The following is a 71,254-nucleotide window of genomic DNA, read 5'->3' as shown; positions in this document are numbered from 1 at the left end:
AACTGCAGCTGAAACGCAGCAACAAATTGGTCTACGGTTCCAAGCAACATCTCCCAAGTTTATCTCCTTGTAGGCATGTTACTGTGTGTTAAGACTACATCTGTCTCCAGGCAGAGGAATGCAGGCTCAGCGTCCAGCCAAGTTGCTGTTAACAGCAGGTGAAAGGCTAATGGCTGGATCTGCAGTGTCATCTCAGGGCTTTGTCTGCCCCCTGACTCCTGGAATGTATGTGATGACAAGAGAAGACCGCACCATCCACATCCAGCACAACACACATACGTGTACGCACACACATACACTCACACACAGAGAAAGAGAGAGCACATACTGTACGTACACACTGACACAGTGGCATGCAAAGAAACGAGCATGTACAGGACCCTGGAGGAAAAAAAGACAATAAACCATGTCTTCTCTTCCCCAGCATCCCTCAAAAACAACAAAATTCATTCTATAGTCATCTCCCTCTAATAACTTCAAATATTCCCCGCTCATGAATAGATTTATTATACCTTTATTAAGTATTATGTATTGCACATTGTTCTCCTTTCAGGGGGCTTTCCATACAAGTAAAAGATACATCTGCTATCTGCTGCAGGATACATGTGAATGATGTTGTTTTTTATGATTATTTTGTTTGTCTTCTCATTGAGGGACACTTCCCCAAAGGAGAAACTGAGGGACAAGCACTGAAGGGAATATCTGAGTTTCATATAATTAAAAAGTATATGATGTGCACTGCCGGCCTCACAGGTTGAGAGTGGACCTGGTTTCACTTCAAATGTCAGGAGTGACGTGAGCTCAGGTCAGTGTCTCAGTGTTTGACGACACAGCCCTGCAGTGTGGTGTTGGTGCTGCACCGGCCTGAGCTCTAGCCCCCCGCCTGTGGAATGACATGCCGCAGGAGATCAGGGGAGCTATTGTCTTCTTTTAAGTTTTCTTTTAAAAACTCACCAGTTTAGATTTGCTGTTTGTTCGCTGATTTTAAGGCTCGCAATTCTTTTGCTGTGTTTTATCAAGTATTTCAGCCATTCTTGTTTTGTTGATTTTAATGTTTGTTTGCTTCAAATATTTGTTTTATTATTGTAGTATCATTATTACTTTTTGTTGTATTTGATTTTAATATTTTCTTAACTGTTTCCATACTGTCTTTTTAATTGTCTGTAAGCACTTTGTATATTATTTTGAAAAAGCACTATTTTCTTATTATTACTGTCTTTCAACTGTCCTTCTAAATTCAAATCACAAGACAGACAGAAAGAGGGGAAGAGAGACAGACAAGAGAGAGAAGGGACAAAGAGAGACGCACTCAGTGGCCTGAGAAAAGTGGCGGACATGGTGGTCCGTTCTGTTGGGACAAACATTTTAAAGCACTTCCCCAGATGTAAATCTATCTTACGAGCATAATATGCCCCTATACCAGAGAAATGTTGTCATATATGAAACCAAACATATATACCTGCCTCTGGATGTGTCCAATATGTCAAATATATGTGTAACTTGAATATGCATATATGAAAACAGCAGTACATGTTAAACATATACTTCATGTCCATATATGAACATGTGCAATATTTAAATATGATTCTTATATTGGTATTTAATGTGGGCATATATGGCGTAAATGGAGATCCCCTATTTGTGCATATATTACATGAGTATTACATGGGTCACTTTAACCTAGAAAGAATATTTTATTGCTAAAAGATGATGATGAGTCGACACTGTAAGGAGCTGGGTGAGTCGTCAGTGTTAAAATACAGCAGAGCTTAATATGTGTCAACTTGACTTTTACATTCTAACTTTCAAAGGCTATTTGCCACTATCACAATTACAGAAATGCTTGCTGCTGCCAGAGATGCTGATGATGGCTGTATTGGGTTAATGCAGTCTGGCTCAGTCCCAGTTTAACCTCTCAGGCCCTCGTCAGCACGTCGTTCATTTATGTTTCGGATAGGATATCTCTCTACCTGCCCTCTCCGGCTGCCAGGGTTTCGCTCTGTGATGTTGTCCTTTCAATCAGCGTGTAATTGGATCAGCTGCTGCGATAAGATAAGCGTGATGTCTCTGGCTCTAAACAATGATATATATCAGGTGGAGAAACCCACAGAGCCGTATGATCTCCCCAGCCCACTCCGAGTCCCTCAGCGCGGCCCTGGGTGGACATTCCTCTGCGCGGGCCGAATGCAAACTGTGCCAAGACACACATGTGTGCAAAGAACACACACAACACACACCTTCACATGCCTGCTTGTACCCACACACATACTGTATATACAGAGATAGAGAGGGAGGGAGAGAGAGAGTGAGAGAGAGAGAGAGAGAGAGAGAGAGAGAGAGAGAGAGAGAGAGAAAGCATCAGATAAAGCTCTCTTTTTCTCTTTCTAATCCTCTCACTCGGGTAATTAAAGATACTCATAGCTTACTGTGTGCGGCCTTATCCCCCAATCTAAAGCATCTAAATGCCGAGCAGCTTTTACCTGGGCTTGGGTTTAGACCACTAGGTTCACCAAGTGGTGTTTTGGCAACAGTAGAGACCCAGCTATCACTGCCAACAGATTAACACTACAATAGAGCAAATGTATACAGTATGAATCAATTAGCATGTCATCCCATACCCTGACTTCATGGACGAATGAATGAATGAACAGGCATATAGAGTAGCAGGGAAGGATTGAATAAATACTGTTGTAAGAGTTACAGTCAGAGACAGTTATCTTCTGTATATGACCATTTGACTTTGACAACCAAATGGAAGCAAATCAATCGGGAAGGCAATGGGAGCAAAGGGCATCAGAGGTTCAAAATAAACAAATATATAACTAAATAAATGAAAAAAATAAAGTGGAAGACAAGACGAACGCTACCTGGTCCAAGCTATGGGAATACTGAGAATGAGCTGAGCACAGTGCCACTCAGGTGAAGGTATGCACCCACAGCCCTCTCTATTTTAATTGCTAAGTGGATGATCCAGGATTATCCCTCATAAAATGTTATTGTCCTGGAAGTAGACAAAGATATCTTGTGATCTCAGTGGGATTTAATCTGTTACCATCTCTCCACAGAAAACAGGGTTGCTGCTTTGGCCAAAACACAGCCGCCTGCCCGACCATCATCACCTAATAGAAGTCACAAGAGAGAATCAATTGGGGCTTTTCTTATGGGCTATTGACTAAGCCCTACAGGCTAATAACAATGGAGAAAAGATTTTCTTGCATGATAGTGACAGCATGTCCTGTATCGGTGCTAGTAGTATTAAAAATGCAGTTGAATCTTGCAATATAAATGGTGATGAATACATTCTTACAAACATTTTACAGGATTTTACATGATGAGGTTCTGAGTGAGCCCAGAGTTTAAGACTACTAAAGAGACCTAAAATAAATTAAAGATTATTACCTTCTGGAAAGCTCATTGAGCGCTGTATTAAGGATAGGAGACAGCAATATGTGCTAAACATGACACTGACATATACTGATGTTTTGATGAACTGTTATGAATTGAACCAAACTGAATGGTGGGTGCAGCCGGTAGAAAGTACGCCTAAATGAGCAGTGGTGTCAGACACACATGCATACACTGAGACACACACACACACACACACACACACACACACACATACACACACTGTGAAATTCAGCAGGAGGATGTCACAGTCCCTCTGTAGGTTGTAATCCACGAAACTACAAAGGCAACACATCACGAAGCCATTGTCAATTAGCCTTAATCCAAAAGCAAAACATGTTTAATCCAGCTATTAACACCTCTTGATCAATCATCCGTGGGGCTTTTCGCAGCGGTAGGGATAGATGTGGAATTTCTGCTCTGTGTGGTCAAAGTCACAAGAATATTACATTGCATAGGGACTGCAACAAGAGTTTGATGTTATGTAAAAGCCACATGGGCAAATAGGCTGTTTCTATTCCTATGTAAGGAAAATTACCCAAAATACACAGCCAAAAGCAACGGTATGGTTTTAATTGTTGACTGTACAACTTTATTTATAGAGTGATTTTCCAGAAAACGTAAAGACGCAACAGAAAACAAAAATGTTTGCAATTGGCAATATATAGCCGTGGCTCTTAAGGTGGGGTCTGGAGACACACAGAAGTCCTTGAGGATGGCTGCAGGGGTCCCAAATTGTGGAATGATTTCATTTATCCCTATTAAAAAAAACATACACGAATAGCTAATGCAGTTTTCACTCTCACCACTATCAGTGCAGACAGCTGTAAAAGACAAAACTTTATTTACAACAATCAGATCTTCTCAAACATTGGAGTGGGTGTTCGGTGGGGTGAAATTTTATCAAACAGGGGCCCACTACCCTAATGTGTGTTTATTTTAAGACCTTTGGCTTGAAAAAGTTTGGGAGCCCCCGAGTTGGAGGTATGCAGGAGGTGCTTTATAACGGGCAAATGATTGACAGCCTTGCCTTGGTGACATCACCGTACGACAAAAAGAGTTGCTGGGAGAAGAGAAGGCACCAATCAATTGAACCACTGCGCTGTGGCGCACAGAGGAGAGGCGACGCGCTCCCCAACTCACAGCAACAAGGTCCAAGGAGCGACACTTCCCTGCACTTATCTCTCCAAAACGCAGCTCCGCTCAACTTTTATCTCCGCGAACAGTTTGCTTTTGAAGATGTTCAACCAAGATGCTTTATACTTAGATCGGTCCTGCCTACGCGAACCCGCTTCCTCATAGACTTAACACAACTTTTTTTTCCCCCCTTTCCGTACTGACCAAGACCTAGCCCGATTTGCAGCTGGTGAGAATATGTGCGAGAGGCGATCGGTGCAGTGCATGGGCTGTCTTTGGTCCGCCAAGGAAAAGCAGCGTGGATTAAACACGAATTAATGTGGAATTTATCGGAGCCCAAAGGTGGAACGACGACCGGACACAGCGCTTCCTCATCAGGTAAAATAGCAGTGATGGATTTTGTTGAACTGTTTCAGTTTTCCCAGGAAGGAAGTGAATAGTTGGGGCGAAAAAAAACATTTTCAAGATATTAATAATGCCAGTGTGTGTGGAATGATGTCCTTCATGAAGAAAGCTGTTATTTACTGTTGCAAATCAACAACTCCTCCACTGTATACGCGTATACGATGTGTGCGTAAAAGTTACGCCTTTCTGTTTTAACTTCAGGGAGGAACGCCGTGACAAAGATAAACAATAAAACTTAATTATTTCGTGTTTGCACTATTCGGGAGATGTTTAGTTTCTGATGTATGTGTTTTTGATGTGCTGTCCCAGGCTACATCTGGCCCTGGTACGCACGTCAGATCTAACACCTGCGAGCCTCTTGAAGTAACTCTATCCCTTATGATTATAGTCATACATGACCGTCAAAGCCTCTGCAAATAGACGCTTGTAGCACCGTCTGACTGCCTCACTTGCCCTGTGTATCCCAACCTTTTCTCCCGACTACATTCTTTCATGCTGCGTGTGATCTTTCGGTCTTCTCAGACTTGTATTTCTTTTCTTTTCATATCCCTTCACTGAACATGCTTTCTTATCTCTTCTAATTGGAGACTTTTTGTCTGCAGTCTCCCCCTCTCAAGTTTCTTTGATATCTGTCTTTCCTGTGCCATCCCCTTTTTTGTTCCGTCTCTTTCATAACTTCCTCACCTTGATATTTTTCATGTTTTAGTTTGCCTCTATAATGTTGAGATCAATCTCCTATTTCAGATAGACGCGCCATAGCCGGCGGGGGTGTTATTCCCAGCCCTTTTTGTTCTACTTCAAAGTGGAGAGGTGTCTCCCCTTTTAACCTGTTCTCCTTCAATAATTCCTATTGTATGGAGGGATCACACACAGCTGGGGGAAAGGTGCAGCGAAACCCCTGATGTGTCTCCCTCATGTCAATACCCCAGAGCTTGTGTATTGACAGAAATCAACTTTCTCCGCAGGGACTGACTGATCATGGTCGCCGTGGTCCGCTCTCTCATGGTACTGCTGCTCGCTCAGGTGTTGCTGGAAGGTGCTACGGGACTTATCCCCGAGGTCGGCCGGAGGAAATACAGCGAATCCGGGAAGCAGACCCCGGAGCAGTCGGAGAGCTTCCTCAACGAGTTTGAGCTTCGGCTTCTCAATATGTTCGGACTGAGGCGCAGGCCAACCCCGAGCAAGCAGGCCGTGGTGCCGCAGTACATGGTGGACCTTTACCGTATGCACTCAGCAAACGGAGACCACAGCACTAAACGACCCAAGAGCATGGGGAAACACGCAGAGAGAGCCGCCAGCAAGGCCAACACGATTAGAAGCTTTCACCATGAAGGTATGTATTAGTGACATACCTTTACCTGTCAGCCGGAGAGCTCCTCGTCTCTCAGACAACCCAAACCTATATTTAAACATGACTCAGTGCGCAAGGACTGAACTTCAGAGTCTTCCCTGTTTTATGGCGCGTTAGTCATCCAAAGGTGACACGCGTCCAAGTTATTTCCACCACCTTAATTTGTGAATAATTAGGTTACTTTAAAACTCACCGACATGATTTACCGACAACTGATGCGCAATTAAACTCGCGCTAATCTATGTGATGCAACCTTTAACCAGACATTCCACTGGCGCTGTTGCCACAGGTTTCAAAAACATCAAGGGTGGTGGTATCCCTGGGGTAATTTGTTTCTTAATAATTGATGGTGTTTGCGTGGACTCTGAAAACAGTTTTTCCAGACACGCACCACAGGAGCGGGATAAAGGGCGGGCTGCCTTTGCGCAGGTGATAGTCATCACCCTGTTACTTCAATAACACCCGACATGACATTATACTAACACGCATTATGACAGAGTCAACGTGTCAGACTCGACTCTGAGTCATTTTTAACAGAACTGAAATTAGTGCGCTCCCTCTCGCTCCGTGCATGTGTGCGTGTGTGCGCGCGCGCGTTCGTGCATGAATGTGTATGTGTGTGTGTGTGTATGTGTGTGTGTGAGAGAGAGAGAGAGAGAGAGAGAGAGAGAGAGAGAGAGAGAGAGATTGGGGGTGGGGGTTATGCGCCTTCTTTCCAAATCGCCCCCTCTATCCGCGCTGTGCGCCATTACGCACGTTCCAATAATATAACGCCATAATTGCACACTTAGTTTATACCGTGGATATGCGCTGATTGTTAAATTTGGTGTTTCAATTCAATCCCATTTCCCTCCCAGGAACATATGCTGCTCAGATGATTAAGGCTCATGCAGTAAAGGTTCATAGCCCCTGGCTAAAGTGCATAAGTTCACAAGGCATATGTGCTTATCCCAAGTTATTGATGCAAAGGGTCATTTACTTTGAAAACTGACTGGCTTCTTATGCAATATAAATAGTCAACAGGTGACACTGAAACAGAAAAGATGCTATATTTATTTGTCTGGCTCCATTTGTAAGCAGTTGAGTGATGCACTTGTTTCCGATATTAAAATCCCTTAAAATGTATGAAAAAAAAGATTGCAACTTTTTATATGAACATATATCATAGCAAGAAACAAGGAGCTACCTTTCAAATTCCTATGGCCCATGCTCCAGTTTTCACAATATACAAGCCACTGAGTCCATAGGGGTTTTACACAGAGTCCTTATACAGAGTCCTAAGTGTTTGAGTGGGGAAGTTTCCACCAGGGGTGAGTCAGAGGGGTGGTTGAGTGGTTGCTTGGGTGTTCTCCAGAGGCCTAGTGCGATGACACCCAGTGGCTATACTGACACATTACAAACAATCTTGGGCCAGGCAAACCAGGCTGAGTGACTGCTGCAAGACCACTACTGGAAACCTCTGCACCAGGCCAGCATACACCTTGACACCACCGGCCATTAGGAATGTGCTCAGACTGTGTTTACAAACTCTCCCTCGGGCGTTTCATCCTATGCTAACAGAGCTGCAGGGTTGTTAGTCTTCCCATGTCAAGAGACATAGAATTGATGGCCACTTTGTGTAATAAGCATGTATCTACACATGTAAGCCCAGCACATCAAAGCAAGCAGCTCCAATCATTCATCACATCTGCTTGCTGATATTAATTTCACTAGGATAATTAGTTTCTGCGCTATCAGTTTTCAAAAATAACCACTTTCCATGCCAAATAGAACATTTCCACTATTACACAGGAACCGGCTGCCAGAGACAGGTCTGTGATAAATGACCCAACATTAGCCGTTATCTTTTGTTTTGGCATGCAGCGCAAAAAGAAATTAGGAATGTTGATACACTCATATCTGTGGTTCACAAGTTTTTGACAAGCCGCAACTTGTTCACACAGCAGTTCCTTCAACGAGAGAGAGAGAGGGAGAGGGAAAGAGTGAGAATGCTGACGATGAAAGAAAGAGAGAGAGACAGGGAGACAGAAAGAGAGAGAGAAAAGAGGATTTGAGACTAAGAAAAAGGGAGAAGGGGATTTGGGAGCTGAGGAAGAAAAGAAAGAGAGGGATTGGGGACAGACGAGAGGGAAAGAGAGACAAGGGGTTTTCCCACATCAAATGAGGAGTGATAGGCCTAATTGAGGTCTTTGTGCCTCTGGAGGGAGGTTTAGGATGAGAAGGTGGAATTTCCTAAATGCCTCCTTTGAAAAAGCAGCGAGTTCAAAGTTTGTGTTTATTTTACCACACCAAACAGATTAAAAAGTATGCCTATGTATCATCTATGATCTTCATAAAGTAAAAGTTCAAAGTAGGACTGCAGCAAAGATAATTGCAGTTTTTACAAACATTTCTGTCATTTATTGTACACTATAAAGGAGAGTACCAATGAAGTTCAGTCTACAAATATTCAGTATACAATTTTCGTGTGCCTCAGGACAGAAATAGTAATAGTTGTCTTAACTGCACATTCACTGCAGCAGCATCCAGCCAGAAACAACAAAGAATGGTTTGATGTAGCTCTGTTGTGATTACTAGAGATGGAATGGGGAAACTGTGGTGGTGACAAAGATGATTTTCTTTCAATATATAGGGGCATACAGTATAGGATTATAGTGATGCATATCCAGGGTTACAACTATTAAGCACAGCTTAAAATTAAATTTCAGTTGTCTGGAAAAGGTCAAAAAAACATGGACATGGTCATTCATGCTCAATGGATTTGCTCCAGGCTTCACAAATTAATGGCACCACTGATAGGATTTCTAGTTTCTGGCTTTGACAAAGACTTGTTTGTGTTCACTTTGAAACTTCAATGAAAAATGCATTTTCGGAGCTGGCCACTTCTGCAAAGGTTAATACAATGGTTGGCATTTTAAGACATTAACATTTCAGTGTTCATCTGATAAATCCCATATTGATTTCCCCGTTTCTCTCTTGTCAAATCCAAGCTTTGATGATCCTTAGATATATGATGCAATCTTTTTTTTCCATACATGCACTAATAGTGGGAATTGCATGTAACAGCCAGATATCCTCCATGTGGCATTTAGAGGGTGGCTAGCATGCATAACAGAAGATGCTATCACTGTTCTTCTGCTTGATCTTATCAATACATGGAAGCACACTGCTTTCATCTTCTGACATTTAGCCCGGTAAATTTACGACCATGACACTAATGATGGCATTAGATCACCATGAGCATTTGCCTGCCATTACTCTGAGTCATACACACAAAGTGTTGGTGTCTGTGTGATGCCTGTGTGACAATGACCCACACCCACTCACTACAACCACGTGGCAGCCTGGCTGGCTGCATGCAGCCAGAAAGCAAGCTCTCAGTTGTGTGTGTGTATATGAAAAAGAGAGAGAGAAAGGGAGAGAGAGAGAGAGAGAGAGAGACAGAGCACAGAAGAAACCATGTGAGAAACTTTCCTTGGCCAATGTTTTTCTGCTCACAGTGGATCCACAAAGGCTAGGCTTTAATCATAGTTGCTGTTTCTCATTCTTGTACCATGCCTAAAGTCTTTATTTCACCCTTGGCATGTATTTCAGCCCCCTATCCCCTTACACTATGTTTGTCTATGTGCTATCTCCTGTAGAGTCTATGGAGGCGTTGGCCAGCCTGAAGGGCAGAACCACCCAGCAGTTCTACTTCAACCTCACTTCTGTCCCTGGAGAGGAGCTCATCACCTCTGCAGAGCTGCGTATCTTCAGGGATCAGGTCATGGGAGCTGTGGCCGCCAGCAACAGCTCCAGTAACAGTAGCACTAGTAATAGTGCACTAGGAGGCGGCTTCCATCGCATCAACATTTATGAGATATTCGGAGCCCCTGCTAAACACGGCGGGGAGCCGCTGACACGCCTGCTGGACACTCGGCTAGTGCAGGACTCTCTGAGCCGCTGGGAGAGCTTTGACGTCAGCCCCGCTGTATCTCAGTGGACCTCCGGGGGACGCCACAACCACGGCTTCATGGTGGAAGTGGTTCACCCGGAGGAGAGGGAAGGGGAAGGGGAACATGCCCAGCGACGGAGCAGGCACGTCAGGGTGAGCCGGTCCCTGCACCAGGACCAGGACTCATGGCCCCAGGCTCGGCCCCTGCTTGTGACATACGGCCATGACGGCCGCGGGGACTCGGTCCTCCACACAAGGGAGAAACGTCAGGCAGCGCTCCGCAAACAGCGCAGGAAGCACCAGCACAAGGCCAGCTGCAGGCGGCACCCCCTGTACGTGGACTTCAGCGATGTGGGGTGGAACGAGTGGATAGTGGCGCCCCCTGGCTACCACGCTTTTTACTGCCATGGGGAATGTCCCTTCCCCCTGGCAGACCACCTCAACTCTACCAACCATGCCATTGTGCAGACGCTGGTCAACTCAGTCAACTCGAACATCCCCAGAGCCTGCTGCGTGCCCACTGAGCTCAGCCCTATCTCCCTGCTCTACCTGGACGAATACGAGAAGGTCATCCTGAAAAACTACCAGGACATGGTAGTGGAGGGATGTGGCTGCCGGTGAGAAACTGACAGTGGGATTGATGGTGAGAGGGAGGGGAGAGAAAGACTGAGAAAAAGAGACTTATAAGAGGTTATTATGGACACCCGGTTTCCCAATGAAGACGTTTATTTATATGAAAGAAAAGACACAAAACAGAGCTATTGTGGAAGAAGAAAAAAAAACTATATATGAATATATTTATGTCTACGTAAAGTTGGGAAAAAAATAAATATTTTAATCAGAGGAATATTCCTTTACTGGTTTTGAAAATGTATTTCTGATGTACATTTCGAAATGGGTGCAATACCACATGAAGTATAATGCTCAGATTTTTATTTTGTATTTATTTCTATTATAACCACTTTATTTGTAAATAAATAATGTGTATTTATCGTGAGAAAACGTGGTCGCTCCAGTTTTCCCAGATCAGCTTCAGTGGACACCAACAGTGGTTGATTTATCTCAGTCAGTGGCCAACATGTGTGGCTTATAACAGGGCTTCAAACTCACATAAATTAGCCGGAAAGAAATAACATGACTAGCAGCTCACACTTGTACACTGATTGCAAACCAAGCATGGAAGTCCTATGGTAAATGTAACAGGAAACCAACAACATTAGAAGTTTATAGAGGAAAGTGACAGGGCTAGGTCAGGGTGGCAGTGCTGTAATGGACGGCAGCAGGGTGTAGGGTCACAGGAGGGGAGTGACAAGTTACAAGCCTACAGATGTGATAGACTCCCATGGGAGGATTAGGAAAACACCAGAATATGTTTTCCTGCATTACATGTCATTGCAAAGATCCATGGGAAGGCTCTCCTGAAATCCAGTCCCTATGTTTTGTTTTGCTCTTGACTAATACTACGAATTGGAAAAAAAAAAAAAAAAAAGGTATCTGTAAGCTGTTATAGCGTTACATGGCTTCTGCAGAAGGTCTGCGAGGGCACTAAGTTTATTTATATCACGGTTTGAGACATGAGAGATTGCAAAAAGTGTTGCAGACACGCCAACAGGCCCCTCAGCAAGAAAAGAGCGTCTATAGTAACATTAATTAATTTTGAGAAACAAACACAAGCACCTGTACCTGCCCCTATACTGCACACGCTCAGACAGATTCTTCGAGTTTGGCTGCTTTCCTTTGCCATTTCTGAGTCATACAGCTCTGATGTGTTACTGGCACTAAAGAAAAAAATCCTAGTTGGCCATAGGGGACGTTTCAGGAAAAGTATTAGCGGCAGCAGATGATGAACTGCAACACAAACAATACCACACACTGACACCAAGAGCGGCTTAAGAGTCATGTTTTATTCACTGATACAGTGATGCTGGCTGGTTGGCAAAAACAAAACGTATCATATGTTGCAGCAAGACAGTCCAAGCATGAATATCTGAGTTGATGTCTTAATACGTCAGTGTTCCTTGTGGAAACAATGCAATATCTAAACCAAACCGAACTGACTAAAAATGCTCCAGAAAGAGACACATGAAAATTTATACTGCAGCCACAATAGCAGATCAGATAATGAGAGGGGGGAAGAGAAACGGAGAAGGAGAGTTTTGTGGAGTTTGACTGACTGCGTTTTCTGCTGTGTTTGCATTAGAAAGGGTTTGGAGGGAACACAAGGCAGCTCAAAATGCTCTAAATAGAATGTTTTTTATGTGAGCGCACATTGGGACCGTGGAATGTTGGTTTTCAATCTCAGACACATGCATACGCTTGCATGGAAAACCAACGTGGTTGTTTTTTCAATCATCTATTCAAGGGTTTCCTGGTGGGCTTTTTCTCTTCAAAAACAAATGTGCATTGAAGAAAGATACGCTTGTTACATATATAGGAATTGTAAGTCAAAACACTTAGAAGGAGTGGTGAGACTTTATTCGCGGGCAGTAAAAACACTGAAATGTCAAATTCTTTTATGTTGCTCAGATCTTGTCTACTTCATATAGTATACAGTGTTTGTCTTGCCAACTGGTTTTCATTGTATCTCTTGACACAGACATTGTGAGGCAATAACAGATGTCAAAATACCCATTTTTATCCTCTCGGGGCTGTATAGCACCCATCTACTGTAGATGATGCAACTAACCAGTAATTTTGGTCCCTACCAACCCCCCGAGCACGCACACACACACACATACATACACGCACACGCGCGCACACACACACACACACACACGCATACCTCCTCCTCCCCACCACATTTCAGTTTCAATCTTCTGCATGTGTTATTTTATTTTACCTTGCATCCGCTCCCCTCCTCTTATCCCATCTGGTGTCCATTTCTCCAGTGTGGACCCCACCATACCGCAACCCAGCACATGGGCTCCCCATAGCTCTGCCAGTAGCAGCGCCTGAAACACCGCCGCACCATTTTAATGGACTTCAGGAGGAAGTCACTTCGCTGGTACACTTAATGAACATTTGATAAAAATCAACACTAAAAACCTTAACCTTCAAAAAAGTTACTGCCAAAAGTTTCAGGGGTGAGCTCAAGAGCGGGGGGAGAAGAAAAATGCTTGTGTTAAAAAAGTGTTAGATTTAGTGGTTTGCCTTTATAGCGCGAGTCCATAAACCTTTCATTGGGTTGGGTGGAAATACTGCTCCCAGGGTGGGTGACACATGGGTAGTGCTCCTGAAACGCCCCTCCTGCACCCCATCTCAGCTGAATTTGGTTCCAGTTGTACTGTGAGTTAGCTAGTGTTCCTCTGCCCTCTGGGGAGTTCTCATTTTAGAGGTAGGTTAGTATCTGACAGCTCCTCGGGGACCACTCCTAAACTTCTCACTAAGAACAGGGGTGAAGGGTCAAAGTAATAAGGACCTATTATCTCTGCCATTACTGACTCACTTCCAGGCTCATCACATCAACATGGACTATTGGCTCAAACAGCGGTCAGCTAGAGACTGAGGCTGAGAACAAGGTTATGTTCCACTGTCCAACGTTTTTTTCTGTTCTGCATGTGCACAGTTGCATGGTCTATAAAATCATCTATTTTAGAGCACGCGTGTTTTTATGCTGGACTTAAAATTTAGTCTGTGTGTGTGACTGTGCATTCAATGTGATTTAGTTATAAAAGCACAACAGTGAGATATGCCTTCTTGGCAAGAGTCTCTTCACCTGCTACACAGACCTCTGCAAAGTCACTCTCCGAAAACAGATTTTCCTCCTCTTTCTCCCTGAACATCTGGTAAATCAGTTAAAGGTGTCCTTTGCTCTCTTTGTTTACGCACAAACACACAACTGAGCAGCCACACAACTGATGAGCACAACACTGGGAGCTGGTCCTTCCTAGCGTGGCAAGGCTCATTCATTTTGCTCGGTGCGCAGCAAACCACACCAAAAGTATCTGCAGCTCCAAACAACCCAAATCATAAGGGTTATAAAATCAGATTTCCAGATTTCTGGCTGGCCCAGATTTGGAAAGTATGTGGCGTGCCGTGCACCTTTGATGAAGCAGAGTTCTCTGTCGCTATGGGAGATCTAGACTGGCTTCGTGCCAGGGTGGGACACGGAAATGTAGAGAAGCGGTGAGAGACAGCAGCCACTTTTGAGTGTTTTCTTACTTTTGGTTCTTCTTTTCTCCTTCATGTGCCGCACACACTAATTTTAGAGGTGGTGCACATGGTGTTTTTTCTGTTTTCCGAGAACAGCCAGTGAGATGACGTCCAGCATAGCTGAGACTGTGGCATCTGTGCTGCAGCTCTGAACACATCAAACAGACGGGCGTCCACAGATTCAGGAGCAGAGCAAATATGGAAATTACTTTTCCAGAATGACTGCAGGGATGATAGTACTTTTGCATATACAATAGCCTTTCACTCTACCTTGTGTATTTGTGTGTACGAGCGTGCATGCATGCAAGTGTATCTGTGGGTGCAAGTGCGCATGTGCACAAATACAGTGTCTGTTGGTACACTCACATAACAAGAAGCATGTAGGAAATGACAGTTACATTACTAAAACCTACTGCTAACTTGCTCCTGAAATATATTCTGCTACTGCCATTACTGTAAGAGCTAATCATCCATGCAATCACAGTGGAGCTGGCCTGGAGTGACATGCTGGAGTCATTACCTCTGGCTGGGACTCAATGGGAGAGGAGAACGTTATATAGCCTTATACTCATGGCAGTACAGTCCAGTAGTTTAAGCTACAGTACACTGTTAGAAGCTGTCTGTGCGATTATGATTCTCCCGAGAACAAGGTAATGAAACCTTAGAGGATGGACATGACCCTATGCCAGAGTTTATATCAATGGCTTATGGGAGGCAGCAGCAGGAGAAACGACCTCGTAACACCAGAGCTGTTCGTCTCTCATCCAAGGATTGTGAATCACACACACCTTTCCTGTGATGTCTGGACATTGTGTGCTCTCCCTCCCTCCCTCTTTTCCCCTCCCTTTCTTTCGCTTCAAGAAAATGAAAATTTGGGTCTCTCAGAAGCAGAGAAAGAGAGCGAGAGAGAGAGAGAAAGACAGAGAGAGAGAGAGAGAGAGAGAGAGAGAGAGAGATGACCCTGTAAGAGTGCTTTCTGATTTGGTTAAATAATCAGTGAGACAAAGAAGTCACTTATGAATTTATGAGTAATGGAATAATTCCCTTTTTCTAATAAACCGGTGTAATGTGACTAAAGGATTTAAGCCTGTTAACCTCTTCTCCTATCAATGGGGTTGTCATTACAAAATGCATGCTGTGTCGGCAAATTTTCTTCGAACAAACAGAATTTTATTTTAACCTCCAGTAGTGATCCCAAGGTTTCCAAAGATATCAAATATGTCCTGCTGAATTACATGGAAATGTGTATAAAATGATGCCCAAGACATCTAGTTGTTTGATTTAATGGTGCAGCCATAAAACAATGGCATCTTCGGCTTGAATATTTCACTCAACATAAGAGTGATGTAGCTTCAGTGAAGCATTGCAGCCAGTAGATACAGAATATATATGACATTGTGGTATAGCATGAAAAAAGTTTTCGTACCATCGAGACTGCTTAAGAGGAAATGTAAGGGAAAATCAAAGTTCAAGATGTTAAAGAGGGCTGTGCTATTTTTTATGTCAAGATAAAAATCCATGCTTTTATAAAATACCATTATTCTTTCATCATATGAGTGTGGATTTGAGCATGTGTACCTTTACAATTTGAGGACTAGCTCTTTTCCACAGAGAGGATACAGGAAAGAGTTCCATATGGACCACATATGGGCTTCCAAAACAGGCTGGAGGATGGATTCGCCTCTAGACACTGATCTAAGGTCAGTGTTGTGTTTACTCCTCTGATGGTTACAGTTAGGTTTGGGGGGAAGGGTGAACTCAACTGATCCTGGAACCTTGCCTAAGGGCGTCTCCTACACCCCAAGCTTGAAAGGGGGGAGAGTGGTTATGGGATCGTCCTCCATCTTTGTAGCAGGAAGTGAAGAGATCAATCAAAGGGAGCTACATGACATCTCCCAGCATGCCTGTTAAATAAATGTCAATCTCAGACATAGTAAATCTCGCTATTACCACGCATACAACTTCAAATCGGCAGTGTTCTCACTCTGAGCTGGCAATAAAAAGGAAGCTCAGATCTCATCTCTTTGGTCTGATGACAAATAACAGACAAAGGCACATCATATAAATTATACCAACATAATATAACATATCAGCGAGACTGTGGATTGGTTTGTGAAACTGACACACGACTCCGGTTTTGACACAATTTCATTTTCACCGAGGCTTTTATTTTGTTACTTGACAAGAGATGGGTATCCTGAGTTTGAAATCACAAAGGCGCAAAGGGCCTACTGGATGTTACTTCCCATGTGACCTCAAAGGAAAATTCCACCCAAAAACACATAAACAGTTTAAAACAAGGATTGTGACTTACATTGCGTTTCCAATATCATTTTGTTATTTTAAGGCGTAATTATAATTGTTCTGTTGGTAAAATGGCCAACTTAATGGAAAAAAGAAGCGTGCTCTCCCTCTTCTATGCTGGATTTCTCCGTCTATGTTATACATGACTGCATAATGGTGAGTCTTCAAAGAAGCCCTTGCTAATTTATTTTTAAGCACCAACATTGATACCTGACAGTTGTACTGAGAATATCGCCCAATGAAATCAATGGATAATTTTTTGGCTAGTTAGCCACAGAATTACAAAAATAACATATCAAACAAAACGGCACAAGAAATGCAATTTAAATTAAAGCTGCAAGCAGCGATGGTCGGCCCTCGCACTGGTGCCGGTCCGCGACGATGTTCCTGTCATTGAAGTGCAGAAAATTCATCCATTTTTCACATTTGTAAGGGTATTTTTCTGTGCTTTCAGTTGGAAAGAGTTTTGGGCTTTTATTTTGAAAGTCCCAGGATGTCCTAGTGTGTGAGTGACATGAGTACTGCGCTAATACATGAGTACTGGCAGCTGTGTCATGATCAGACCGAAACGCAGGCAAACAGAGAAATCCCCATGCAATCCAATGGAAAAATCGATCAAACACACACCTGTTTGAGGTAACGCCGCTCGGACATCGTTTGAGTTACAGCCGCGATTCGAAGTTTAAACGAGCCACAAGACTCAGCTCTATAAATCTTGTATTTACACGATTTTGCTATCTTTTACCGTTTTTGAATTATGGCAGTTTAAGTTTGACTGTTTTCTCTGCTCCCGCTGACGGTTTATAATGGGTGTGTATTGCGGAACTGTCCGTTGCCTAGAGTGAGTCACATGAGCGGGCAGAGTGCAGAGGAGAGGACACCAGGGTCCAAAATGTTCGAAAAGTCTTGTCCGCGGCCACAAACTTGTTCCAATTTAAAAATTAATTACATATTTTTGTAGGAATTTTCGTTCTCTTTCGTGTGGCATAAGTTTTGAAGCTGTGCGACATTTACTTTAGACGCCAGGGGCCTAATTAGCGCCAAGTGTGCGCCTCTTCACGCCAAACTCCATGGAAAAAACGACGCCGTTTGGGCTTATAAATCCCAAACGGTTCGAATTAATAATAATTCCTTCAGAACTTTTGTTAAGCACGGTATCATCTTTCATCTACTAGGTTTTGGAGCCGCCACGATTTACGGCCTCGGAGGAGATAAATTTTGTTCAACGCGCAATTTCGGGGCCCGACTTTTACTTTGAAAGGCAAATTGCGGACTTCCTGTTGATTTTTACCTGGGGGTGACGAGTGTGTAAAATTTCGGCCTTGATGAGACCAACGTTTCGGCGTGGGTTTTGTCTTTCTATCACTTTCCTGTGGGCCGCAGCGGCCGATTTAGTGTGCCTAGGTGGCGCTAGAGAGCCCATTTTTGCACTTTGGGGGTGCGTTTTTCCATTTTATCGAATTTTTCGCCAGACCTGGGGGGTGTGCCAAATTTGGTGAGTTTTTGAGCATGTTTAGGGGGTCAAATTAAGCGTTAAAGTGGCGTATAAATAATAAGAAGAAACGGTACAATAACAATAGGCCCTTCTCCCTAAGGGAGGGCGAGGGCCTAATTACCAATCCAAAGATTTAGGGTGTGTTTAAGGCTGGATTTTTCCTTTAAAATCAGTTTCAGACCCACTGTTGCACAACAGCGAAAAAAGGTAAATACATAAATATTACATTCTACCTATTTGTGTTCCTCATAACAAAGTTAGCGTTTGAAGGTCATGTATGGCCTTTCATTTGTACTCAGCCAGTAGATGGCAACAGCCCATCTCCTACACTGTCTTACTGTAACATAAAGCCTCCCATCTCATTCATCTGTCAGCAGGCACCAGCACAAGATAATTAAGTTTTTTAAAAAAGACAACTAGGCATCATGTCGTTTGTTTCAGCTTCCAAAAGGTTTACACATTTGAGGAACTTCTCCATGATCGCATTCCAGTTTCCTCAGTTTAGGATTACACAGTTCTAACACTAATCTCATTGTCAAGGAGCTGCAAAGTGTCAGTGTGGCACCTTGAGGAGCTCCAGGCCTGGAACCCAGTCCACCAAGCATCAGTTGATCCCCAGCTATGAAAGGAGACCTGTTATGGAGTTTGGGGCCTCACTTGGTGGTCTATGAGAACAAGCTGGTGCTGAACCTTTTGTACTTAGAGCAGATTACCGGGAGGCTGCTTCCAGATGCAGTGCACCAGGGGAAACGGGTTCTCTTTCCCTGGGTGGTATGGGACAAATCCACTCACCACACTTTTCTCATTAGCAAAATAAGCTTTGTATAAACGGCTGGGCTGCCATCGTCAAGGACATACAAACCATCTCATCCATCCATCCATCCATCCATCTGTCCGTCCATCACTCCAGACAGGTCTGTGAGCAAGGCTCCCATTCCCAGCTCCTCTGCATTTCATTACGATGGAATTCTGTCACACCTCTCAGTGCTGGAGGGATGAATATGAATCAAAGGCTTAATGTGAACTTTGTCCCACCTGCGCATACACCTATGGGTCCTTGTTGCCCTTGAGCATATGCTGGGTAGAAGTTCAAGAATATACTCCAATTTGTGCTTGATTGGAACCTGCTGATCGGATGTTGTCTGTCATCTGAATGTATACATACCGATTGTGTTTATAAATCTGATTGCCAGCTTTTCCTGAACCCCAAAAAATCATATTCTAGCGAATTCTCGCAAATGTGTTAGCAGGATAAGCCCCTTGAGATGCAGCATCTCGTCTTCAAGGGGATCCTGCAAAAAAATTAGTTAATTAGTTAAAAGTTAGAGAGTAATATACAGTTTAAGGTATATAGAAAAACGATATACACTACACGTGAAAAATATAAACAAACAACAAAATAAATTAAAGTTGAGAAAAAAATGAAATGAACATCAATAAACAAGGAACACAACAGTCATGCAGGACCCTGAGCATATGGCACATTACAAACAAGAGCAATTAGTTTTAAAATATAAGACAATACAGCATTTCTAAATCAACCAAATGAGGGTACGAATCATAAGTGGGAAGGTAAATTGTTCCAATCAGATGGAGCCTTAAAGATGACTGCTTTTTGCCAGTTTCAGAACGAACAGAAAAGAACTCTGTTGGTTTGATTTCTGCAGTGGTACTTGGGAAAATATTTCTCAGTACCAGTCACTTCTCCTGAGGGCAGGCCACACCAACTTGATTGTGGAGGAAGATGAGAGGAGCCTGTTTATGCAAAGAACAGGTCCCCAACCTGAGGCCCCTGGCCAGCTCAACTCCAAGGTGTAACTCACACTCCTTCACCCCGCTCTCCCACAGCCTGTCAGTGGCACGGCAAAGTCTGCCTCACCAAGCTTCCTGTGACTCACTTCCTGTCCCGGCCCTGCACCTGCACTCCCCTGGGTGATGTCATGGCAGGTTTTCCTCTTGGAGTCGCACTATTGAGTACACTCCCCGTCTGGTATAATGTGTGTGTGCGTGTTTATGTGTGTGCATCCATCAGTGTGCCTGGCTCAGACATCAGTCAGTGGACCTGGGGTGAATGCGGCCCTTCACAGCTTTAGTGATGACCTCTTCCATGAGGCAAAAGCTGCCGAGAGTAGAAAGGCACATCAAACAGACAGGGGAGGAAGAGGAGAGCAATAGGTGGAACATGGAAGCCATCCCAAAGCTGGATTATTGTGGTTTTTTCTGTCTTTCTTCCTCTCTCTCAAAGATACCTTCAAGTTGTTATTTTGGTCTCTTTCCACTCACAAACCCAGTTACCTGGTGGAAGACTCACTCTTAATTCTTGTTGACCTCCGCCGGCTGAAAACTTGACCTTTGCGAGAAGGAAGTTCTGCTTCCCAGTGAGGAGAACTAACATCTAGCCATCCTCAATATCTGTAGGAATGATTGCAGCAGGCCCTTCTACAATCTGTGACCGCAGTGAAAATGATAGATTGAGGGGAACCCACTACTTGGACGGGCCAGTGAGTGAATGGAAATACTGTATGAGAATGGGAGAGCATACTTTTTTCCCTTATCCTGGACTGTAAGAGGTAATGTTTTTTTCTCAACCTTTTTTTTTTTTTTTTTTTTACATTTTTTCTTTTTTCCTTCAAATTGGGTGAGTATGCACGTGAGCTGGCAGGAAATGCCTTACAGCTCCCGTCAGCAGAGGAGAAACCCGTTAGAGGTCAAGGGTTGCAGGAGGAAGGCAGCGGGCATATATCAATATTCATTTCCTTTTCTGGTACATTCACAGACCTCTTGCTAGTTTCACTATTTCTCCACTCCTCTCAACTGTGTTACGGATCATTAGTCCTTGCTAGCTGCCTGTTGACAATGTTAGCAGCTCGAATCGCGTTCTGTGGGAAAGTTAGTGTTGTTTCCTACCTTTTTTTCCCTCTGTGTATACCTTATGTGTATGTGTGTGTCACATCCATCTGCTGAGAGATGGTATAGTCCAGAAGCCGCCCGGTGAGAGAAAAAAGGAGGATTCAGGGCCACTATGTTTCTCTTTGACTCCCACATCATTTCCTTTTAACTGGGCTCATATAAACTATCCTGTTCCATTCCATCCCACAATGCCCTGGACAAGGCAGGCAGTCTCGCGGAAAATACAATTGTAATACAACCGTGTGAAATGTTGACAATTGTGACTGGCACATTTGATCAAGTATACTTAGAAACTTCTTTTCCCCATTAGAATGAGCAGCATTTAGAGGGCCAGAGTTTACCAACATTCAGGGGCTGACATTGGACTGAATCTCTGTACTGTCACTGTGCAAACAGCGGGCGTTCTGTTGACTGGGACATAAAATAGTGCTGTTGGGTTTTGGGTTTCCAGAGCGGGATCAGGGCTGCAGTATATTGAGTCCATGTGGGGAGTGCGTTTTTAATCTGAGCCTTACCCACAGTCCTTCCTGTTTCTAATTTGGCGCTGCAGCGGTTTTGTCCCGAGGCCAAGAGCCTCTCTTCCACAGAGTGTCTATTTCCTCTGAAGTGAATAGTAGCAGGTGTGCTGGCCCGAGATCCCTTGGAGAAGTCTGCTTATGAATGGCCCACATCTCTCTCTCTTTCTCGCCTGCCTTTGTTTTCTTTTTTCTTCCTTCCATTCTTATTTTTCATTCTCTCTCGCATTCTTTCTCTTTTTCACATACATTCTTTTTTTCTTTGCTGTTATGTCTTCACCACTCTGTGGTCACTCCTTTGTCTCCCTCATCTCTTCTGATTTTCTTTTATTCTTCCTCTCTGCTCACTTTGCTCCTTTCAAGATCAAGGTGTAGCACTTAGATAAGTCATAAAGCGCTTGCTTCTGCTAATGAAAACAATAAAATACAACAGCAAGTACAAGGGCGGCATAACCACACATCTACACTGCCAGATATCAGATATAATAAATCACATCAACAGTGAAACAGTCAAAACATCTGAATTAGGTTCAGAATTAGGTTTGCTGGAACTGCCTTTGTTGTGCCAGACATAATAAAAAAATCTTTGTGCACGGTCCCTCTTCATCACATAGTTAGACCTGAAATGATTCAATGGACTGGCACACAAATGTGAATGAGAGAATGTGTGTGTGTGTGTGTGTGTGTGTGTGTGTGTGTGTGTGTGTGTGTGTGTGTGTGTGTGTGTGTGTGTGTAGCAGTACTGAGTGAGAGGCTGTGTCGCTGTGTGTGAATCAATCTTCCACACTTTGTCATCAGGCCAGCCTGATCACTGAGAACTCATCCAATCTGTGAGCAGAGGAGACATGCTGTCATGCTGCTTCAAGGAGGCACTGCGATTGGAATTAACCTCTGGTGACCTTCACTGCTCCTCCACCCCCTCCCCAAAACACACTCCTTAATGAGTTGGGCTCGAAGGGGTGCAGGGTGCCTTTGCTGTGGGGCGACACAAATAAATCCTATCAAGGCAAAGTCATATTCTCACTTATCTCTGAGAAAAAAAGGGGGAAAAAAGCAATGTTGGTTGCAAGTGATTTGTGACTTAACACTGGAGTGAAATACTGCTGGAAAGCCTTTAAGGAAATGAGGGTCTAACCGAAGGGTTGTTTAACTGGAACACATGAACTTTTAACGATGTTTGTGTTTATACAATTTTGCCTCCACATCATTTGCCAAAGTAGGATTTGGTGTAAAGGTTATGGGGAGAGGTTGCAGATTCTGTTCCCAGAGGTTGTGAGTCTAACAATATTTACATTTACGGGCACTCTATTATTCTGTGCAATGATTATAATCATGTAATTCCAAAATATCTATATTGTGTGGGTGCAGTATATTGGTTAGCGATCAAAATTGCAGAAATTCTTCTCCTCTTTTAACCCTATGTGTCACTCATTGTAACCCACCTCAACTTCAGTGTGCTCATTTGTGGGGCAGGAAGTAGCCTTTGAACCTCTCAGTAACAATAGTGGTTCTCCAGCCTCTGTTCAGGCCACATTCTCCCTTCTGCTCTTCTGATTCATTGCCAAAGTCAACCACGGGCATTTACGTTTCCAGCCGTAGTGTTTCCGGCATCTGCACACGCTTGTGTTTACACAGGATGTTCAAACTTGATGCAGATTAAACAAATCCAATTTGGAGACTGAGTTCAATCACCTCCTTTATTTCAACATTAAGACGATGAAGCTGGGGGCCAGATCACTACGGCTGTTTCCAAAAGGATTGGGTGAGGGGTGCAGGATGTCTGAGGGGAACGATCTGTGCACCAATAATTCCAGAAAGTATTTTGAGAGCATTTATATGCGGATAGATGTCATCCGCTAGTTCCCACAGGCTTGCATGTGGTTGGATTTGCTCAGTGTGGTGGTGGAGTGTTTTTTCAAAAATCTCCAGCTCGCCCTGGCAGAGTATTGTGGGCCTTCTGAGGGCTCATGGGTAGTTTGGCATTGGTTCTGTTCCCACACTTATGGTGCAAACGGAGGCCTGGCTTTGTGCTCACATGCCCCAACTAGGCACACACGTAGCACAATTCAATCTAATGAACATATAATTTTGGGAGGGATTTTTTTTCATCCCGCATCAGATAATCACTGATTACTTAAACTCAGGAAATACAGTATAGGTCAGACGCCAATCGTGCCAAGTTTACTTTCTCATATGGGAGAGCAGATAGCTTCCAAGTTTGGCTGAGGGCGGCCTACAGGCTTGCTGGCCCAGTCCTCTGTACGAGCCAAGCTGCAGCTCCATGGGTTCAGACTTGGGATGGGAAATGCCACAGAAGACTGGATGGTCTCTGACCTTTTCACAAGTACAAAAAGACCTTCTTTGTATCCAGAAGAGCAGTCATTTGTTCAACAGGATTTTTAATTGCTGCTCACTCCAAATAAAGTCTGAGTTTGGCTGGCGACTGTGTCCTCACCTGGGTCATCTTTTTCTTGTATGGGAGGGGTTTTGACCTTCCCTGGCACCTGTTTGGCCAGCGTCCGGCTGCCCATCTGCTCCTGGCTAATGCGGCCATCCCACTTCTCGGATGCAGCTCCGTTCAGGATGGCTAGCTGCCCGCCTAATTGTATCACATTTTACAGGCTTTGTCCTGGCATTCCCTCGCCAGCAAAAGGTTGCCGAAATCTCATCCGCCACATCAGAGGGGCCCTATTAACCCCTGACCCCTGGTTGGTGTGTGTGGACAGGGTCGCTCCTCACACCCAACGCCGGGCCCATTAACACGTCGCCCCGCAGCAGAAAAACTATTTTGACGGGCTGTAATTGGCGCTAAGTGACGGCGGACAAAGGCCCCCTCTGTGCTGCCCACTGGACCGGGCGGTACTGACCACTCTCAGAGCTTCACGCTTGACATTTCCTTTCTGAGTCCAATGTGAGAAGAGAGGAACTGGGGAAGCCCCTTCCTGCACCACCACCTCCTCCATTTCTCCATCTCTTCACCCCCTTCTGCTATTTGCCGTGGCGCTCCTTTGAAAACGTGAGATAATGAGGTTCTAGTGGGGAGAGCTGGCCAGAGCAGAATTGCATGGTCCAGATCTGTGGAGGCTGATTAATCCATTGGCGGGCCATTCCTTTCAGAGCCAGCCTAATTAGTTTACGTTAGCTGGAGAAGGTCAGGGGGCGTGTTTGACGGAGGCCTTTTCTTTAAATGCCACAATGGTGTGATGATCTGCGGATGCAGGTGCAGCAATCGGCTGCTTTAAAGTTACCGAGCTGCATCGGGAATTGGTTGTACGGTTGAGTTGCAAACAGACAATGAGGTCTTTTATTTTTCGGTGTATGACATTTTCAACCCAGTGTCCAGCCATCTAGTTGGCTTTCCGAGTTCATTAGTCATGAACTCAAATGTTATAATACTCTCAAAATAGCCAGGGGAAACCCCTCAGTATTGTATGTGGGATAGTGGTTATAAAATTGAAAAGGTGGTAAGCCAGAGGTTCCAAAAAACCAAAAAGTATGGAGAATTATTTTACTGGCAGTTTTGGCCAGCATTATTGTATTGCTCCTATATATAATACACTGACAAGTCAGTGTATTATATGGATAACAGCCCTACCTTCGTTCTTATCACCATTTACCTTGGCTCAATTCATATTTATGGGAAAAAATAAATCCCTTTAAAGTTTGACTTTAATCCCAAATTCCCCCCTTTTTGTATACAGCTTGTCTCCTTAGCAACCGTCCAAGGGAACCCCGCCAGGCTTCTCTGACACAGAGCTGTATATTTAAGACAGGTCTAACTCCCTTCCCCATAGGCCATGCCATGCTCTCATCCCCGTATTTAACAGCCTGACGTCAGGCAGGAGCAGCGGAGGCAGCAGAGGAGACTTTAATACTAAATCTCTCCCCCTGTCATTACCGGCCTGTGTGACCGCCTATCAGAGGCCCTTGAGTGATGTGGGAAACCCTGGGCCCTGTCCTCCCAACCCCGGCAGGCCAGGCCGCCTGTTCTGTCCAAACCAAACTGAAAACTACAGGACAGGCCCAGCTAGGGTTGACATCACTGAGGCGCCGGGCTCTTTATGCCCACTCTGTGGTCAGGAGGAGAGAAGCCTGGATATTAATCTCTCTCCTTTACTCGCATGCTTTCTTTCTCTCTCCCCCTCTCACCACACCAGCCGTATTTTCTGGGCTATCCTTCCCATTAAGACTAAATCAAACGAACGCAGAGGCTGCTCGTTTTGATTGCTTCTCAGCTGAAGGAAGCATCCTCTACAGGCTGACTCTGTGGACGGGAGGTCGAGGGAAATGAATGATCCGGTCCAAGCCTGGTTCTGCGTGATGGATAGTACCAACATCTCAAGCTGAGGCCTGGCTTGTCTTCTATGTTAATCTTTCCATTAATGATGGCTTGGACTGTTTTGCATCAACCTGAATAAGTCAACTGCACCTTCCCTGACACTTTGTCAAGACCACTGAAACCGACCACATCCTTGTTGACTCCAGACACAGTATTAGGACCGTAAACCATCAACGACATTATACTGACTGACATCCTTGTTTTACATTATAACAATAATGAAATTCAATGACTACACTAACATGATTATTACTACTATTAATTGCAGTAGCATTATACCAATTTTAATTGAACGGGAAACACAATTTTACTTTTCCCCTGGCACTTTGTTATGGTCCTGAGCCTACCAACACCTGTGGTAGGGAAAAAATAACCCTAGCAGTAAATATACACCCACCCCAGTCAGTCAGTCCACCAGTCACTGTGATGTGGGTCTGTGTGAGGGGACACCTGCAGCACCCAGCGTACCCACTGTGCTGTGAAAAGCTTCTGAACTGGGTGGGAGACAGAGGGGAGAGATAGAGGGCCAGACCCAGGTCTGGCCTCGCAGGCCTTACTATCACTCCAGTCGACGGGCTGCCTTTGGCCTTGCTAACTGTTCCATGAAATGGGCCCCAGGAACAGTGCAAACCTCCCAGAAACAGGCCGCTCACTGTTAGCCAACAGTGCTCCCTTTGTGTGAAAATTGTCAAAGCTGGCCCTTTTCTGCACTGGTCCTCCCTTTCTTTTGAGCCTCAGCTGTGAGCAAACAAAGCTGGCTTAAAGTTTTGCATGGCGCGCTAGCTAGGTATCTGGCTAGCCGTGGTAGTGCTTATGTCAATGAGAGCAATGGAGTTTGTGTTTCCTGTGTTCTGCAGGTGGGGCTTCAATGGCTAATGAGAGGGCACCCTGTCAATGCCCCACTGATAACAGCCTCATAAAAACCAACAACCCTCCGATTGCGTGGTTAGAGGGGAAAAGAGCTAATTCAAGGATCCATAAGTCCTGTGTGCTCCAAATCAAACAGACTCCAGGCTGTAGTGGTGCTTATGATTATTATTAGTTTACATGTTCAAAACCAGCAAGTAAACTGTGGGCCTCCCAGAAATATCTTGCTCTAAACATTGACCATAGTTTGGATTTCCAATAATCCACAAGCAAAATGAAAGTGAAATAAAAATGTCTTATTGCCCTGCAGCAACTTAAAGTAGAAGGATAAAATCATTACTTTAACAGACATAGAGCCTATAAATCATTCTCTCGATTTCACAACAGAAGCAGACATGCTCGTTGTTAATTTAGTAGGATATTTATTGGTTTGTCAGAGCATAACATGTTTGTATGACACAAAATAGCCAATTATTAAATTCTCTTGCTTATGAGGTTTTATCTTCATTTGCACGGGACCATCAGCTTCCCACAGCTTGGTGTTCACATGGGCTACAATGCACTAAGTGACACAGACCACTAACACTAAACAATAACATGGAAATGAATTCCACCGAAGATAAAGTTCAACCCTTAATGAGTGTGACAAACTATTAAGCTATATTACACTATATAGCAACAAAAATGAACTCAAGCAACAACTATAGCTGCCAAGGCAAGGATAAATGTTTGAACATATTTATTTAGGCAGATAGGCTTTGCTAATGCAGGTTTTTTTCTTCTTTTTTTCCCTTTTGGATGGAAAGGAAAACCAGTAGCACTTGGTTTAACCGCATTTCACTTTGCATAATTGTTCCCAAGGTTGCTGTTTTTTTATTTCTAGGCTTTCTGTGCCAATATAATTCAATTTCTATGGCCAAGCCAAATATTTGCTGCATGGCTTACACTTCTAAACTGAGCTGGAGTTGGGGCAAAAGAGGTTCCTTTGCCAGCATTCCTGCAGGGACAAGCCAGTAAACAGATTCACTGCTAATCAACAACAACTTCAATTCTACTCACGCTGCCTTTCTCATTACTTGTTCTGTTGTGCAATATCTTCTACCATGAATGTGTGAGTTAAACACAACATGAGCCTGGGCACCAAAGTTTCATTTCACTTGAATCCACACCTAGCATCACACTGAGCTACGTGCTGAATGATTTGATGGTAAACCAACTGTTTACTACTGCTTAGGAACAGATGACACAAACTGGAGGGAGTCAGAGTCATTTACAGTTAGCTGCCTTCCCTGCTGAGAGGCCCTGCTAAATGCTCCTTCCACAGACCTTGCTGGGAAATATTTGCAATGGTTTCCATCCAGATCTGGGTCACTCGGTTCCACGTTCACTGCACAGGTGAGCTGGAGCAGGTTTGTTTGGCATTGGTCACTGGCTGTCCTTTCCTTTCCACAGGGCTGGGAAAGCAGCACCACAAACAGCTCGCGACAACAAGAGATGCTTTTGTCCATAGCTTACCGTGGCGAAATGACACCACTAAGCCGCCTGCTGCCAATGTTGTCCAGGTCTCCCAGGACAGTCCCCGGGGGCTATGAGACCTGCTGCTGGCCAGCTCAATAGAGGGAGAAGGAGAGTGGGAGCCCTCAGGAGGATAGGTAACTCTGTCAGCCAGCCGTGCTGCTGCAGCACGCAGATGAAAACAGCCTCTTTCACATGGAGTGTGTTTTGGCTTCCAAAGCTATAATCATGGAAGATTAGCCTAAGAACTCAATTCCGAGCTGAGACTATTCCTTATTCCTGTCACACTGTCAGAAATTTTATTTGCTTACCACTTTTCCTCACTGTCCCAAGACATGAAGTGAGCCTTGATTGATCAATGCAAATCAGGCAGGTGTGTGGTGTTGATTTTAATATTAAGCACACCTCAGGTCAGAATGTGCAACATCACAGCACATTCAGATGATCTCAGGATGGGTTTGCACCTTGCTTAAGGTGTAGGGAAGAATACTGTTTCCAAAAGCCAAAAAATAATTCCAATATTCCTGGCTGATCTCCATACTACACTGATTTTTAGTCAGCTAGTCTATCACAACAGTCAAATATTGAGCTTTCCTATTTAGGTTTCACTGTGAATATTTGGAAAATGAATTACATAAAATAACATGCAAATGATTAGGACATCTCACAAACTAAACAAAAATAAATAAATAAATATTGTGTACAAAACTGTGACGGCAAAGCATTTATTTTGTATCTTTAAAATGTTCTGTAGAGTAGTTTACCTTTGGGGACAATTTACTTATGCAATATTGAAAGATATAGTGTAAGGTACGTTTTCTAATTCTTGAAACTACATCATGCATCAACTTGAACTATGAAAAAAAAAGGTCTGGAACACCTATAAAAAAGCTTTCACCGGCTTCCAGTTGGTTAATGAATCAAGCAGCATGACACGTTACGAGGATTGATGTCACCCATGGCCAGATCATCACCCCACAACAGGTGCATCCTTCACTCTTCCCTCTTCTTGTCCTCATCTCTGAACAGCTTGTTTTTTCTTCTGCATGTGGAAAACATCTGCATAGGTGGTCCCTCTTTCCCTCTCTCTCTCTCTCTCTTTCTCTCTCTCTCTCTCTCTCTCTCTCTCTCTGCCCCCTCTCTCCTTATTCCATTCCACTCACTTACTCCCACCCCTCCAGCTCTCTCTCTGTCTCCCCGTCTTTCTTTCTTTGCCGGAAAAGGGAAGTGCTGATTGTAAATATGGAGAGGCGTCAGTGCCAGAAGAAACGGGCTGCGTATTTCTGGATCCAAGCTGAGAGGTTTACCGAAACGTATTTTTATCATGAAAAGCCAACATGGAATGGGACAGCCATGCGCAGCTGCTGGTCTAATTTGCTCTAAGCATGTACAAATAGGACGGCCCACACAGACCATAAAAGTGGAGTGGAGGTTTTGCTCAACACGGCACTTTTGTTTGACCAGAGGGACAGGGATGCCTTCCAAAGAACAAACAGATCACAAAAGAAAAGAGGAAGAAAACACACACAGGCATACTCACATGATAGTTTGAAAGACAGTGGAATAACTCCGAGGAGGATGGACTACGTGCTGCCTCATGTTATTCCAGAAGTGAACAGTGTTTTGAGCGCTGTTTAATGCCACCGACTATTTTCCATTTTGCATAGCCACAATTACATGGATGTACACTCATAGTGTGTCATTCTGGATGAGAAGCTCCTGATTTGCAAAAAAATATAAATGCAATTTTGTATCTATCTTACTTCCTACAGCTTCTGATACTATGTTTTATTTACACAGTCATGGTCAGTGGCTGTCAGAACTTATATTTCAAACCCATATGTATATATTTTTTCAACAAATTCTCGAGGTTGTTTCCCACCTTGAGAACGGCACCAATGTCTCCCCTGTTCTTTTCCCCATACATTTTATTGCGCCATGGAAAGTTTTATTTGCTCTTGAGCAATTTGCTCTGGAAACCCCCTGTAGATCCTATGAGTACTGCACATTTGCACAAGTGCACGTATGTGGGAGAAAGCATATACACACACACACACACGCAAACACACACACACACACAAACACACACACACACGCAAACACACACACGCAAACAGACACACACACACACACACACACACACACACACACACACACACACACACACACGAGTCTGAACGGGGTTCCCCTTTAGACACCGGATAAATAACTAACTTCAAACAGTAAACTAGGTGCTAATGAACTGGATCCTGACAGGGTTTGCTTTCCGCGAGCAGAGACCCACCCCACAATGGATCCATTCACAGGATCTCAGCCATGGAAAGTGTTGGTAAAGTAATCCCGCTAGAGTTTATGCGACCTTTTCTAACTCTCAGTACGTCTTTCTCCCCTCAGGCCTTTAAGGCCCGGCCAAAAACAACACTGACCTGCATCAGCTGATACAGGCAGAGGCTACCCACATTTGCATGTTTCAAAATGGCACCCATTCACAACCAGTTGGCAAATTGATGTAGGGAGGAAAGGAACACAACGCCCTGCTTCCTCTTATGCTGTACCTGTGAGATCAGTCACGGCAACTTCAAGGCCTGTGTCAAGGGTTATTTCTTCCATGTTGTTCTGCAGCACAGGACCCGGCAGGACGGCATCTAGAAGCTTTTGTGCATACGCCGGCAGATCACCAAGCAATCTCTCCATGCAGCACCTGCAAGAGAAGGTGTTATTTTATCTCCAGGCAACAAAATATGGGCAGTGCTCCCACCAAGTGTGCTCTGACAAACCTAATAAAAGTCACTGCCCTACATATGGTCATACACTTCAACACAACACTGTTCTCTAATTGATATTCACCAGGCCAAAGGAGATAACAGCTGCTTCAAACTTTCATGCATTCCTGCTGAAACTGACAAAAGAAGTTAGACAGTCAGATATAAGCACCAGCATTCCTGCAGGAACTCTGACACTAAAGGACATGATCCCATCTAGTTTAACCCGGGAAAAAGTGCCATTCATCTGTCTCTCTCTTTGTCTTTTTTTAGCTAGTACCATATCTACACTTGCTTCCTCTGAAAAAGCCTGAGGTGAGTGATCACCATCTATCCATATGGCTATGTTCATCCACATCTTTTATGCTTCTGGACTGCAATAGGATGAAATACTGCCGGTGACAGGTAAAGCGATACTCTGTAATGGAAGTTGTTTTACAGTAGCCACTTTTCAGAAAGACGTGCAATATTTAAACATGAGATATCCCGTTCCAAACCACGGTTCAGACCAGCCTCCAGTCTGGATGTGAGGGTCGGCCGGGCCACACTGCACTGACAGCCTATATTTATGGCTATCTGACCTGACACCATGAAAAGTTTTATTTCTATCAGATGTTTCCATGCAAGGAGAGGTGAGCAGAGGAAGGGATATCAGACTTGGCTGTGTTGTATGGAAAGTTAAAATCTAATTGAAAATGCATGAACCTTGCTGTCTGTTATTATTTCTGTATTTTCACTTTAAAAAAAAAAACTTTTTTGTGTTCTTAGCATTTTTATAGCATGGGCTTTGGCATGGTAACATTTTTATAAGCTTCAATGGAAACATCCACAAGCAGAGACGTGAAACGCCTTTTACCAAAGCACCTATGGCTCCACCCATATAAATAAACAATTAATTTTAGAAATAAAGGAGTCTTTCTGCTGGGGTTATACTGCAGCGCTGGGATTAAACAGTCTATCTGAGGAAAAGTCTGTCACACTGAGGTAAATACAGGGACTTTTATCAACATATAGAGCCTATATTTCATCAATCACCCTGCTCCAGGACACAGACCCTCTCTTGGCCATCACACCTGGGTTTGCTTAACTCTCAGCACTACAAAATTTTCACATAATACTGACATTTGTTAAAACAAACAACCTGCCAGGTGCGTGTTATCTTTTTTTCTTATTTTTCAATGTCAAGTTCAACTGGAACTGGTTTTAGAGCTTTGCAATGGCCATGGAGGTCAGCGATTGAAGAATTAGATCAGCTTACATGAGTAAGAGAAAGCAAGGCAAGGAGCAAAGATATATCTTCAACAACCACTGAAAGAGAGAATGAATTAACGATGGAGCTCTGGGACTTTGTAAGCCAAAAGGCAGCGCAGCCTTGCTCACGCTCCCTAGGGTGCTGATCTGTCAGGAGCCTCTCCTCCACTGCTGTTTCTCAGGCCTCCTGACCCCGGTGGCCCCCTCGGTCTTACTCCCACCGGCAGACCGGAGGATAAGGCCCATGGTTGTGTTGGGTGGTAGAGTCCAAGGGGATGCGGGGGCTGAGGTGAAGGGGATGTGGAAGGCCAAGGTGAGCAGTGGTCGGTAACCTTATGAAAACACCACCTTTGAACAGTGTTTACCTCCGAACCTGTATTAAGTCATGAATCTGAGGCTTCGACTGACACGTCAAAGGCAGTGAGGTAAGTTAGTTTCTTGTTGCATTCATGACTCCCTCTCTCCCTATCCCACCTCCCCACTACATCCCAACAAGAACACCTCCCACCCCACCTCATCCCCAAAGCATGGGGCTCGGCAGCATGAATGGGGCATTGTGATGCGTCTCCGTCACGCCAGTGAATGTTTTCACTTCCATTTGATCCGTCGGCGAGGCTGCTAATTGGGTAAGCGTGTTCCCAGGTCACCGGGAGGTTTCTCTTTCCATAAATACAGAAAGCCGGCGAGGGCTTCTACAGATGTTGTTTCCCACCCGCTTCCAAGTAGGTTCAGACCAGCTTCAGGCAGTAGATGTAATTTATTGTGTCTAAAACCACAGTCCAAGATTTTTCCCTTTCTCTCTCTTTCTCCCGTCCAAAGTCTGAATTTTATCTCTCTCCCAGACGCTCTGTATTAAAGCTAAGTTGATATTTGTCCTTTCTTCATCCTGTACTGTGTGTGCCATGTTGCCTTTAAAACCACAGGTGTCATGATGACATGGACATGGTGTTACTCTGTCTGTACTCTGTCCAGCCCAGTCCAGGCCTGACAGGTCCAGATGATGTTATTTTCCATGTTACTGTCCACCAATGACACAATTTATGAGGCTCAGGGCTTATTTGTTTGTTTTTGTCATGGATTTTACGTTTCCCCTCTTACACAAGGACTCAAGACGACCTCATCTGCCAGCACTCACTTGGAACAGAGAGCTTAGACAGGCTCGCGCACATACTTGCTTCACTTAATCTGTAGGGTGTGGTCAAAATAGTTCTAGTGGTCAGAGAAACTGTCCTTCAACTGGAGGACCCAGGTTCAAGCCTATGTGTCAGCAAGCATCCGCCCTGCTGAAGTGTTCTTGAATCACTACCAAAACTAGGGTTGCTGTGCTATACCTGACCTTGACCACTAACTTCCTAGGAGGGGTACAAGCGAAGAGAGAATTCACAATAATATATAACATTATTACACCAAAAACAGGATACAACACTCACACAGCACACGTACTTCCTCCAATGACAGTGCCCCTTTGATGGTTTGCGGTGCCCTTTCTGGCATGGGTTTGGCAATCACATCCTAGAACAGAAAACACTGTGTTAGACACTACTTAACAGTGACCCAAACATGCTACTTTGATATCACTAGTTATTTAAAGGGCCATCGGCCTATTATGGACAGCAGTATCAGGCGCTTCATCCACTGCACAATAACATGAGTGGCAATGGTGGGCACTATGATCTCTTCCAGTGAGAAAAATAGGGGAAGAAGGGGATGACAATTTTGATTTTTTTAATCCTAATAGAAATTGGAATTTGCCCAGGCCAAGCCTCTTTAGGGTTCGTTCCACTCCGCAAAATGCAGCCCACACTTACACAGAACCACTAGGTTGGAGAAAGCAGCGGTCCATTTCCAAGCCAATGACATGAAGCGCCTTTCCCTCAAGGCAGACACACTGTGTTGAGCTGGTTCACAAACTCAATATCTTTCATGTCTCCAACTGTTAGTGACATGGTCTGATGGCGCCACTATGTGGCAGCAGGAGAACTTTACTAACATGCCATCAGACCACCTCTCCTTCTCTCTCTTTGTTTTTATATCTGAAGTCATCATTTATTCAAAACATCTACCTTGAAATATTCAACTCAAATTGTATTATGGTTTTAGGCACTTAATGTTTGTTCTGTTTGATTAATTCACACTTTATGATCTACTCCTGTATTAAGTTTGCATTTTAGGCATGATGCCAGTGTCCTTATCCAGTCACAGCATGCATTTCACTCAAGCAGACTAACAGTGTAGACAACCACATATGTTCTTACCACTAGAAACCAGAGGGTGGCAGGCTCAACACATGGGCTCATTGGCCTACATGGCCTACATTTTAGAGGCAACAAAGGGGGCTATAACTCAATGTGACTTGCAGTTTGTCAGTGGAACACCATCTGAACAATTGGCATAAACACCAGGTGCATGCCTGGTTTGTTTTGTAGTTTCATAAGCTAGCAATATTATCATGAGGCAAAGACAAACACTGATGATTCATCTTGATTTACTCATTGGGCAAGACGTGGGCACTATAGAAGGTGGGCTGATTCATCTGAGGTAAATCATTATTCATCGTGCAGTGGGCCTGTTCCTTCACCTTTATCTGGAACAACAACCCTATAATGGTCTTTTCACATGGAGTGCCATTTAAGTGAACCAAATTCGGTCATTTGAGGTTGCATCCACGCCTGTATTCTGTGTGAAATTTTCAAAGTTTTCACTTGGTTGCAGAATTTCATTGTCACTTATAATTGCACTGTTGCTTGACATACAGAGTGACAATGTCTAGGTCAGGCACTTGTTGGACTGATTTTTTTGGAGGAACGAGCAAATGTGCAGGGAGACACAATCTTGGGGTTTCCATTTTGCTATTAATTATACTATTAAAACTTAGCAGAATTTTATTGCTATTTAGTTGCCCAGTACGCTGCAAGTGATTAATTATACATGAAAGTTGGTTTGCAGTTTGCTTGGATGATGGTGTTTGGCAATTTCAACCTAACAAAATGTAAAATAAATAAATAAGAAAATAAATAAATAAGAAAATTTTCAAAACACCCACTGAGCTCCATTCAATTCAAAGTGCCCTGGATGATGTTCTTTAATCTTGTTGCATTTCTCACTTCACACACACTGTGTCACACAGGAAATCCTGGGGAGTGACCTACTGAAGCGGAGGCCAATTAAATCTTTGATCACACCCACAGTGGTCATGTGATTCAACATTAAGAGAAACATCCGAGCTTATTTTCACACTCAGTCCAGTTAAGCCCTTCAAGCCAAACTCTGATTTGTTAGTCATAGGGATTCGTCAACATTTTCGCTTTGTACATGACACAAACTCAGACCCCTCTCAAAGGAGGCACAGTCAGAGCTCCTCAGGGCTGGTCTGAGTCGGCTGGGCAGGGCACATCATTTACCGAACTCTCTTAGTTTACCCGAGGAGTCGTGAGGGCCAGCTACTTAAGGAATTAAAGCATATGTTGGCTGAAAGTAGTGCTAAATATCTCAAGGTTGAACATGAATAAATATTAACAGTTAGAATTACTATTATAAACTTTATTTGCATAGGACCTTTTTATGTACTGAGAGCTCCTTGCCATCTTTTTACACAAATGTTAAAAAACAACTTGTGGTATTCAGAGATTGGGGCCCCCAGATTCAATGGGACCCTTCCTTGCCACAAGCTACCGAAAAAAAAAGTTGTGCAAGGGACATAAGAGGCTGGATGAAGGCCCCTGAGCTCCAAACTTCCTAAAACTTCTTAAACCTGTGCTATGCCAGACACTGGAGAGGAACAACAGTCTTGAAACAGTCTGAGAGACAGGAGAAAAAATAAAAGTTGAGTGAAATAAAGTTGGTGTTGTATATTCCTAATCATTGCCCTTACCCTATTCAGGGTTCACAAGGCCATGGAGCCTGTCCCAGGACACAACAGGGCTAACACACATAGGCAATCACTTACACTCGCGTTCATGCCAAATTTGTGGTCTTATTGGTCTTGTTTAGAATATGAGAGTGGACCAGAGCACCCAAAGGAAACCCAGGCAAATCCAGGGAAAACATACACCCCAAAAAGAGAAATAAAAACAGGCCTATGACTCAAATCTTGGTGCTGTATGTATTTTGTATGTACCATTGTCTTGCTAGTTTTTTATTGCTGCATGCTTGATTACAGATGCATTTCCAAATGTTCAAGAAATAAGAAAATAAGAAAGAAATCAATCAGTCAGGGGCCAGCCAGTCAGCACCAGCCTATGATTAACTCATTAAATGATGAGTCATTTAGTGAGGCTTAAGTTGTTAATTAAAGTGTTTACACATAATAAAACCTATGTCCCTAATATAACTATAAAGGGGCTTACTTGCACAAAAGATATAGGTGAGAAACAGGCACGTCTTTTTCCAAAAAAAAAAGAGGGAAAGTGAGTATGCCACAAATTTGTTTTGTGAACTTACTGAGTTTGGCTCCTATACAGAGAACTATTGTGGTAGATATGACTATTTGCTGAATTATTTTATTGTAAATACAATGGTACTCCATGATGAGGTCGGTCCTGCAATAATTTGAGGTAATTTAGGACTTGTTTTATTACCTATAGTCAAAACTATAGCCATTTGTAGTTATAGCTAGAGTAGTTAGTGATTACTGTGACGTTATTATAAGATATGTGTAGCTAATAAATGGGCTAAGCTAGTTTACTACAGTTTTCCTCGCTGTGTGCCTGTGCTGTGGCATGTAGCCCGGCTTGTGCTGCTGCAAAGCGAAGTTATAAAGTAAGTTTTTACCTCTTCACAACATTAAAACACCTCGGTGTTGTGGCTCTTTTGAAGTGTAAACACGATGGACTCACTTACCTGAGCTGAGTAACGTTACTTTGTGAAGCGGGTCGGGTAGGCGAGCCCACTTCCTCTACCTGCTCGAACGGGGCGGGTTTTATCCCCAAAAGGAGACTCATACCTGGTTCACTTCACTTCACAAGAGATTTCTAGGAACTGGTCATCGATAGGAAAACTTTGATTTGAGGTAAGGAGAATTATACTTTCTGAAATATAATGTAATTGGTGCGGGGTGCGATGGAGGGGTGTTAAAATTGTTGTTTTCTTCATCCAGTCGGTTGCTTCTTACGAAAAACCACTATTTCCCATACGCACCCGTAGGGATTTACAAGTGGTAACGTCGGGCCTACTCAGTAGTGACTTGTATTAAGCCTACTTTAATCATTCAATAGGTTTATCTTCACACTAAAGCTGTGTTCATACTGTTGTCAATTGCGAGAATTATATTGTGGCACTGAGGGAAAAGCGCCTTTGTGTTCATTCAGGGATTGTTTTCATTATCACTGCTTTTATTTCTGGTCAAATGTCTAGTCGAGGAGTGGGTTGGTACAATAAAAAGAGACTGCATTTTTTTTTTTTTGTTTAAATTTAAGTGTTTGTTTTGATGGAGAGTAGCATATAACACAGGTGTACTACAGTTGATTAATGTGCAAGTGGTCCCATTGTTGTATTTTTCCTGTCTGGAGAATATTTTTTTCATTACTGTATTGATTAACTGTAGATCCCCCCAGTTCAAATCCACTATACAAATCCACACTATAGGCTATATGACTGTTCACTTTATTTACCACTGTACCACTGTTTTTACCAACACATTTGTCTCTCAGTAGAACTTCCCCCAGCAGATAGTAATACAAGCTCAAACATTTACTACACCCTGCAGCCAAGGCAGCCAAAAACAGGAGTGTGATTATTAAACTTAGTCTCTCAGCTGCCCAGCTCCATGTACATTTCCACTGAGCTGCCCAGGACTAATGGGGAAGGTTTCTCTACTTATAGCCCAAGCTACTGAACACCAAGTGTCACTGTAGGCATGTGCGTGTGTGTGTGTCTCCCACTTGATCACCAGGCTGAGTTTGGCATAGTTTATATCTAAGCTGAGAGATCAGTGCAGTGTGTGGAGATTGTTGTTTTGCATGGTGTCTCAACTGCTGCAGATTCGTGTCCCTGCTCGTCACGCATTCCACTGCCGAGCCCTCCCCACTCCTCCCCCCATCTTCTCTCCTTTCCCAACTCTCTGACAGTGTCTTCCATCATTTCACACTGTACCCATGATTGAAATCTGACATCTCTCCCTCTCTCTGTCTGCGCTGCTGCAGACCCGTGTCTCTGTTTCTTTCTGATGTGCACCGACGAGGGCTGCAGCCTCCGGCACTAGAGCTGTGTTGTGGTGCAGCTCTGTCGAATGTGTTTACTGTGTGTTTTGCTGCCTCATCTCTTTTCTGGCATCAGCCAATACATCTGCCAGTCTGTACGTATTCATTGATATATTATTTATAAATGTGCTGGCTGAGAGGAGGACTTGGAGGGCTGCAGTATCAGTGCAGAGATACTGCAGAAAGTGTATGGATGATGATCTGCTCCCTGGGTGGCCAGTTAGGGCAGAAACATTGACAAGTTGTTTTACTCTGTTTGTTAACTGTGAGCCAAGTTAAGTCAGCTGTTCCTACAGGGAGTTGAAAATTACTCATTGTACTGATTTGTGTTTTCTTCCAGTCCTAATAAGAAAGCAAGGGAAGGACTCAGCATATGTTAGCAGGATTATCATCACCCTGTGCAGTATTTAGATAGCAGTGCAGGCGTTTCTAACAATTTCATTTGGTGTTGTTGCGCCTCCTCAACTCTCTCACCTCTGTCTTGTTGTAACAGAGTCATGATCACAGCTGCGGAGTATGGGCACACGTCATGGGAGCTGTCTGTGCAGGTGGATCAGAGAGATGGAGACGAGTCCATGAGATTCAAACTGAGGGTGAAGGGCGACTTGCACATCGGAGGCCTCATGCTCAAGTTGGTGGAGAAGATCAGTGAGTATGCAAGTTAAATAAGAGATTGTCCTGGTTCAGTCTCTCTTAAAGCTCCCTGCATTTAAAAAGATTAGAAAATTTGGATAGTTTTATGTAGTATTAGTATTACATCCTTCTTGCTTAGTTTTATGCCCAGTGCCTCAGTCTCCCTCTGCAGTGTGGTAGGTGAGCCACACCCTTGTTTGCCCTGCATTCCTCCACACTGCAGTGCCTTTGTTTTACTACAATGCCTCTGCCTTGTAGCCCAAGGGGCCAAAGTACGGCCTTGATCTGATCTAATATCTGTTATTTGTTTATCCAGTCAGATCTGCTCTCAACACAAAGCTCTCAATATGAAACCAGCTTCTTCTGCTGTTGATTCCCACTGAAGGCAGCTAGGTGGGTTAAAGAGCATGAGACACAATAGATGACTAAGTGGCTTGTCATCGGCAGACTGCATTGGGCCTTCTGATTTCATAACATGATGTCAGACAGACTCATAAAACCACACCTTTAACACTCTGTTTGTGATGAACACTCACCCACACTACAGTGGGTACAAGAGTTAGCGTTTCTGATGCCAGTAATAAGCTTGTGACATGGCACACATCATCCCCTGCCCCACCCACCTGAAAGCATCTGAAAGACAATTAAGCAGGCAAAGGAAGGGTGGGGGTCATCACAGCAGTAATATGATGGTGCTAATCATTTTCATCTAATCTTCCAGAGGCTCCTCAGGACTGGTCAGACCATGCCCTGTGGTGGGAGCAGAGGAAATGCTGGCTGCTTAAGACCCACTGGACCCTGGACAAGTATGGAGTTCAGGTAACAGCTTTGGTTTGTGGTATCTCATTTAGACTTGTGAGTCTTTGAAGGCTGATACTGATATTTTTGGATTCCAATTGGGAATGGCCAATATTTGGTGTTGATGTTCAATATGTTAAAAATTGACCGCTTTCATGCTTAAAAAAATAAATCATTCAGTGTTATTCTTGGCAGGGTGGAAAAACCTTTGAAATCGCATTTACGTAGGGGAACACCAGGGGCCCAATTCTGCTGTACAGCAAGAAACAAGAGCTGGTCCAAACAGGAGCAAACAACTGGCCCATGCATTAGTTATCATTTGTGCTGTAGCTGACTCCAGGAGTCAAGAGTAACTACTGGAGCAATGACAGAAAAAGGCAACTGACATTGCAGTTTAAACAAAGCAAGTAACTTAATCATAATCAAATGCCACAAACTTTTTTATAATGGTTACCTGGTTATTATTATTATTTTTTTTTTAAATGTATGGAACTTTATTTTTACTTGACATGGGTTAGGATCAAACCCCAAGCCCAGTTCTGTCAAACACAGCAATATTTCCTTCCACTTCTCTTTTCATTCCCTCCAGTATCCATTGGATCTCATCCTTTGACCAAGTGACCGTGAGAGCTTTGATCTCATCACTGCTGTTGATTGTGCTGTATTTTTCCCTATTTGCCCTCTTCAAAGGCTCAGCAGCTAACAATGAAATGTGTTTACTTCAACAGCAGTTTGTAACCAATTAGCAATAATCAGTGTCATAGTCCTGCTCCCGGGGTTCTGTTGGTTTCTGGTTGTCGTACATGTCGAGCGGGTACCACAGAATCAACAGGAAATTGAACTCGATCTTTGGAGAGTGGAAAAGTTCCTGTTTTTAGTGCCAAAAAGTTTGGTACGGTGGAAAAGGGCCCCAGAACTCTCCACCCAAATCCTTTTTGATGAAATTGTTCTAGGCATCACTTTAAGGCAGGGTGATACAGGTTTTCATAAATTCATCACCACCCCTGAAGCTGTAGCACAAATCATATTCCATCATAGTTGTGAGGAACTACGAGACACTGAAGCCAATAGTCGATTTTAATTAAGAGGCCAATAGTTGCCTCGGTGTCACTTCTGTCATCCTCTTGATGTGGCAACAAGAAGAAGAATGGGACTCAATACAACCACCAATAGCATTTGAATGTGTTAGTGCACTCAAGTTCCCTGAAGTAACCAGCTTCACATACACTTACTGTGATACACAGGCTGATGCGGACCTGCGCTACACACCCCAACACAAACCCCTGTTCATCCAGCTTCCCAACATGAAGACCATCAAATTAACTGTCAGCTACTCCAGTGTGGTCTTCAAGACGGTCACGGAGATCTGTCGAGCACTCAGTGAGTTTCTCTGTCCTTCTGATTGGAGATGGGGAGCAGTCCACCTCTTTCTTTTGATGCTTTTGTGGTGACCAAGTGTGTCATATGGATAGAGTTTTAGTTAGAAAAAGCACTGCAGTTCACCGTTTGAAAATGTCCCTCCTGGTACCTCACACCTTCTCCCACTTCAGACATCAGGAGACCAGAGGAACTGTCTCTGCTGAAGCCTCCAGATGATCCATCCAAGAAGAAGAAGAAGGATAAAGAAAAGAATTCACTTCTGGACGACATCTTGGACATGGATGTCCTCAGCGGGGGACCAGGAGGAACAGGTAGTGTGGGATAGAGTATTTCATTATTGTGTTATAAAAACTTCTAGTGTCAAAAGTAATGTATTGCATCTGAGAAATACTCTATTTGAATACTCATATAGTGACATTTAAAAATGTATTGAATGGAATACAATATGACAATTAAAAATTTATCAGCAATGGAAAAAGTGGTCTGAACATTTCCGCTGACATGAAACGCGTCATTAAACAATCATGTCTTCTACTTTCATTGTACTTTGCTTTGATTTTGAAAACATGGGTTTCGTTGTACTCTGGGTGTAGAAGTTTCACAACTCTGACCACTGGCAATTTCAAGTGGGGATTGCGTTTTTACTCGTATGAGTCACATCCCTAGAAGCAAGAGAAGAAAGGAGGAACGAAAATCTATATATAGTGCTTCTGAGGATTTGATAGGCCAGTTTTCATCACTGAGATCTGAAAGAATTGTTCAGTGTGCTGCCATGTTCTTCAGGCTTTCGTTAACATGCACTCTCTTGCTCTCTCACTTTGACGAGTGAAATGTGCCGGCGCGCACACACTTACACACACGCGCATACACACACACGTGCGCGCGCATATACGCACATGCATACACAACGTCTTTGTGAGTATCCAGTGCAGAATCCATACAAACATAAAAACTGCTCTAATTAAGACCTTTGATATGCGTCCTCTTTCTTTGTGAGAGCTTTTCAATTCAGCCTTTTAATGCTGACCCAGTTACTGCACCTCTCGGTTTCCCCCATGCTTTTGTTTCCATCAGTCTCAACTCTTTTGTCAAACTTCTGTTCACACAACTACTGCTTCCACTGACAAAATTCTGTTTGGTTCGGCAATGAAAATCTCTAATGTTTTTTTTTTTGTTTGTTTGTTTGTTTGTTTGTTTTTTCTGAGAAATAATTTCTGCTAAATTGATTTGACATTGACTCACTCTGCATGTTCACCTTGATTTTGACATCCCTTGATTTTTTCCTTCCTACAGCAGCAAGGGAAATCTTTACCTCAAGAACAATTCCCTAAAGGAAAATTCCACACTAAAACACGTTAACACCACTGAAAAACTGGTGACTTACTTTGCATTATCTTCTGTTTTAGATGGCTACTTTCTTTCTTATTAAAGGTCACTGTAGCTGTCCTGAGCATATATCCTACTGACATCAATGGAGTAATTTTTGGCTTTTTGGCTACCTCTGTGGAAATCTCATTTATATTTGCGATGCTCCATGCCCCCTAAAGGAAGCCCTATGTACAGTAAAACCATGACAGCAACCTACGACCCAGAGAATGGGATGCCGGTATCGGCCACAAGCCTTTGGTTTGGAGACACCCATCTTACTGACAGCCAGCCCAACCTGCCTCCTGCCGAGCTGGCCAAGATGTACCAGCCACTCTCGCTAGTGGACAAAGCCGCCATCAACGCAGGGTAGATGAAATCACCATAAAACATCCACGATCCATTATGTTGTTCATTTTAAATTGGCAGAGGTATTCGGTCTGGATGATGTTTCTATCTGCTGCTCGTCTCATTGGTTGTCGCTCTGATTGGCAGGTGGTTGGACTCATCGCGCTCTCTGATGGAGCAAGATATTCAGGATGATGACAGGCTATTGCTGCGCTTCAAGTATCACTTCTTCTTTGACCTCAATCCCAAGGTTAGAGACCCAGAATTCATCCCTTGCAAAAATGATTGAATTTGTTTGTTGAGCATTGATTGACAGCCATAAAATTACAGCAGGACAGATATGGTTGAGAGTTGCTGAACTAAATTTCAGTGTGTGTGTGTGTGTGTGTGTGTGTGTGTGTGTGTGTGTGTGTGTGTCAGTATGATGCTGTCAGGATAACCCAGCTGTACGAACAGGCTCGCTGGTCCATCCTGCTGGAGGAGATAGATTGCACTGAGGAGGAGATGCTGATGTTCGCTTCACTACAGGTAAACATCATCACGTCACACTCATGGAAGTAGTTTTTAATGTTTTATAATACACATAGTCAATATAAAAAGGAAATATGGCGTTGCACATCAGGGAAAATAGTCATCAGTAATGTGATGATATACTATTCTAATGGAACTAAGAGGTTTTCTATTCTTAAAATAATTTCTAAATTCATCTGGCTATTAGTGGACAAATGCAAACATACTTAATACATGGTACTATAAAATACACAAAATGCAAATACAAATGTTATATATTGTGATGACAGGTTTCCCCTAAACGTTTAAATGCACTGTATAGAAAAGACCAAATCTTATTGATATTCATGTTAAACTAGCAAAATCCTGAATCAAATTGGTTTGCCGCCATGAGCTACACTTCTCCACAGGCACAGTGAGGCATAGTAAACGTGCTGTAAGTATTATGTGTGTCCTGGAGCTCTGAATATTATCCATCCTGGAGAACTGGTTTGGTGTCTTAATCCATGCAGAGGCATGTTAGGACATGAGGAAAATCCCACAGAAGAGGGAGGATGTGGGAGACAGAAAGAGAGAGAGGGAGAGACAGACAGGGAGAGAGATACAAAGAGTAGAAGGTGCACTGAAGCTCTTTATGGGACAAATCTGATGTCAGGATCAAATCATTACCTTTGGCTGTGGCGTTCTGTATCTGAATTTTAACTTACCTCGGATCCATTGAGCTGTTACTTGGCTGCTCGCTCAAAGTGATTCAGAGATCAGAGTGATTCCAAAAGAGATTACTGTTGCATTCACCTACACATGGGTGAAATAGCTCTCTGACTCATGCCAGCCTTGCATAACCACTTAAGTCAATTTTCAGTTCTTCATTATGTCTTGTACTTGTTACTTGCACAACCAAACATTGGCTCTGTTTTACTCTGAGTTGATGCACTAAAAAAAACAATACTTTCATATTATTTCAGTATCACATTTGTAAACTGACCTTGTCAACTGAACCAATGGACCACTCCAACGAACCAGAAATCGATGAAGTAGAGGCTGCTCTGTCCAATTTGGAGGTGACACTTGAAGGGGGAACTACAGACAGGATTCTGGTAAATGCATTTTTATCGTTATTATTATTATTGCTAGATGTTGACTTCACTGGACTGAATATAAACAAGTAATTTTGAGGTTGTTAGATCTGTGTTACAGTATAACACCTGGTTTTAAGCAGGGGGTGATAGCTAGGCCTCCCCTGATTGCATGTCTGAGCATGGTGATGTCACAGGAAGACACAGGATAATTGACAGTTGTTTGTCCCCGCCTCCAGGAAGACATAACAGACATTCCAGAACTGGCAGATTCCCTCCGACTATTTAGGTAAACACCGACATATGCATTGTACTATCTGTTCTATCTCTGCTCCTACCACATGAAGACGCCATTGTGGGTAATCTCAAGTATCTGTCTCTGAGATGTAACTTTCTTTGTTACTTTTCCCATTCCCTTCACATCATCCTACACAGAAGAGGAATCTAAAGCCAGAGAACCTCTTATCACTGACATTTTCATGGCACCCTCTAAATATTGATATTGATAGACTGAACTGTAGCTGAAGGCACTTTATTCATTTTGTTTAAATTTGTCGCACAAATCCAGCCGAAAAGATTGATGCTTCTTTATTTAACTTCAGTCTTCAATCTTTCACATAGATAAGCTTATAAACTACATTTTGGGAGCACACTGTCTTCAACTTATTTTTTAATTTTGTCTCACAAATCAGGCCAAAAAGACTGACGCTGCGGCCATACAAAGAGTACTGGTTTGTGTTCAAGGACACCACCATCTCCTACTTTAAGAACAAGGAGGCCTCCAGTGGAGAACCCATTGAGCAGTTTCACCTCCGAGGTGAGGTCAAGACACTAATTCTGTGTCTAACATGTGTTTTATTGCTGAAGATCAATAGCTCTTAGGAATTCCCATACGTTGTTCTGCCCTCGAGCAGCCCAGTGAGTTACTTTTGAACATCAGTTCTCTTTTAAACCTGAAAAACAGAACCTGAGAACTGTGATGATAATGTTGGTCCTCTTGGTCCATTTTGTTCCACTAATGGAAAGAGTACATGAAATAGAACGAAAGAAAGAAAGAAAGAAAGAAAGCTCGTTTAAAATGAGCTAAATGAGTTACTGGGTTAGTTTTTGTCAGATGTGTTTTTTCCATGAAATTCTAAAAGGACAAGAGTACAGAGGTAAAAAAAAATCTTTATATCACAGATTTTGAAATTACTAGTGCTTCTGAGCCATGTGTCCATGTTCATTTGACAGGCTGTGAGGTCGTCCCGGACGTCAACGTGACCGACAAGAAGTTTGGAATCAAGCTCCTGCTCCCAGTTGCTGATGGGATGAATGAAGTTTACATCCGATGTGATAATGTAAGGCCCACCTCCTCATCCACATGCTTATTGGCATCTGTTATGTGATAGCCAGTACTTCTGCCACTCTTTCACATCCCTGCCAAGTATGCGTACAAAATATTTTGGAAAATACCTGCAGCTGATATAGTAACTGTCAGCGTGCTATCATCACCCTCTACCACAGGAAACTCAGTACGCCAAGTGGAAAGCTGCATGTATCCTAGCCTCCAAAGGCAAGACAATGGCCTACAGCTCCTACAGGTCGGAGGTGAAGAACATCCAGTCCTTCCTACAAATGAAGAGCCTGGCGCCCCCTCCTGGCCAGGCATCTCCCAACCTTGACGCCATGGAGATGAATGCTGAAAGTTTTGTTTCCCCGCGCTACACTAAGAAGTACAAGACCAAGCAGGTCTGTCTATGGGCTATGAACAGCACACTTGACTTTGCCTATAAACATGAAGACTAAGTCAGGCCATTGTCACTGTACAGATTTTCTAACTCTGTCTCTGTTACATTCCTGGTGGTGACTGTGTGAAGCTGACAGCACGTATCCTGGAGGCCCACCAGAACATAGCACAGCTGTCTCTCATGGACGCCAAGATGCGCTTTATCCAGGCGTGGCAGTCCCTGCCAGAGTTTGGCATCAAGTATTACATTGTCAGGTACAGTGCACACCTGTAGGTGCAGTTCACATAAAACTGTAGACCTGGTAAAATTGGCCTTGAAAAAACTTCAGGTCCCTCAGCTATAACTCAACTTCAACAACTTTTAAACATACATGGGAAGTAAATACGTACATAGATCACCTCAAACATTCATGGGAAGTAAACTGTAATTACTAATTACAATATATTATATGTACAGTTGTTTACATTTGCTTTGTTTAGATTTGCTCCTTTAACTTAGTTATTTATTTTATTATTTATTCATAAAATCAACTAAATATTTTATTTATGATATAGAGCATTAAATGCAAAACTAAATTTTCAAATGCATCTCTTTCATTCACTATCTTATTAATATCTACACATAATTTATGAAAGCAGTTTTACACACCGGATTATGTTTTTTTCCAGGTTCAGAGGCAGTAAGAAGGATGAGATTCTGGGCATCTCCTACAACCGCCTGATCCGTATCGACATGTCCACCGGCCTCCCTGTCACCACATGGAGGTTTGCCAACATGAAGCAGTGGAATGTCAACTGGGAGATAAGACAGGTGTGGGATGTTTGTATTGTAAATTTCAATTTCATCGTTTTCTTTATCCAAGGAAGTTTAAATAAATGGCAGGGCTATGTTCATCCTCTGCTGTATTTGCTGTTCCAGGTGGCCATAGAGTTTGACCAGAACGTGACGATAGCCTTCTCCTGTGTCAGCTGCGACTGCAAGGTGGTCCACGAGTTCATCGGCGGCTACATTTTCCTCTCCACGCGCTCCAAAGACCAGAATGAGACGCTAGACGAAGACTTGTTCCATAAACTCACTGGGGGCCAGCAATGAAACCAGATACTCTAAATGCTGTCAATAGTTCTTCTGTCTCGTATGTAGATGTTACAATGTGAAAGCACAGCATTCGTGTAGCAGTGGTGGACCAACACACCGAGCAATGCACCACACCGCTGCCAGGAAAAAAATGTGATATTATAAAAACAATAGAATTTGACCCCTATTTTCAACCATAGAACAAACTACAGCGATTATGTTTACAATTAATGATTTCATTATAAATTAAATCATTGTGAACAGTTTTGGCAGTGCACCTTGTACAAGCACCAAAACAACGTTGTTAATGTAAATATCTAACAAAGGCAGATTTGCATGGCTTTCTGTCAAAACTGTAATGGCAAGATTTCTCTAAGAATCAAGCCTCTTTCATTTTTTTTTTATTTTTTTTTTTTAGGTGAAAGGATTTGCCTTTTTCAACAGTGAGACTTTTTTATGAAAAAAACATTAAAGTTGTTTTTACATTTCACAGTTTGTCTCATATGTTGATGATTCATTTAAAAACACTAGTGGCGAGGATTTATATCTACTTTCGGTGTTTTTATTGTATTAACTTCAGCTAGTGTGCTGAGCAGGGTTTTCTGCAGAGGATGCCTTCCTAGACAGACTGCCTTACTGTCACTTTCAAACTGAAAGTTGAATTGATGTTTACAAAGAACACACTATAATTTCACTTATGAGCTGTAATGAACTATATAAATCATCTCGTCCTGATTTGGTTTAACACTGAAATGAGCTTGTGGGCATTTATAACAGATAGCTCTTGTCCTCTGTTTTTATTGGCTGAGTCACGGAGAATGAGGTAAAATGAGACACTGTGTATTTTATGCTACAACAGCAAAACAACTGTAATCTGAACAATATTTGGTGTCTACCAGGGGCGCTGCCAGGAATTTTGGGCCCCGTGAAAAAAAAAAGTCCTTATTCGATGATGGTTTAATAATTTTATATTAGTTTTTACCTATTTTTTGGGGCCCCTGTCAGGCAAGGGCCCTTGTCCTAACTTGAGTGTCTACACTCAAGGTTATTGAACATCCACAGAAATTAAAGCAATTTCCATGTCTCAAAGTATGACCCATTAGAAAGGTAGTGTTTTGTCATAAGTTGCTGCAACATAGGATAAACTGAGGAGAGGACCTGTTGAGCCCTATGGGATGACTTGGAAGTTTTATTTTGGACTGTGTCACCCTTAAAGATGTAGCTGGAAAAACATACATTTCTATAATCATGGCCTTAGAAGGGCTTCTAAGGCCAAGTGGAATGCATGCGTTTCACCCTTAGAAATCACTATAAAGTGATTTCAATGTCTTTATAGGTCTTTATAGCCTGCTATATCTTTTTCTAATAATGACTCCATTTTTAAAAAAATATTGTCTATTTGTTTAATACATTTTCACTCCAGCCAGTATGATATGGTTTATGTTACTTTCCATATATACATCTGTGTATTATGGCATCAATTTTCATGTCATTAGCTATGTTGCAGCTAACTATGTAGTGAACCTCAAGCACTCGGTTATACTTTAATATAGTTTTAGACAGGAATGCTTTCTTACACACAGGGGTGAACCACAGCATGGGTGATTTATGTTCCAGATGCATTACCCCTCCTTAATATTTATGATCATTATTGCATTTGTGTATGGCTGCCTATGCAAGGGTTGCTCATTTTAACCACAGGCTCAACTTTTCCTCTTTCTCTATCACACATGAAGACATGTGACTTGAGATGAGAATGACATGAATCGATATCTCTGAACTCTACCGGTTCACCCTGCCCGCACGCCAGAGTGAGGAATCATCGCACTTCACGCCTATTGGCTGTAAAGCTCAGCGAAATCCAGTCAGCCAATCACGAACGCCCCTTGGACGCAGCGCGCTGTCGTGATTCGCCGTCGCCTAGTCGTCCTGCGAAGCTACGGAAATGCAAGCTAACACGTGGAAACAGTGAGTTACCGTGTTTTGTTGTGTATGTCAGGGCGGTGTAGTGCCTTTTTTGAACCGTGCCTTGTGAACGGTGACATTAACAAGCTTGCTGACGGCGGCGTTAGCTCTTCAGCGGGCTGCTGAGCTAGTTTGTCACTGTTATAATGGCGGATAACGGAGATGAGGACGCCCAGTACAGGATTAAAGAGGGAGACTACGTTGTGTTGAAACGAGGAGACATCTTCAAAGCTGTGCAGATTCAGCCGAAGAAGTAAGTCGGAAGCCGAAAATTGTGCCTCTCTCAAATCAATTAGACCACAGCTGACATGGTAGTAAAAGTAGCTCATCAGCTTTTGGTGTTATCTGCAAGCAGGCGTCTGTGGCATGTAGCCGCGATGTGTCATGACATGCTAGGCATGATATGCAACTGTTAGATAGCTGCTAACATTACTACACATCATGTCAGCATGTCACAACAGCTTTATAACCTCTACTTGCATATTTTGTCGTTAACCAACGTTTAATGTGTTAGCTAGCGTCTGGTTAGCCATTATAGTCACTGAATGCAGGAAGTCTATATGTTGCATCTTCTGTGTGTGTCATTGGAAACTATCTTTGCCTTCACTTGCCTTAACCAACACCCAGGAAGGTGGTCTTTGAGAAGCAGTGGTTCTTCTTGGACAATGCAGTGGGACACTTGTACAGCACCACTTTTGAGATCGTGTCTGGAGGGACTCTACAACCGCAGAGGCCCAAGAGCACCCAGAGCACCTGTGGTATGTCAGCTTTCCAATTCTGTGCACCAGGAACATTAATGTTGCACCCACATGGTTGAATATTGGTTTATTTCAATACCTTTTGCCCCATTCTGGTGCTGTTGTCTTTAATGTTGTCATCCTCTCTCACCAGATGCAAAGGAGGCAGGCACAGACAACCGAAATATAGTGGATGATGGGAAATCTCAGAAACTAACCCGGGAAGACATTGAGACGCTCAAAGAGCAAGGTCTGAAGGGTCAGGTACATGAATAAACTTTGCATATGATTGAAAAATTAATAGCACTGCCGCATTGTGTTCTTTATTCTGCTTACATAACAAATAATCACATTAAGACATACGATTTAAATTGTAATCATGGGTCAGAGCAAAGACAAATCCATGTCACAGACAAACGGTGTGTGTACTTTTAAGACCGTGGCCTATATGGTGCTTCTGTTCTCCACAGGAAATCATTCAGCAGCTTATAGAGAACAGCACAACATTCAGAGACAAGACCGAGTTTGCTCAGGAGAAGTACATCAAGAAGAAAAAGAAGAAGTGAGTCTCTTCTCATGCATCTTCCATGATCGGTGCAGGATGTGAAATGTGGTGTAAAGTAGTACAGTGTAATTACTCACAGCGCTGTTTCTCTGCAGGTATGAAAATATCGTGACAATTTTAAAACCTTCCTGTCGCATTATGGCAATGATGTACCATGGCCGAGAACCAGGGAAGATCTGGTGAGACAACTATTCACTAACAGTGTCAAAGTCAACCAACATAGAGGCTATGAAAATGGTTGGTGTTGCTGCACCAAAAAAATGGTGATTTATCCTTTGTGTGTGTGTGTGTGTTTGTGTGTGTATTTTGCATTTTGCAGCCACCTGCGGTATGACACGCTGGCCCAAATGCTGACACTGGCAAACATCCACGCAGGAAGTAAAGTTTTGGTGTTTGAGACCTGCGCTGGCCTCGTGCTGGGAGCTGTTATGGAGAGGATGGGAGGTAAACTTGTCATCTTTCACTTTATATGTCAGTAAAGGTGAAAACAGTTGATACTTTGTGGCAGATAATTTAAGATTGTAATGTTGGACTGCTGCAGGATGGTGGAAATCACCTAAAATGTTGTGCTCCCTCTGCAGTGGTTATAGTGGCTCGACTAAAGGATACAAATTTTTTCCTTTTCCTTTTTTTTTTCCACAACAGATGCTTTGTACATAATATCTGCCTTCTGTACTCTCTGAGTCTGTCTAAACAAAGCCTTTCCAAGCGCTGCCCTTTTCGCAAATATAATCGCCCTCTCTTGCCTCCTCACTCAGGCTATGGTTCAGTGATCCAAATGTACCCAGGAGGCGGCCCAGTTCGGGCAGGCGTGGAGAGCTTTGGCTTTCCCACTCACTTCCACGATATGCTGCATGAGTTTCCCATCTGCCATGTCAACGCTCTGCTGGCAGGCACCCTGGACACCACTGCCAAAGACCCCAATGCTGGTAGGGCCTGTTTTCAAGTTTTCATGGCTTTGGTTGTTTTCGACAGCAGAGAGTAGAAATTCACAGATGTGAGAGAGAGATTAGACCACAACGTGAGCCAGACTCAAACTCATGATGTTAGAAGTTACAATGAGCCCTAAGTATGTCACCATGGCACTTAGGGCTCTGTTACTTTGAGGATTTTGTTATTATTAATGAAGTAGTTAGTACTTGTTTGGCTGCTAAAGAATGTTTGAGCAATATATCCATACCCAAATAAGAAGACAACATCGTTGAAAACATCTCCTAAGAGCCAGTAGCTTGCTGGCACTTCACACTAACACATTCATCTTGTCCATTCAGTGACACTTTGTTATAATAGATTATCTTCTTTATCTTTACAGATGCAGCACAGTCCAGTAGCACTGCAGAAGAAGAGCCGACCCAGCCTGATCCCGGCCAACAGGGCAGTCCAGAGGAACAGAGCATGGACACCAGCTCTGGCCCTGACCCTCCCCAGGACCAGGACAAAGAAGAGAAGGAGAAACGCAAGGAACTCAAAGTACGCCCACTCACCTACTAATCACAGTTTAGCTCTTTAGCTCTTTAGTTTTATACCTGCAGCACCCACTTACCTTAATGGGTAGAAGATTTTTCATGGCTTTGAAACCAAGCCAGAACACATAAAATACGCATGGCACAAATAGGACAATCAATCATATTTCTCTTTATAATTTCTGTAAAGTTAGCTTTTGGAGACATGAGAAAAAGTTTAAGGTCATAAAAATGGAGAAACCTAAGTTTGATTAAGGACAGAGAATCCAGTAGTGATGAAACAATTAATGTCTTTACTTTTTTTTTTCTTAAAGGCTCAAGAGAAGAAGGTGAAAATGGAAGAGAAGAGAAAGAAGCTGGCAGCTGCTGCTGCCCAGCTGGAGGGGCAGAACGCAGATGGGTCAGTGTTAAAGTTTGCCTCTGTTTTCACATCACTGTTCCTTTGCACCACTCTCCTTCTCCTCTCCTTCTCTACTTCTTTTTCTCCTCGCCTCTAATAATTGTCGATTGGACCATGTCAGTGAGCAGCAACAATTAAAATCGATCTACAGGGATGAAAAATTGATAAACAATTAATTAAAAAGTATTGTATTTGACCAGGGTGGAGTGCCCTCACGGAAGTCATGATAAATCTTTCGTATTCATCCAGGTTGTAGATAATGATTAGTGTTGATTGCCTTCACAAGGTGAAAAAAGTGATTGCTTTGCAGTTTCCTGTCATAAATGAGGAGCTTGCTTTATAGTCATTTTTATGATTGATGGGTGAAGTGTGGCAAGGCTGTCATCAGAGTTGGTATTGATCAGGTTAGCTTGCTAGCTGATATTCCAGTGAGTCACCTCTCTTAACTCTTAACATCACAGCAGCCATATCATAAACCGTGCCTCGGCGACACAACATCCAAGCCTCCTGTAAATCTTTGTCTCGCCCAGCTCCATTAGATATGAAATCAATGCACACAACAGGTACTTGATCAGTGAGTCCTATGGTTATAGCTCACAGCACTGATAGGCTAAGTAACAGTATTGCCTTCCTGCACATTTCCAGTTAAGAGACTGTGCCGGTGAGAATGTATTTCACATTGGGCAGGTTTGCTTCATCATCTGTTTGTTCCCCGCCCCCAGGTTGGTTATAGCCAGTCGGTTTCACCCGTGTCCAGTTCTAATCGGGCTGCTCAAATTCCTCGCCCCCTCCCGGCCCTTTGTGGTGTACTCCCAGTACAAAGAGGTAAGATCATCATGAATACCAGTGCATCGGACCACAACAACACCACTGATGCCTCCAAATTAATGAGCGTAATTAGTGCTTTTCGATAGATCTTTCTAACTACCAGCGCACACAGTTTTATCGCTCCAGCTTCCAGGGGGAAATGGCGTTACTGCAGCGACATCTCTGTCACTGTCGAGGAGTTACAGTTCCTGTCAAGTGCCTTTGCTTATTACTGCTGTTGTGCTTATGTTGCTAAAAAGCCTGTTGTGCCTGCCTCCTTGTCCCTGCATTTCTCTTCCTAATGCCTCTTCCTCTTTTTTTTTTTTTTTTTTTAACTCCCCCCTCCTGCATCCCCTCGTGTTTTCTCTCCTGCAGGCTCTTATCGAGTGCTACACAAAACTCAAGGAACAAGGCGGTACCGTCAACCTCAGACTCACCGATACCTGGCTCAGACATTACCAGGTAATTCTTAAAAAGAGGAATCAAGTCACATTTTTGATCTGGGTGAACATGGTTGTATGGCTTCAGTAAAGTGAATAGCACTAAAGGCCCAGTTCACCAAAAATACGGAAAAAAAGGATGTTTTCCCACTTACCTTGTGTTTTCTAATCATCCAGATAGTTTCTGTGTGATTTGGTGATGTTTCCAGATTATCCCTGTCTCTTTTCACCACAGTGCAATGGATGGGTAGTTGATTATGTAGCTTGAGCTGTGGAAAAACTCAACATCAACATCTCTTTTCAAGAGCAACGACAGATATTCGGCATAATCCACAACCCTCAGGGGCAAAGAGATTCGTTGCGAACTATTTTTGCCGAAGAACACCAGCAAGCTATATGTGTCTGCCATGAATTTGTCCTTCTTGCACCACGGAGAAAAATGAGAAAATATATTTTTTCCGTATTTTGTATTTTTCTGTGAATTGTTCCTTTAACCCTGTGCCCCTTTTTCAATACATCCTCCATACACTTGACTGATGAGCAGAAAATGATTGCTCCACTGCTACCTGTGGGTTCAAACATGGAACTGTGTTCTCTTAATTCACCCATGTTGCATTTGTGGTCACATCTCAGCCAGTGATGTCAAGGCAGGCATTTTGCCTCTGGAAGCAGCAAATCCTTTACAATCTATAAATTATTTTCACCTACAAGTAGAGATGGGTCATCCATCATCACAGACACACACCCGTATGGGCTCTAACTCCCCAGCCCACTTTTTCACATCTTGAAAAATTGCTTACTTGGTAGAGAAAACAGCATCTTTATGGACTCTAATGAATAGCCAAGGTCCCCTTTCCCCTTATGCTTGTAGTGACCTCTGACTGTATTTCCGTGTCGTGTAGGTGTTGCCTAACAGGACGCATCCCGTGCTATTGATGAGCGGGGGCGGGGGATACCTCCTCTCAGGGACCACAGTTGCCACGGACAACTCCAAACCCGCAGGCTCCCAGAGAGCTGAGGAGCCAGCGTCAAAGAGACTCAAACTGACAGACACCGAAGGATAAACAGCTACAGACGTCTCTGACTTCTATAAGGGCAGATCACTAATGGCCTGTGGTGGTTTCCTCCAGCAATGACGATCCTTTCCGCTGAACTGATCTGACACATCTGGAATAGGGGAGACAAAGTGTCTTGTTTGCATTCATCATAGCAGTTTCTCCCGTCTTGTGTTTTCAGATCAGTGCAGATGAAGGCGTGAAGCTGAAGAGTTGTACTGTAATGCCAGTTTAGGCTATTTGAACTCACTGTATGTGTTATGTAAGGAACTGCTAAAATCAGAATCGTGTGTGTTGTCGAGAATAAGTGATCGTTCTTCTTTGTCTCGTCCCTTGAGACCAGGTGTAAAAAAGAAAATGCTTTTTTTTTTTTTTTTTGTTAATTCTCTGCTTTTAAGTTAAGAGAGATGGTGTTTTTTATTTTGTTATTCCTCTGAGGAAAGTGCCATGTAGAAAACGAGCCATTTGCTAATTCAGCTTTATACTGTGGATTACATCAGCACAGAATAAAATGCAGTTCTGAAAACACCATTTGTAATTCACAGTACTTTGTAATGAGCTTTATGTGAGAAATGAAACATTGAAAAGTATTTGTTTGGTCCCAGAATCATTTATTTTATTAAGTGCAGACCAGACAAACCTTTATGAACACAGTAATGTAAATTGCTGGACAACTTGCCTCAGCCATATATTAGCAATTTCATTTTATATTTTACTATATGTTTGTTATATAAACATCAAAACCATTCCCATGCGTATTTTAATAACATCAGAATAACAACAAAATATCACAAATACAATGATAAACAAGTTGATAGAATCTTTTGGCAAGGCTTCAGGGTTTTTTTTTTTTTTTTTTTTTTTAAGTTTTCTTTTTAAAACACTTGAAGCACATTAATTTGGTAGCCATAGGCAGCTGATATTCATTGATAGTCTGGAAAATGCTGTCTGTCAAGTCTTATTCTCTCTTTTCATGCAGCTTCGCAGCAATTTTCTGCAGCTCCATGTCCATCGCTGCTAGGTTTTCCAGCTCTTTCTCCTGAAAGACACACAAGGTATTTATAGATCAGCAACTCGTCGCCACACATTTGGCCATGATACCTGAGCTGTGTGTTTTCAGAATCTGCTCGGAACAGAAATCGGCATCATTATGTCGCTCTCGCTTTCCTGCTTTCAGATGAATCTAAGTAAATGGCCTTTTGTCATCTAGTTAAACATTCTTTTGCAAACCCTAAGACCTGGATGTTGAGATGTTGTGCTATTGAACTAACAAAGTCTTTCCCCTCCCTCCCTGATCTGTTTTGCTTCTCTAAAGAATGTAACAAGATTGAGAGTTCTCCGCGGGCCACAGCACTCCTCTTTTTAATAGGAGTATTATGACACTCAGGTTGCCCTAGGAGAGAGGATGTAATCATGAGGTTTGTAGTGCAACTGCCGCAGTAATCATAAAGCCCGTGTGTGGGGAGTGCAGAAACAAAAGGGAGCCAGTCGAGCTCAGAAAATGAGAGCTGAAGAGAATGGCAATGATCTGAATAAGGCAATCGATTTCTTGGTTGTTGTATTTCATCCCTTGAAGCATGTTAAGAGTCGCAGAGCAATCTACTGTCCATGAAAAGATTAGTTACATTATTCATTTTACTCGCCAGGCAGCCTATCTGGGACATGCTCATGAGGGATAGTTTTTGATGTGCATTTGCAAAGATGCATATTCACTCAGGCTCTGTGGTTCTGAGGGCTAAATCTGAGTCCTGACTTCTCTGTGATTTCCATAATAGGCATTGCTTGTCTTGCCCCAGCGAAAACATCATGCAGTGGTACTTGACACGCATGATTGTTTTACTAGGCCAGTTAAATATATAGCTGAATATTGTTCATTCAAGCCTTTTGACGATCAACATTCTTGACCACAGATTATTCAAGATACAAAATATGCACATAAGTCTATTCTAAAATTATTTCCACGGTATCTTGCAGGTTAAATGCCTTTTCTCTTCCACTAGATAGAATCGGCATATATCTGTGCATTGCCACATTTCATTCCTATGAGGCCTGCTTTGTAGATGAGCCACTTAATCTGTACAAATGTCAGATACTTGAAGCTCCTCTGCACAGTGTATGGACTTGAATGGGATGGTCTTACATATCCTACAGACTATTTTTTTTCTCTCAGTTCAGTGGGTTCTTTTTAGTGATTTGAATAAGTAAATGTGACAACACATACATTTTCCACATTAGTTTTAAAGGTAATTTACTTGATCTAATTGGTGTCAGTTTTACCTCCTGAGGGGTAAGTGGTATCTGTTGCGTGCTCCTCTTCCTGTCCTCTTGATCAGAATGGTTGGCCAGCTGGTTAATTTTATGGCTCAGCAACCTGGCAAGTTCCTCCATCTGAACACACGAAGGCAGATATAGTTGATTTGAGTGAATTGCTAGCTTTTGAGAAGTGCGGGGGCTGGTTGTGGATGAAAATTGGAAAAAGCATTGAATAGGAAAAGGCATGGATTTTTTGAAATGCTGAAAACTGAAGGATATTCGGTGCGTGGACAAAAGTTATTCTCTAGGTCGAAGATGAAAAGTAAGCTATTTCACATCTGTACTTTTAAATATTGAACGTAGTCCTCTTTGGAGGAGCATTTTGGTTGCCTATATGAAAGTGGTTTCAGCACCATTATGAAAAAAAAAAGGCTGTCTCCTATTCATGTGCATAGGTTAAATCTCAAACAAGCAAAACAAGTAAGGAACAAATTTCAAGTTCTATCCAATATCCATCTACAGTAGCATATATACCTTATCTGAGGTTGCAGTGTCTTCGTCTGTGTTCCTTTTGTACCAGGCAGGATGGTAGTAGCCTCGGTAGATCCAGGGATTGCGCTTCTCTGCCAGATATCTGACAAACAGCTCCAATTAGATCGTCCACTCTTTTAATGTCAGCCATGTAAATTGCCCAAGGGGCCTATTCATGCTTTCTGCCAAATTGATTTTTGATCACTGCAGTTTGGTGATTTTCTGCAGTGCTGAACACGATTAAGTCAAGTGTCTATTAAGCTGAAGTGCAGAACACACACATCCAGCTGAGCATTATTCAGTGTAATTCATGAGTTTATGGATTCTGGGATACCCTGAAAACAATGTCATCTGGTGAATTAGAAATCAAACATAGAAGTACCTCAGAGCTTCGTTCTTGTCCCTCTCCTCGTGTTCCTCTGAATCACTCCTTTGTTCTTCTTCTTCTTCAGAGGAGCCTCCGCCACGCTTGTGGTGTATCTTCATATGGTGGTACTGATGCTTTGGTTTCCACAGACGCTCTTCCATTTCTTCCTCCTCTTGTGCATGTCTTTTGTCTAGACCCCAGGACTCCTGACTGCGCTCTTCCTCTGGCTCTTCTCTGACTTCCTCTGAGAGCTCTTCATCACGCTTGTGTCTTCTTTGGTGGTACCTTCCAGGTCTCCAGTTCCTCTTGTCTCGGTCGTTGTCGAAATCCCAGGACTCCTGGCTGCGTTCCTCGTCGGGCTCATCTCTTGCCTCCTCAGAGCGCTCCTCATCACGCTTGTGTCTCCTCTGGTGGTAGCGGCCTGGTCTCCAGTCCCGCTTCTCTCTATCATTACCAAAATCCCAAGACTCTTGACTGCGCTCTTCGTCAGGCTCTTCTCTTGCTTCTTCTGAGCGTTCTTCGTCACGCTTGTGTCTCCTCTGGTGGTAACGTCCTGGTCTCCAGTCCCGCTTCTCTCTATCATTACCAAAATCCCAGGACTCTTGGCTGCGTTCTTCATCAGGCTCTTCCCTTGCTTCTTCTGAGCGTTCTTCATCACGTTTGTGTCTCCTCTGGTGGTACCTGCCAGGCCTCCAATCCCTCTTTTCTCTCTCATCATCAAGACCCCAGGACTCCTGGCTGCGTCCATAATCATCCTCTGATAGTTCATCACCGCGCTTGTGGAGCTTTTTCTTCTGGTAGTAGTGATGTGTGGGTTTCCATTTGCGTTTGTCTATCTCTTCCTCATCCTCCTTTATGTGCCTTTTGTCTAGACCCCAGGACTCCTGGCTACGCTCTTCCTCTTGCTCCTCCCTCTCCTCTTCTGAGGGCTCTTCATCTCGTTTGTGTTTTCTTTGGTGGTATCTCCCGGGCCTCCAGTTCCTCTTCTCTCTCTCTCCACTTTCTTCTTCTGATCTCTTTTCCTTCTCATCGCCTAAGTCCCAAGACTCCTGACTGCGCTCACTATCTTCATCATCTTCACCCCGCTTGTGTTTCTTTTGGTGGTATCTTCCAGGTCTCCAGTTCGTCCGCTTCTCACGATCATCTTCCTCCTCATTCTCATGTCTCTTTTCCCTCTCATCATCTAGATCCCAGGTTTCCTGGCTGCGTTCGTCCTCTGGGTTTTCTCTCTTTTCCTCCACAGTTTTCAGGAGTGCCTCGATATCTTTCACATCTGCTCCTTTAGCCTCAGGCTCCTCTTCGTGAGTTAGAATCCCCTCTCCAGTTTTCTTCTCCAGTGGGGCATGTTTAACTCCTACAACAGAAGGTCAGAGAAAGTGTAATAACCTTCAACTATAGCTCTCTATGACAAATTACAGTGCCTTTTCTGTTTTATTATAGCTATACATCAAAGCCAGCATAGAATCTTATACTCCATGATTTGGTGAATTGCTTGTATAATGTTTAGAGTCTGTCAAACATCTGCACACACACTGTGTTCGAAGACAAAAGAGAGAGAACTCAATGTTTTGTTTTTTTTTTCTGTTACTGTCTTCATCTGTGAAGAAATGTCAAGGAAACTGTGAGCATGTGATTGCTCTATTTATGTCACCAAACTGGTTGCCAAGATATACTGAGCTATTATTTTCTCTTGTCTGAATCCATGAGCACTTCAGTGCCTTTAGTGACCTGACAGTGAAAGAGTGCTGCATCAACAAACAGCACTGTTCTGAAAGTATCGCTATGGATTCACTTTAATTTGCATGGTAGCCTATATGATAAGTTGTTATGTTTTTTGTTTCCTGTCTCCATCTCCTCATTGAACCACTATGATTCAGGCTGACTGTTGTCCTCATGTACATTATGTATGATGTATCACTCAGTATCAAGTCAATGCAAGCATTTGCAATATCCATAGAAATATCTGGAACACATACTGTATATACGCCCCCTTATGCTACAAACCTGCTTGCAGAATTTCTTTGCACTCTTGATCCAGTGAATGAGAGTCCGGTTTGGAGAGTGCTTTAGACAAGACTTCAACCAAACATCGTGTTACCTGCAATAAAATATAATAATAATGACTCGGCTCTTCCTGTAATGCGTGAAACTAAAGAGGAGGCTTAGTTTCAGGCATTACACTCGATACTGCTCAACATTTTATCAGCAAATTTTATTGCAAAAAAAAAAAAAAAAAAGCATACCACATCTTCTCTCTGCCCTTCTTTTCCAACTGGAAGCGCTAGATTTTCTGCAGGGTTAGTTAAAAAAAAAAAAAAAGCACATAAATAATGCATTAAAAAATCTAACTGCAATACTGCACCAAATGAAATGAAACAGATAAGCAAGACTTTCACATGGAAAACCAGACAAATGAGGAAAAGTGTGTGTAATGCAGCCCGTCCTGTTTGCCTATGTCTCTGTCCGTGGTGCTGAACTGCTCTCACGAAGTTAACGCGCCGTGCAAGATCGCCAAATTTATGCATTCACTTACCTGTACAGATGGACGCAACCGCAAAAACGACAAAAACAAGCTTCATCTTGGTATGACAAGGGTATATCCGACTAAACATGATGCGAGCAGGGGTAAAGACCAGCTCCCGTCCCTCCGCTGCAGGGGCTGGCTGCAGAAGTGAGCTGCGCTCGGTAGGCGCCTCTGCTCTGAGGGAATCAGGAGAGGAGCGCCTCAAATAAAGAGAGGAGTGGGCTGGGATAGGCGGGGGAGGAAGGCTTAAGGCTGTATTATGTCATGAGTCATTAGACCTGCAAAGAAAGTGATAATCGAAATTAGATGCATGTAAAACGTAGACACTTTGTGCAGGGCAATCTTAAATTAATTAGTGCCACAGTTCATTAGTGAAAATCTAGAATGATTTGTTTGTGGTTACAATTTGGTCCACGCAATAAGTTTGTGTTTAATTCCGTGAAATGCCCAAAGACGAGCAAGTAATTTCATTATCAGCCCTTCTTGTATTATTTTTTCTTGGCTTTGAGAAGGGGTTTTCACCAGCCTCTGGATGAAGTTATGTAATACCTCTGCACTCTCGGCTATAAGTGTATCTTACATTTTATGCTTGCTTAAATATTTTAATATAATGCACTATGACCCTGTGTGTGTGTGTGTGTGTGTGTGTGTGTGTGTGTGTGTGTGTGTGTGTGTGTGTGTGTGTGTGTGTGTGTGTGTGTGTGTGTGTTTGTGTGTTTCCAAAGAAAAACCTAGGTAGACATGTCTGAGTCTACTGTATAAGTGGGAGTCTAGCCTTTGTGTCTGATACAGGATGTAGTCAACTGCACTTGTCATTAATTCATCCAGTCCCCAGCACATCCCATGTCATGATCTGCAAGGTATGATGGTTTCCCATGGAAACCACTGAGTTACTGTACAAGAGTAAACCCACCCAGTCAGACTCAGATCAAATGGCATAAAAACTCAAGTGGACGCCCTGGTGTAGTATGTGCAACTTTTTATTCCAAACTCATGCTGTTGATGTGACCAGTTGCATACACAGAGTGCTTTTCAAAATGCACTGATGCTGTCAAGTAATTTGTGTTACAACCTGATCTAAACTGCCATTCCTTTAACAGGTTTAAACTGCCTTTCCTTTAACATGGTGTGCATGTGTGTGTTTGTGTGTGTCTTATGGGTAAGGATAGTTGTCAGATGTTGATTCTGGTCTCTTCCTGTTGTCCCACTGCAAATCTTCCCCCTGCTTCTGTCCATTCTGAGACTCCACATTTCACAAACCTGCCTCTACATCGGTAATATCTTAACCTGCCACTGCGGCACAAGGAGCAAACGACGGATTGGGGTGAGCTGACACTTGCAGCGACAGAGCCACAGCTCAAACTTTAAATGCTTGGCTCAGCTGAGCTCAGCTCAGGACATTCAAAGTGACAACTACTGGCATCTTCATTTTGGAACTTAGCATGATTTTTCTCCTACTTTCTCTTTCGAGCAGCAACTGGCCCTTACACTGAAAATAGAAAGTATAACAGAAAAAAGAAGGGCGCGCGCGCGCGCTCAAACACACACACACACACACACACACACTAAAAGAGTTTTGAGAAATGGCTACCCTAATGTTATCTGGTGTCATCAATAAAAACAAACAAAAAATCACCCACGGGCCGCTGCAGAGCCCTTAACTTCAACATAATGAGCATTTTTCACATGTTGTTTCTGCACAACGAGGGCTGACCTTTATATATGGCAATGTACAGCCTCATTCAATCATGTCATGGAAACCATAAACCCATAAACTGCATCGGCCTAAAGCACAATGGATATATCGCGCACCATAACTCTGCTGTGACGCCCGCACTATTCACACTTACACACACACACACACACACACACACACACACACACACACACACACCGCTGCTGGCTGACATCCGTCCTACACACCGCAGACTGACTAGCCTACATTGAGGCTGACTGGAATAATTACTGGTCAGGGCACCGCACTCTTATGTCAGACAACTCATCGCAGAGACCGACATCATTCATCGATCTGGAGCAGTCGGTAAATGATGGCAGGATAATTTTCAGCTTCATATGCTGTGTTCACAGTGCGCAGCAGCGGGCCAACAATGCTCTGTAGTTTGCTCTCCTGTCCCCGGGGAGGAAGTTATGTCTGTGACTGAGGCTTAATACTCTACCTCCGAAGTGAGCCACTCGATTTCAAAAGCGCTCATCCAATAAATTATAAAGGCTTTCAGTTCTGATCAATGTGTGCGTGTATGCGTGTGTGTGAGCATTCGCATGTAATGCTCTATATGTGTGTGTTTTTGTGGCCTTGCTCCCATCGCTCCAGGCCTGATTAATATTTTAGTGAACCATAAAGACAGGAGCTTAAAGGCAGTGAAGGAGGGGGATATAAGGGAGGAGCTCAATGCTTTCAGACAGGCTCTGTGAGCACGACTCAGATCCGTCCCCGTCTACAGCAACACCGGCCTTTCATCGGAATCATTTACATGCATGAACAAAAGAGGAGCAGAGCACAATGAGCGCTATTCGCCGCTCCGCATGAAAGCTTTGGCGGGCTTTGATCTTGGTGGTGACAAGCTTTAGACTTGATGCTCAAGAGACAGAGACTTTGATGGTGTGCCAAGAACAATAGGGAAGTGTTTGGGTGGTCATCTGGGGCCAAATGGACTTGTGCTGTCTGTCTGGGGCTTGGCTTAAGTCACATTGGTTCTTTCTGTTTTGATAAGCCAAACAGGTTTTTCCAAACATGAGTCAGATAGGAGAGCTACTCATAAATTAGCAAATATGATTAAATTATTTGAAAAGAATTACAGAATGAAAAGAGAAATTCAACCTATCATCCCTGACTTAAGTCTAGAAGTGTGACCATTCAATAAACCCACAGTTTGGTTTGTCTTGCAGTTTTTGGGTTATGATTTTGATTTCAGGTTGGTTTGTTTTGTACATCATTGAGGGGAAAAAACCCACTAGGGCCTACCATTTCCAATGAGCTCTGTATTTATCTTATTTGCAAAAATACCATAAATCTGCTTAGATTATTTAAAAACAAATATAAAAAGAAGTGTATTGATTAATTCATCAGCTACGTGTGTGGTTGTATGGCTCTGATATGGTGGATGTGTTTGTAGCACTGCACTTTTCACCTCCCCGTCCAAAACCGAATAAACACACACAGTCAAGTAACTCTTCTGCCCTGAAGGTGCAACCATCACTTTTCTTGGTGTACTGTGTATTGGACGGATAGATTTTTAAAGGTTAGTTAGTTTGTTTTTTTTTATGATTGAGTTTTACTCCCCTACTAATGTCAAATAGTTTTCATCCAATATAATCTATAGGCCGAACAAAGTTTTGCACCTCAGACATAAATGGATAAACTGTGTATGATGTAAGGGCCATGTCAGGTGAAGTACATAGGGTTGGACATGATATTGACAGCAAGAGTGACAAGTCTGGCTCGAAATGATCCATGCAGGTGTAATTTCAGAGCCGCATCAGCTTGCTAATGCATTAATGAAATCGTGTACATGGGCTTGTATTTATATCTGTGCCCCTGTGTAGCTTTTAGCTGTTGTCTCTCTGTTCCCGCACTTGATACCTCAAATCGCCATGCTTGTAACAGCACTATTGTACTGCAGCAACATGCTGCTCTCTCAACACAGCACTCAGTGTACTGATACATACAATTTAATTACAATGATGCTCCCTCACAAATCCTTCATCTACTATCCCTCCTTTATGCTGTAAATTAGTGTAAGATTCAGTTTCATAATTAATTCATAATTAAATATCCCCCGGACAGATATTCAAATGAGCCATAGAAAATAACAGTATCCCAGTGCATTTGAATCTGAAGGCACAGTCTTTCAGCATTGAAAGGTGAGTAGAGATAGTCTGTGTGTGTGTGTGTGTGTGTGTGTGTGTGTGTGTGTGTGTGTGTGTGTGTGCGTGCGTGCATGCGTGCGTGTGATTTGGTCTTCACGTGTGTTTGCTCACACTTGAGGACCTGATCAGAGATTTTGAAATCTGTAGTGAGAGTTGAGAGTGTTTTTTCCCCTTTTCTTTTTTCTTTTCTTTTTTCTTTTTTTTTCTTTTTTTCTTTTACAGATATGCAGTTTGGTAAAATAAATAAATACATAAATAAGGCTTAATTTGAGCATTCACTGTAAAACCAGTAATCTGAGTAAAAGATGAAGATCCTAATGAGGTCTTTGGGGAGAGGAGGACCAATGAATAAAACTGAGAAAGGATAACTCATAATAAATTATGAAGAGGGCAGATCAGACTAGGGCTTGCATCTCAAAAAGTACAGAAGGCCTATAATAGTCATTAAGCCACTTACACCAGGAGCTGTGGTGACTGTATGGGGTATCCTCTGTGTCGTTAGCCACTGTATGCTGATTGCACTGCCGCAAGCATGTAAGGAATAAGTAGGGGAGGAGTCATGTTTCATATTTTGTGACGCTTTTTTGCGAGGTTGCCTCAATATAAGGTTGCTGTTACTACCAGCAGGCTTTTTACCACCAGTTTGAACTCAAGCCTTTTTTCCCGTACTTATAGATAGATAGAGAGACAGAGAGAGAGAGAGAAAGAGAGAGAGAGAGAGAGGCAGAGATAGAGAGATAGATCACCATATTGCTCGATAGTTTGGGCAAACTCGTACTCAAGTAATGGAGGCTGTCAAAATCCATAAGTGTAATCATGAGGCCAGGGCTTGTCTGCTGAAGGATTTGAGACCAGAAGCTCTCACTGCAGGGCCAGCTCATTTCTTATGTTGCCTGCTTGCGTGGGCCTGCTGGAATGTGCTTGCAAAAGTCACAGAGGCACAGATGATGCAATGTCAACATTACTCCAAACAGTTACAAAACACCACGAGCAGCCTGAGGCATGTTTCAATTTTTTTTTTTTTTTTTTTGTTTAGAATACTTTGGTTGAACTTTTAGCACTGTTAAAACACATTTTTTCTGTGTAATCTGGCAGTTAACTTGCACAGGAAGTCATTTCCTTGCTAATCGACCACAGATCATACAGATGGAAACAAGTCATGGTACGGACAGAGCCCCAGAGGGGTGTTATTTATATTCTGCACTATTTTGTGTGTCACGGTTGTTGTAGTGTTATGATTTTGACTCATTTCTTTATATTAAAAAATGTTTTCACTGTTGTTTTCCATGAGAGCTCATTTCCACTCAAAGTTTTGCAAGTTTTGGCTTGGTTTCTGGGTTATATTCAGTTTTATTTGCTGTAGTATTTCCACAGGCAAGCATGTCTTTATGTTTCCCATTTAGAAATGTGAGAAATACAAGTACTAATTTTTGCCCAGGGCTCATAAATTACTGGGTGTTTCTGTCTTTTCTTATAATATGTGGCTATAGTAGAACAGACTCAAACTGAAAAGCACATTCATTTCTGTTCAATACACTTATTTGCTTTATTTTTTCTTTCTTCTTTTTCATTTGCATATTGTAGTTATGTTTATTTCTTCATAGGTAATCTTAGTCCCACTTTGAACTGCAAACAATTTATTTTCCTACAGATGATTTCCAATGATGCTCTACTTTTACAAATTACAGTTACAGTATAGCTGCTCATCACTTATGTTTCATCACTATATATGCCACAAAACATTGGTTATCACACAATTGAGGCTATTTTAGAAAACCTTTTATGCTCAGCCTCTACAGACTATTAAACTTTAATGGGGACGGTAGTGCTGAACATGCTTTCCTCCCCTGGGTTTTCATCATGCGTATTGATCTGGATGTGTTAATGCAAACCTTCTACGTGAAAACTCTGCCTGCTGGGCGGATGCACAGCTGTCCAGCAGGGATCAATGCAAACTTAACACCATCCATCAAATGCTTTATTAACATGTGAGGCATGCTGACAATTAGATTGGTAAACAATAGGCCTAATTATGTGCTGTTGAATTGTATGATCTTGTTGGCCTGTGCACTGTTGGTGCAGGTTTACATGTCGGTTTGCTTGTACTAAGATTCGGATTAAGATTCATTGCTATAACAAAGAAAACATAATATTAGAGACGCTTTAAAAGGTGCCAAAGTCAAAAGGCACATCCCTCTTTTTCCTCCTCCTGCCTTGTGTGTCAGTAAGATAATCTCCTGCATAGTTGTTGTACTTGATAAATAAAGTCATTCTGATTATTCTCTTTCCTTCACTTTTTCGGCTATGGGAAATAGCTTTTTGTTTAGACACAAGATTTTTCAATTCCTCAGCCCTTATCAGTTTTTAGAGGCAGAGTGGATAAAGACAAACATAATCTTGAGAAAGCACTGCATGAAAAATAAATCGGTCTATTTGAAGCCCAGACAGCTGGCAAATAAATTAAGATGCACAAACTCCAGACAGGTATTTCTTTCCTCAGTATTTTGAGACACCTTTTTAATCACAAATTACTGCAGACTCTCCATGTCATTGATTTTTCCTCCACTAATCGCTGCTGTAAGGAAAGGCACCCAAGATACAGTGTGCTGAAGAGCTGCAATTACCAGGTAATCATTCCACGGGTCTTGGCTCTTTACCGTTAGGGAATAAGTAGTTTTATTGTTTTGTATAATTAGAGCTGCAATTATGGATCCAATATTCCAAAACCACTTACAAAATACCTGCAGGAACCACAGAGTTTACCTTTATTGAGATTACTATGCTTCTAAAACACACACATAGCTGATGTAAGCCTTTCCATGCAGGAGAGGGTAGTCTTTTTTTTTTTTTTTTTTTTTTTTTTTTCAAATCCACCCCAGCTGCTGAGAATGAATGATTTACAGCTGTCTCGTTGCCCTCCCAAGGCAATCGAATGCAGTGTCTTAATTCATTTTCTACCACAAGCAATACCACTGTCTGTGTTTGCAGCCATGATATTAAAGATGATTGATGCTTCCTTTAAGCAACCAAAGCATCTTTCCCGCTGTGACCTTTCAGTACTTTAGTTAAATTGACACTGATTCTTAAGCATTTCACACACAGACTGCTGGGGTGATAAGATCGAGCGATATGGAGTGAGGGCTGAGACAGCACACACAGAGAGATTAGATTATTTTGTTTGAATTCTCCCCCAGGTTGAAAGGTTTATGGGCTGTCACTAAGCTGGCCTTCACTTTCAGTAGGTTACGCTGACCTCACCCCGAGCCTCATGGGCAGCTTCTTAATCACATTCACTCTTTGACCAACACTTTAAATGGCAAGTCACATTATGCTAATTATGACTGAATCATTTTGAACATGTTTTTTTTTTTTTTTTTCATTTTCTTAAGGTTTCCATATGTAAATCATCTATCCAGGTGTTTGATCCCATTGTGGATCTTGTTCGAGGTAATCTGTGACTATCTCTGACTAACTTAACAGTGTCCTGCTGCTCTCACTCATTTGACTTGCACCACTCTGATGATGTTATTGTTGAGACTGACCTGCGAGACTGAATCGCCCCAAAGGGTTTTATCAAAAGCAGACCTCTCTGACAGACTGCACGGTCTGCTGAATAATGTGTGAGCTAAACCTGCTTGTCATTTTTTGTTGTGCAAATTAATCATTGATTAATCATTGAATATTAAAGGGAAAACAAGAGCTACCGCCTCAGCTTGAATAAATATAATCCTACTTAGTCACTACGGCACATTCATTTGTGTTCTCTTGTTGAAAAAATACATAAAAAATGAAATAAAAATACATGTGAAAATACACAAATCCAAAGGAACAAAAACTGATACAAAAATCTGTGAACACTCTTTGTCACATATATCACATCATGTCACTGTTAATTTTTTTCATATTGTCACCTATCGTTATATGCGACAATAATGTTTAACATTATTGGCAATGAGCCCAATTTTATTCATGTATGATGATGCTATCCCCCATTGTAGCTATTTGATTGAGACCATTTTTTGAAAGTTGACATCTCTGTATAAAATGACCCACTGTGACCTTTAGGATAATCACAGCCTCATGAAACTTTACAACCACAAACAAGAGACCGAGGGCATTCAGAAGATGTCTGGTTTTCCAAGGTGTGTTGACAACAAGGGGGAGTTAGGTGAGATTCGGTTCAGTCAGCCTGGTAAATAAATAAATCCCTTATGCCAGCTACAGGTGAATGAGGTGCTCCTCAGAAATCCAATATAAAACTCAACTGGCTGCATGAAACACCTTGCAGTACATGAATATCTGGAGGGGAAAAACTTCTCATTTAAATCAATAGCTTAGAATCTGCCTTACTGCCGAGTCACTAACACTGGTGTCAAGATCAATGGCAATTTTGCAACAAGTTAGTGCTTTTTCTCACCCTGACTTCACTTTAGGATGAATTGAGGCTGGCACTTGTTTGCTTCCAAAAGGTCTGGCCTCTCTGCTGGAGTCAAGTTTGGTCACTCGGTCATTAATCTGATTTTACTGAGCAGGAGTAGCTGGGGCAAGATACAGATGACTGTATGATGTGGACAGCTCCCAGCTTCTCCGCAGGCTTAGTCAGTCTCCACTGGTCTGTCTGAGGGAGCACATTAATGTCTCGCTGCTCACAGTAAGGTTTAACCAACAGTCAAAGCATATGCACACATAACGGAAAATAAAATATCATCTTCAAGGGATTAAACACAATGCTTTGGCAGTGATACTAGTGGAGATAGGAAATAAAGGAGTGATGCTTTTTGAAAAAACAAACAAAAAAAAAACCTCAAAATATAATTAGGACACTCTAAACTCAATGTTGCGCATATAAGTCCTCACATGAATATTTAATGATTTTTCATGCAGGATAACCTCTTTGATCAAATTGCAGCTGATCATTTTCACAATACTAGGAGCACTTTCATCCATGCAAAAAAAAAAAAAAAAAAAAAAAGCATTCTTATGCTTAATCTCACTGTTTAATTGGATTTGGTGTATTGTACAAGTTGTCCTAAGCTTTTTCTCTCTCTTTTCTTTTCTTTTCAGAGGCATTAGCCTGCGCACCATAAAGCACTACATACTGGCCACAGGAGGAGAGCTGCAACTAATCTTCTTGTCAGTTTGATCAGAGAGCTAATTTGCCAAAAAGTTGCATTTCTGTAACATGCTACATCCCCACAGTAAATTTAGATTCACTCAAGTCCAGTGAAAGTGAGAGAATGAGAGCATATGCCACAGCCGCTGTGCCAAGAGTGGTTAGACAAACGCCTGAGCCCTGATCTCCTAAAGCAGCAGTATGGAATCGAATCACGTCTTCCCTCAGGCTCTTCTTGGTGAGGATGGCTTGTTGCTGCTAGTTGAACTCTGTGATGTGCTCTGATTAAATGCTCTCCATTGCTTTTACACCCCCACTCCCAGCCATGTTAGTGTGGCTTTCTTTGTTGTGCCAATTTGCCACATGAATCTTGGTCATGCAAATGTAGATCCAAAAGAAAATGTGAAGTGGCTGCGTCACGTAGTCATCGTTAATGTAATGAAATGTCATGCAGAACAAGATGATGTGCATGCTTGTTTTTTTTCTTGGGAGAAATCATTGTGCGGGAAAAGAGCCATGCTGTGTTTTACAGCCACCATGACGTTCATCTTGCAGGGCATGGTAGTCGAGTAGAATAGCTAAAATAATAGTAACGTATATCCACTTTGTGATACAAGTTTTAAAAATATGTCCTCATATATCTAATACAGAACATGTTGGACACTTAAGGTCTTTTGAATGTTTCACCTTGCTTTTCCAATTCCCAAATGTGAAGTAACACGAAGAAAATCTGTGCTGATTTTTCTTGATTTAGTGGAAACTGAACAGCTCTATCAGCCTCACAAAGGCCTGGTTCTGGTATAAAATGATTGGCTTGTGAATATATAACAACTAAATGTGAAGCCATCCCCCGAGGTGTTAACACTGGTAAGCGCTGATTCAGAAAAGTGCATCCTGGGCCTTTGCTTAATTGGAACTATGATAGGGTTTTGTTCAGTGCCAAAAATCAGCCATTCTACTAGACTGTGGAGTGATGAGTATTTTTTTTTTTTTTTTTTTTTTTTTATTCTATGAGCTGTTAGATTTGACTCAGTCCAGGTACCTAACTGGTGATTTCTCATGTTTTTGTAGTTGTACCTTGTTAATTATAAACAACATCACTCATTTTGAAGAAGACCTCAGTAGGCAGTGCGCTGAATAGGAACTCATACAAATGAAGGATGCAGGAATGAGAGTTTTTACTCTCTCTCTCATGGGAATAACTTCTCTAGTTCAGAAAATGAAAAATTGACCTGTCTTATCTAATTCACGAAATGATCAAGCTAAATTATCTTGAGCATGTTGTGGTATTTAATGGTGTGCTTCAGCCCAGCTGCCAGCATCATAGTTTAGTGTTCGGCAAAGAGCATCATTTGTAATGTACATCACTCCCTAAATTCCCAGCCCATTCGCACTTTGCGTATGAACCTAAAGCTCTGCATACCTCTACATCAGCATAATGATTACACAGAGAACATCTTAAGTTGCAAATTATTTTGCATTGCTGTGCTAGCCTTTTTCCTTGCACACAGGGGAAAGGAGAGTGAGGTATGTCAGTATGACCTTGTGTGTTAACTGTTTCCATTGCTGTCATTTACCCAGTTCACTAAGGAGAGATAATGTGCCTACCTCCGTGTTGGATTTTACTGACATGAGCGTTATGGGAGCAATGACTCTCCACCATTCTGGGTTGTTGTGACCTGAGATCAGAAGC

General features: G+C 42.7%; 4 protein-coding genes across 4 annotated transcripts; 3 read left to right on the top strand and 1 right to left on the bottom strand.

The window, feature by feature from the left end:
* The first annotated feature begins 4,579 nt into the window (after positions 1 to 4,579).
* On the top strand, positions 4,580 to 11,125 carry bmp2b (bone morphogenetic protein 2b). Its single transcript, XM_030047171.1, has 3 exons — positions 4,580 to 4,920; positions 5,913 to 6,280; positions 9,940 to 11,125. The coding sequence occupies exons 2-3, from the start codon at positions 5,926 to 5,928 to the stop codon at positions 10,851 to 10,853; spliced, it is 1,269 nt and encodes a 422-aa protein (XP_029903031.1). The 5' UTR covers positions 4,580 to 4,920; positions 5,913 to 5,925; the 3' UTR covers positions 10,854 to 11,125.
* A 26,147-nt stretch (positions 11,126 to 37,272) lies between these two features.
* fermt1 (FERM domain containing kindlin 1) lies at positions 37,273 to 47,943 on the top strand. Its single transcript, XM_030047918.1, has 16 exons — positions 37,273 to 37,350; positions 39,033 to 39,187; positions 39,894 to 39,991; positions 41,215 to 41,350; positions 41,521 to 41,661; positions 42,898 to 43,084; positions 43,211 to 43,313; positions 43,484 to 43,591; positions 44,539 to 44,670; positions 44,889 to 44,938; positions 45,342 to 45,466; positions 45,883 to 45,989; positions 46,156 to 46,380; positions 46,509 to 46,633; positions 47,048 to 47,189; positions 47,298 to 47,943. Exons 2-16 carry the CDS (start codon positions 39,037 to 39,039, stop codon positions 47,469 to 47,471), a joined length of 2,004 nt encoding a protein of 667 aa, XP_029903778.1. The 5' UTR covers positions 37,273 to 37,350; positions 39,033 to 39,036; the 3' UTR covers positions 47,472 to 47,943.
* A 1,432-nt stretch (positions 47,944 to 49,375) lies between these two features.
* On the top strand, positions 49,376 to 55,710 carry trmt6 (tRNA methyltransferase 6 non-catalytic subunit). The gene is made up of 12 exons (XM_030047281.1): positions 49,376 to 49,671; positions 50,046 to 50,176; positions 50,310 to 50,419; positions 50,626 to 50,717; positions 50,816 to 50,899; positions 51,040 to 51,164; positions 51,479 to 51,649; positions 52,033 to 52,190; positions 52,498 to 52,583; positions 53,306 to 53,408; positions 53,766 to 53,852; positions 54,733 to 55,710. Exons 1-12 carry the CDS (start codon positions 49,565 to 49,567, stop codon positions 54,892 to 54,894), a joined length of 1,416 nt encoding a protein of 471 aa, XP_029903141.1. The 5' UTR covers positions 49,376 to 49,564; the 3' UTR covers positions 54,895 to 55,710.
* Positions 55,711 to 55,726: 16 nt separating this feature from the next.
* Positions 55,727 to 60,741, bottom strand: chgb (chromogranin B). The gene is made up of 7 exons (XM_030047280.1): positions 60,570 to 60,741; positions 60,280 to 60,326; positions 60,041 to 60,134; positions 58,052 to 59,390; positions 57,673 to 57,772; positions 57,163 to 57,273; positions 55,727 to 55,924 (listed from the first exon to the last, which is right to left on the bottom strand). Exons 1-7 carry the CDS (start codon positions 60,646 to 60,648, stop codon positions 55,844 to 55,846), a joined length of 1,851 nt encoding a protein of 616 aa, XP_029903140.1. The 5' UTR covers positions 60,649 to 60,741; the 3' UTR covers positions 55,727 to 55,843.
* Between the last annotated feature and the right edge of the window lie 10,513 nt (positions 60,742 to 71,254).

The sequence above is a fragment of the Myripristis murdjan genome, chromosome 24 (genome assembly GCF_902150065.1).
Source record: "Myripristis murdjan chromosome 24, fMyrMur1.1, whole genome shotgun sequence".
Lineage (NCBI taxonomy): Eukaryota > Metazoa > Chordata > Actinopteri > Holocentriformes > Holocentridae > Myripristis > Myripristis murdjan.
The sequence above is the reverse complement of the archived record's forward strand: the minus strand, read 5'-3'. Positions and strand labels throughout refer to the sequence as shown.

Excerpts from the sequence above, each read along its gene's own strand:
- bmp2b (XM_030047171.1), top strand. The coding sequence starts at position 5,926 with ATGGTCGCCGTGGTCCGCTCTCTCATGGTACTGCTGCTCGCTCAGGTG. Across the intron at positions 6,281-9,939 it reads TAGAAGCTTTCACCATGAAG|AGTCTATGGAGGCGTTGGCC; the intron begins GTATGTATTAGT and ends TATCTCCTGTAG.
- fermt1 (XM_030047918.1), top strand. The coding sequence starts at position 39,037 with ATGATCACAGCTGCGGAGTATGGGCACACGTCATGGGAGCTGTCTGTG. Across the intron at positions 39,188-39,893 it reads CAAGTTGGTGGAGAAGATCA|AGGCTCCTCAGGACTGGTCA; the intron begins GTGAGTATGCAA and ends CTAATCTTCCAG. Across the intron at positions 43,592-44,538 it reads TGATGTTCGCTTCACTACAG|TATCACATTTGTAAACTGAC; the intron begins GTAAACATCATC and ends ATATTATTTCAG.
- trmt6 (XM_030047281.1), top strand. The coding sequence starts at position 49,565 with ATGGCGGATAACGGAGATGAGGACGCCCAGTACAGGATTAAAGAGGGA. Across the intron at positions 49,672-50,045 it reads GTGCAGATTCAGCCGAAGAA|GAAGGTGGTCTTTGAGAAGC; the intron begins GTAAGTCGGAAG and ends ACCAACACCCAG. Across the intron at positions 51,165-51,478 it reads TGTTATGGAGAGGATGGGAG|GCTATGGTTCAGTGATCCAA; the intron begins GTAAACTTGTCA and ends CTCCTCACTCAG.
- chgb (XM_030047280.1), bottom strand. The coding sequence starts at position 60,648 with ATGTTTAGTCGGATATACCCTTGTCATACCAAGATGAAGCTTGTTTTT. Across the intron at positions 60,135-60,279 it reads AAGGGCAGAGAGAAGATGTG|GTAACACGATGTTTGGTTGA; the intron begins GTATGCTTTTTT and ends ATTTTATTGCAG. Across the intron at positions 59,391-60,040 it reads CAAAGAAATTCTGCAAGCAG|GAGTTAAACATGCCCCACTG; the intron begins GTTTGTAGCATA and ends CTTCTGTTGTAG.